The 72,089-nt window shown below is 46.5% G+C and overlaps 1 protein-coding gene across 1 annotated transcript; it reads left to right on the top strand.

Annotated features, from left to right (window-relative positions):
* The first annotated feature begins 1,110 nt into the window (after window positions 1-1,110).
* Window positions 1,111-51,083, top strand: LOC144600196 (UDP-glucose 6-dehydrogenase-like). Its single transcript, XM_078411686.1, has 12 exons — window positions 1,111-1,283; window positions 18,150-18,324; window positions 28,359-28,460; window positions 29,480-29,680; window positions 30,599-30,796; window positions 35,608-35,755; window positions 38,435-38,529; window positions 39,396-39,526; window positions 42,440-42,579; window positions 43,956-44,047; window positions 45,197-45,307; window positions 46,598-51,083. Exons 2-12 carry the CDS (start codon window positions 18,163-18,165, stop codon window positions 46,703-46,705), a joined length of 1,488 nt encoding a protein of 495 aa, XP_078267812.1. The 5' UTR covers window positions 1,111-1,283; window positions 18,150-18,162; the 3' UTR covers window positions 46,706-51,083.
* Window positions 51,084-72,089: the final 21,006 nt, after the last annotated feature.

Raw genomic sequence — 72,089 nt, forward strand, 5'->3', positions numbered from 1 at the left:
TGTCATATGTTGAAAGACTGGAGCGACTGGGCTTGTATACACTGGAATTTAGAAGGATGAGAGGAGATCTTATTGAAACATATGATTAATAAGGGATTGGACACGCTAGAGGCAGGAAACGTTCCCAATGTTGGGGGAGTCCAGAACCAGGGGCCACAGTTTAAGAATAAGGGGTAGGCCATTTAGAACAGAGATGAGGAAAAACCTTTTCATTCAGAGAGTTGTAAATCTGTGGAATTCTCTGCCTCAGAAGGCAGTGGAGGCCAATTCTCTGGATGCTTTCAAGAGAGAGTTAGATAGAGCTCTTAATGACAGTGGAGTCAGGGAGTATGGGGAAAGGGCAGGAACGGGGTACTGATTGTGGATGATCAGCCATGATCACATTGAATGGCGGTGCTGGCTCGAAGGGCTGAATGGCCTCCTCCTGCGTCTATTGTCTATAAACCTGCATTTCTTTGAAATGTGGGAGTAAATGGCAGTACCCGGAGAAAACCCACGCAGTCACAGAGAGGCCCCTTCTTCAATCGGACCCGAAACCCCACCTATCTATCCTTTATCTCCAGGATGCTGCCTGACCTGCTGGATTACTCCAGCACTTTGCCTCTATCATTGGTATATAAACCAGCACCTGCAGTTCTGTCGTACTAGTTTCAGTCGCCCTGTTGAGTTTCACTGTATGCACTCGTCATCCCTTCCCCACTGCCGACAATGAACCGTGGTGGGCTCTGCGTTTCCTGGACCTTGACCATCGACGCTGACTCTGATTTGTTATGTACCTTTTCAAACCTCTAGTTCTCCCCTGACTCTCAATCTGATGAAGGACGTGGACCGGACACGTCAGCGAATCCCTTTGCTCCAGTGCCCGCTGAGGCACATCAGATGGTTGTTTGTGTGTGTGTGTGTTTGTGTGTGTGTGTGTGTGTGTGTGTGTGTGTTTGTGTGTGTGTGTGTGTGTGTGTGTGTGTGTGAAGCGGTCTAGGTGTTGGATGGGTGGGGTGGGGGGGGTTCTCTGCAGAAGCTGGGAGGCGGGAGCTTGTCCTCTATCCCCTCCCATTCAATCCACATCAGCAGCGACCTGACGCCGGCAGTGGGAGGGTTGAGAATCGACGCTTGCGTTACATCGCATCGCATCACATCGCATCTGCGGGGGATGGTTGTCGGGGCCGGAGGCGCTGGGACAGACAGAGTCAACGAGTCCGCAATTAAACAAGCGGTTGCAAGTGAAACTCGCCTCCTGCTGCCTCTCGCTCTCCACCCACCCCGCGAACCAGCGCCAAGCCCAGGTAAGATTGCCCATCCCTGCACAGTTCTGTTTTTGTCTTGTGTTTAACCTTTTTATTTAAAAAAAATTATTTCTGGGAAAGGGGAGGTGGGGGACTTGTTTAGGAAGCGAGGGCCCGAGAGGTTGCGTTTTAATAACCTCTTGGATTGGGCATTGGAGTCACTGCTGGCGAGATATAGAGATAGATATATCCCATCCCATCCCATCCCATCCCATCCCATCCCATCCCATCCACGCGTGGACGCAGTGGCTAATCTCATTCATTCCATCCCCCACCCCTCTCATCAGGGGGTTTGTACCGGGGATCGAACCAGCCCTCCCTCCCTCCCCGACGAGGGAGAGAAGTAAACCACAGACACAAGAGCAAACAAAAAAGAGAGGCAAAAGAAAGTGCCGGAGTAACTCAGCGGGTCAGGCAGCGTCTCATTCATTCAAAGTTACACAATCTTTCGTACATACCAGAGAAAGGGGGAGAGGGGGGGAGAGAGGGGGGGGGGGGGGGGGGACGTAAAGACGAACCACCCCCCACCCCTTCCCAATGGAGAAACAAGGAACTGCATGTGCTGATTTACAAGGGAAAAAAGGCACAAAGTACTGGTGAAATCTCAGTCAGTCAGGCAACTTGTAGAAACAAGGTACTCAAGATGCTTTGGTTCACCCCAAAGAGAGACACCAAGTGCTGGAGTAACTCAGCGGGTCAGGCAGCATCTCTGGAGAAAAAGGATGCTTGACGTTTTGGATTGTGACCCTTCTTCAGACGCATCTCTTGAGATTGTGGATAGGTGACCCTTAGAGTCATAGAGTCTGGCTCATATCCCTCTAAACGTTCCCTATACATGTACCTGTCAAAATGTTTTTTAAACATTGTGATGGTGCCTGCCTCTACAACCTCCTCCGTTAGCTTATTTCATAAACCCACCATCCTTTGTAAAATGTTGCCCCTCGGGTCCCTGATAAATCTTTCCCCCCTTACCCCCCTGATAAATCTTTCCCCCCTTACCTTAAATCCACGCACTCTGGTTGAGTTAAGTTTAGAGATACAACGTGGAAACAGGCCCTTCGGCTCACTGAGTCCGCACCAACCAGCGATCCCCGTACACTAGCACTATCCTACACACTAGGGACAATTTACAATATTAACCCCAAATTAACCAACAAACCTGTATGTCTATGGAGTGTGGGAGGAAACAGATCCTGAAGAAAACCCAAGCGGTTACAGAGAGAACATAAACGTCCGTACAGACAGCACCCATAGTCAGCATCGAACCTGGGTCCCTGGCGTTGTGAGGCAGTAACTCTACCGTTGCGCCACTGTGCCGTCCTGCACCGTCTGTTTTTGCAACTCCGACCTTTATCCAACAATCTGCCGATCAACCCCCCCCCCACTTCCCAACCCGTATCCACCTATCACTTGTGTAGTAAAGAACTGCAGATGCTGGTTTAAATCGAAGGTAGACACAAAATGCTGGTGTAACTCAGCGGGTCAGGCAGCATCTCGGGAGAGAAGGAATGGGTGACTTTTCGGGTCTTCAGACTGAGGAAGGGTCTCGACCCGAAACGTCCCCCTTTCCTTTTCTCCCGAGATGCTTCCTGACCCGCTGACGTACTCCAGCATTTTGTGTCCACCTCCACCGATCACTTGCCAGGCTTTGTCCTGCCCCCACCTCTCTTACAGCTTTCTCCCCAACCCCCCCCCCCCCCATTCAGTCTGAAGAAGGGACCTGACCCAAAATGTCACCTATCCATGGTCTTCAGAGATGCCGCCTAAGCCGCTGAATTACTCCAGCACTTCTTGAATCTTTTTTATTTGTAAACCGGCATATCTGGTTCCTTATGTCTAGCTTCACCTTTTTTGCTCTGTCTATTGTAGTTGAGTTTGAACTGATTATGTCAATGTATGGCGTATCTAATCTGTTCAGATGGCATGCAAAACAAAGTTTTTCACTGTAACTTGGTACACATAATAATAATAATGCATTACATTTATATAGCGCTTTTCAAACACTCAAAGACGCTTTACAGGGATTTCTAGAACATAGAGAAGTGAATAAATAGATAAATAAGTAAATGAACAGAGAAAGGAGACAGAAGGTGAGGTGACCTTCAGTGGTTGAAGGCAGTGCTGAAGAGGTGAGACTTCAGTGATGTTTTGAATGTTGTGAGTGAGGAGGAGTCTCTGACGGTTTGGGGTAGTGAGTTCCATAGGGTGGGAGCAGCGATGGAGAAAGCCCTGTCCCCCCAGGATCTGAGTTTGGTCCGGATGGGGGGGGACAGGAGATTGGCAGCAGCAGCAAAGCGGAGGGTGCAGGTGGGAGTGTGCCTGTGGAGGAGGTCAGTCAGGTAGGATGGGGCCAGGTTATGGAGGGCTTTGTAGGTCATGAGGAGGATTTTGTATTGGATTCTCTGGGGGATGGGGAGCCAGTGGAGTTTGTAAAGGACGGGGGTGATATGGTCACGGATCGGGGAGTGGGTGAGTAGACGGGCAGCGGAGTTTTGAATGTATTGAAGTTTACTGATGATTTTTGAGGGTGAGCCAAAGAGGAGGCTGTTGCAGTAGTCCAGACGGGAGGTGATGAAGGCGTGGATGAGGGTTTCTGCAGCTGTGAAGGAGAGGGATGGACGGAGACGGGCAATGTTTTTGAGGTGGAAGAAGGCTGTCTTTGTGATGTGTTTGATGTGTTTGTCGAAGGAGAGGGTTTGATCAAAGATGATTCCAAGATTCCGGATGTGAGGGGAGGTGGATAATGGGAGACCATCAATATTGAGGATGAAGTTTTGGGTGGATTTGGTGAGCGTTTTTGGACCAATGATGATGATTTCAGATTTGTTGCAGTTGAGTTTGAGGAAATTTGATTGAAGCCAAGATTTTATTTCAGTGATGCAGTTTGTCAGTGTAGAGTGTGTGGTGGTGGAGATTGACTTGGTGGAGATAAGGAGCTGGATATCATCGGCGAAGCAGTGGAAGTTGAGACCATGATGGCGGATTAATTGACCAAGGATGAAGAGGAGGGGGCCAAGGACTGAGCCTTGGGGGACACCTTGGGGGAGGGGAGCGGTGGGGGATTTACAGTTGTTAATGGAGATGAACTGGTGCCTGTCAGAGAGGTAAGATTTGAACCAGGATAGGGCTGTGCCGGTGATGTTAAAGGAGGTTTCAAGTCAGGTGAGGAGAATGGAGTGATTTATGGTGTCAAGGGCGGCGCTGAGGTCAAGTAGGATGAGGATGTTGAGGTTGCCAGCGTCGGAGGAGAGGAAAAGGTCGTTTGTGATTTTGACGAGCGCAGTTTCAGTACAGTGGTTGGAGCGGAATCCGGATTGGAAAGTTTCATACAGGTTATTGGTAGAGAGGTGGTATTTGAGTTGGGAAGCTACAGCACGTTCCAAAACTTTGGATAGAAATGGTAGGTTGGAGATTGGTCTGAAGTTGTTTGGGGTGTCAGGGTTGAGACCAGGTTTTTTCAGAATGGGGGTGACAGCAGCGATTTTGAGGGGTGGCGGGACGATGCCAGTGGACAGGGAGGAGTTTATTGTTGCAGTGATAAGTGGAGAGAGAGCAGGAAGACAATATTAAACCTAAACATGAAGAAGGGATCCACCCGTAAATGTCACTTGTCCACATTCTTCAGTGATGCTGCCTGACCTGTTGAGTTACTCCATCACTCTCTGCCTTCTTTGTTAACGCTGTGTTGTACCTGCTGATACCACCTCCTCTGACAACTCGTTTCGGTTACTCACCACCCTGCGTGTGGAAAACCTGCCCCTCAGATGCCCCTTTAATATGTCTCCCCTCTGCTGAACCTGAGCCCTTTAGTTTTAGACTCTCGTACCCTGGGAACGAGACTGTATGCGTACATGTCCGCTTCTTGTTGTTTTGTTAAGTCACTTCTCAGCCCCCTGCATTCCAAGGGAAAACTCCCCAGGGCTGCAGGTGTAGGTTTATTATTGGCATGTATACCGAGTTACAACGAAAAGCTTTGTTTTGAAAGAGATTTTCATATCACTTTGTTTCCAAAGAGATAAGAAAATACTGTGCATAAATACAATCAGGTCCACCTTGAGTGAAGACATTCCCTGAGGTCCACAATAGGGGTCTGACGAAAACTTGCACATTTAAGGCAGTCTGTAATTTCGGCAACAATGTACGATCGCTCAAGTTTACATCGGAAACCAGCCGGCAATTGTGGAGCTGTGCTTACTGAGAAGGCCGCGCGCTGCAGAAAGTGCCCAGACACAGCCGGGCAGTCAATACTCTCAGTGATGAACACGGAGTGCTGGAGTAACTCGGCGGCTCAGGCAACATCTCTGGAGAACGTGGACAGGTGACATTTCCGGTGGGGACCCTTCTTCAGACTCGATGAGTTATTTCGGGATGGGGATAGTGATTCTGACTTGTGTAAAATCAAGAGTTAAGTTGCAGTGGCACGGAGATGCAGTGGGGGAGTTGCTGCCTCACAGCGCCAGAGGCCCGGGTTCGATCGTGACTATGGGTGTTGATGTACGGAGTTTGTACGTTCTCCCTGCGACAGCGTGAGTTTCTCCGGGTGCTCTGGTGTCCTCCCACATTCCAAAGACGTGCAGGTGTGTAAGTTCATTGGCTTCTGTAAATTGTGAATTGTCCCCCATGTGTAGGATGCTGTTGGTGTACCGGGATCGCTGGTCAGTGTGGTCTCGGCGGACAGAGGGCCTGTTTCCGCTCTGTATCCCTAACTTAAACTAAACTAAAGAGTGTTTTATTGTCATATGTCCCGAAAAGGAACAATGAAACTTACTTGCAACAGCACAACAGATATGTAGATATAATACTCAGTAAACACCATAATACACAACAATTTTTTTTTTGTGTATATATATGTGTGTGTTTACACAAACGCACATGCACAAAACAAATAGATACACAAACAATAACAGTGCAAAGTCAGAAATAAATGCCCTGCAAGGTCGTAGTAATTCAGAACCTATTTAATAGCCTGATGGCTGTTGAGAACTGCTCCTTAACTTGGATGTTACAGTTTTTCAAGCCCCTGTACCTTCTTCCTGATGGCAGGAGTGAAACAAGCTGTGGCCAGGGTGGTGTGGGTTCTCTGATGATGCTGACTGCCTTTTTGAAGCAGCCCCTCCTGGAGCTCCCTTCGATGGTGGGGAGGTCAGTATCCATGATGGACCGGGCTGTGTTCAATATAATCAAACTCTGATTCTCCTCATCCCTCCTGGGGCGAGAATTCCGAGGATTCTCCATCCTTGCTTATCAGGATAGTCTGATAAAAGTCTCCAAACCAAATAAATTATTTTAGGATTTGGGAGTCTAAAGGAGGGTCTCGTCCTGAAACGTCACCAATCCATGGTCTCCAGTGATGCTGTTTGACCTGCTGAGTTACTCCAGCACTTTGTGTCTTTTTTGTTTAACAAACCACCATTTGCAGTTCCTTGTTTTTACTTTATTATTGTCACGTGCACTGAGGTACAGTGGAAGGCTTTGTTTTGCATGCTGTACAAACACATCAGATAATATTACACATCAATACAAACAAGACAAATGGGGATATACAGTGCAGAATATATGTAGGAAGGAACTGTAGATGCTGGTTTAAACGGAAGATAGACACAAATTGCTGGAGTAACTCAGTGGGACAGGCAGCATCTCTGGAGAGAAGGAATGGGTGACATTTCAGGTCGAGACCCTTCTTCAGACTGGGGGAAGAAGGGTCTTGACCCGAAACATCACCCAATCCTTTTCTCCAGAACTGCTGCCTGTCCCGCTGAGTTACTCCAGCATTTTGTGTCTATCTTGAGTGCAGAATATATTGCGCAGCATTGTAGCGCATCAGTTCCAGAGACAAAGTCCAATGTCAGCAATGGGGTAGAGGTGAATCAGACAGCACCCTAGCTTATGGAAGGACCGTTCAGAAGCCTGATAACAGAGGGGAAGAAGCTGTTGCTGAGTCTGGTGGTGTGCACGTTCAAGCTTCTGTACCTTCTGCCTGGTGGGCGGCACAGTGGCGCTGCTCCTCACAGCTCCAGAGTCCCGGGTTCGATCCTGATCTCGGGTGCTGTCTGTGTGGATTTTGCACATCATCCCAGTGACTGCGTGGGTTTCCTCTGGGTGCTCCGGTTTCCTCCTGCATCCCAAAGGCATGCGGGCTTGTAGATTAAATGATGGAGCAATAGAGTGTATGAGGTCATGGCTGGTTGGAGCAGACTTGGTGGGCCGAAGGTCCTGTTTTTGCGCTGTATCTCTAATCTCTAAACTAAAGCTCTTTGGGCGAAGGGAATCAAGGGATATGGGGAAAAAAACAGAACGGGGTACTGATTTTGGATGATCAGCCATCTGCGGTGCTGGCTCGAAGGGTCGAATGGCTACTCCTATACCTAGTTTCTATGTTTCTAAGTCTCTAAAGCAAAGGGGAAGATACAGAGTGCAGATTACAGTTCTTGGCTTTGTAGCGCATCAGTTCCAGAGACAAAGTCCATTCTTTGAATGACTTTAGACTTTACTTTAGAAATACAGCGTGGAAACAGCCCCTTCGGCCCATTGAGTTTGCGCAAACAAGCTTTCACCCCGGACACTAGCACTACCCGACACACGAGGGACAATTTACAGAAGCCAATTAACCGACAAGCCGGTGCGTCTTTGGAGTGTGGAAGGAAACCGGAGGGCCTGGGGAAAATGCAGGGAGAACGTTACAAACTCTGTTCGGAGCGCAGTGTCTGTAGAGTGAATGGTTGGCCACTTACTGTGAGACTGGCCCACACACAGGAGACAGGGGAAATGGCAGCGGCACATCTTTCCTGTCACGTCTGCAACAATGTTGAATGTTTAAATTAAACCGCACCTCATCGCAAAAATAGACAATAGACAATAGGTGCAGGAGTAGGCCATTCAGCCCTTCGAGCCAGCACCGCCATTCAATGCGATCATGGCTGATCACTCTCAATCAGTACCCCGTTCCTGCCTTCTCCCCATACCCCCTCACTCCGCTATCCTTAAGAGCTCTATCCAGCTCTCTCTTGAAAGCATCCAACGAACTGGCCTCCACTGCCTTCTGAGGCAGAGAATTCCACACCTTCACCACTCTCTGACTGAAAAAGTTCTTCCTCATCTCCGTTCTAAATGGCCTACCCCTTATTCTTAAACTGTGGCCCCTTGTTCTGGACTCCCCCAACATTGGGAACATGTTTCCTGCCTCTAATGTGTCCAATCCCCTAATTATCTTATATGTTTCAATAAGATCCCCCCTCATCCTTCTAAATTCCAGTGTATACAAGCCTAATTGCTCCAGCCTTTCAACATTCGACAGTCCCGCCATTCCGGGAATCAACCTAGTGAACCTACGCTGCACGCCCTCAATAGCAAGAATATCCTTCCTCAAATTTGGAGACCAAAACTGCACACAGTACTCCAGGTGCGGTCTCACCAGGGCCCGGTACAACTGTAGAAGGACCTCTTTGCTCCTATACTCAACTCCTCTTGTTACGAAGGCCAACATTCCATTGGCTTTCTTCACTGCCTGCTGTACCTGCATGCTTCCTTTCATTGACTGATGCACTAGGACACCCAGATCTCGTTGAACATCCCCTCTTCCTAACTTGACACCATTCAGATAATAATCTGCCTTTCTATTCTTACTTCCAAAGTGAATAACCTCACACTTATCTACTGTAAATGTAGTGCAGACCAGCCTGTTTAATCTCCTGTGTCAAATCCCCCTCCCTGCAATCTCTCCATAAGTCTTTGCTACACTCCCTCTATCATTCCTGCATACCCTGTCTTGTAATAAGTAACTTCGCTGATCCTTCTACAGATTTTCATAGCAGACCTGTGCAAAATATTGCAGATACCTTTTTTTAAACACAATCCTACATATTCTAAGCAAGATAACTTTTTTACTTTCATCTTTTTTTGTAGTAAAGGCCAAGATACTATTTGTCTTCCTAACTGCTTGCTATACTTGTTTTGTTACGTTTACTGCTACAGCGTGGGCACAGGCCCTTCGGCCCTCTGAGTCCGGGCCGGCAAGCAATCGCCCCATACACTAATTCTATCCTACACACTTAGGACGGTTCACCGAAGACAATCAACCTACAAACCTGCACGTCTGTTGAGTGTGGGAGGAAACTGGAGCATCCGGAGAAACCGCACGCGGTCACGGAGAAAGTGCAAACTCCGCACAGACAGTACCCGAGGTCAGGATCGAACCCGGATCTCTGGCACTGTGAGGCAGCAACTCTACCGCTGTGCCACCTCAGCTGGATTAGGTTTAAGAGGAGAGGGGATAGATTTAATAGGAACCCGATGGGCAACATAGAAACATAGAAAATAGGTGCAGGTGTAGGCCATTCGGCCCTTCGAGCCTGCACAGCCATTCAATATGATCATGGCTGATCATCCAACTCAGTATCCCGTACCTGCCTTCTCTCCATACCCCCTGATCCCTTTAGCCACAAGGGCCACATCTAACTCCCTCTTAAATATAGCCAATGAACTGGCCTCAACTACCTTCTGTGGCAGAGAATTCCACAGACTCACCACTCTCTGTGTGAAGAAATGTTTTCTCATCTCGGTCCTAAAAGACTTCCCCCTTATCCTTAAACTGTGACCCCTTGTTCTGGACTTCCCCAACATCGGGAACAATCTTCCTGCATCTAGCTTGTCCAACCCCTTAAGAATTTTGTAAGTTTCTATAAGATCCCCCCTCAATCTTTTAAATTCCAGCGAGTACAAGCCGAATCTATCCAGTCTTTCTTCATATGAAAGTCCTGCCATCCCAGGAATCAATCTGGTGAACCTTCTCTGTACTCCCTCTATGGCAAGAATGTCTTTCGTCAGATTAGGAGACCAAAACTGTACGCAATACTCCGGGTGTGGTCTCACCAATGCCCTGTACAACTGCACCAGAACCTCCCTGCTCCTATACTCAAATCCCCTTGCTATGAATGCCAACATACCATTCGCTTTCTTCACTGCCTGCTGCACCTGCATGCCTACTTTCAATGACTGGTGTACCACGACACCCAGGTCTCGTTGCATCACCCCTTCTCCTAATCGGCCACCAAAGGGTGGTACTGTGTGTGGAATGAGGAAGTGATTGAGGCAGATACAATAACAACATTCAAATGATATTTGGACAGGTACATGGACAGGAAAGACGTCAACATAAATGTTTAGCTTCCACAGATGCTGCTGGACCTGCTGAATCTTACAGTGGACTATGCTTTCATCGCATGGAAACAGACCATTCGGCCCACGCTGTCCACGTTGACCAAGAGAGGCTTTTAATTTGGTACATGGATCCTGTACTGTTCTGTGTTCTGTGATAGCTAAAGGAAAGTAGCTGTCCCTGAACCTAATGGTGAAGAGACTTCTGTACCTCCTGCCCGACGGTAGCAGTGAGAAGAGGGTAGGGATTCTTGATGATAGATGCCGCCTTCTTGAAGCAGCGCCTGGTGTAGATGCTTTTGATGGTGGGGAGGGCTGTGCCCGTGATGGACGGGGCTGAATCCACCACTCTCTGCAGCCTCTTGTCATGGAGTCAACTAATCAATCCCCCCCCTCACCTCATTATCACCTGTATACACCTATCACTTTCCAGACTTTGTCCACCCCCTTCCCGCCTCTTTCTCTCCCCCGGTCTCCTACAATTGGCAGGAGAGAGAAAAGGGGTGGGGCTGGAACAAAGTTTAGTTTAGAGATACAGCGTGGAAACAGGCCCTTCAACCCACCAGGTCCGTGCCAACCAGCAATCCCCGTACACTAGCACTATCCTACGCACTATGGACAATTTACAATCTTTACTGAAGCCAATTAACCTACAAACCTGCCTGTCTTCAGAAAGTGGGAAGAAACCAGAGCACCCGGAGAAAACAGTCACAGGGAGAACGTATTAACTCCATTCAGCACCCATAGTCAGGATTGAACCCTGGTCTCTGGTTCTGTGAGGCAGCAACTCTTGTAGCTTTCCCCCTCAACCCCCCCTCCACCCCTACACTCAGTCTGAAGAAAGCTCCTGACCCGAAACGGCACCTATCCATCCTCTCCAGAGATGTTGCCTGACCTGTTGGGTTACTCCAGCATTTGGTGTCATCTTATGTAAAATAATGGATGAGTGCCACACATAGGTATCATGCGATCTTGAATATCACACACAAAAGATGGAGCCAGATCAAATGAGAGAGGAGAGAATTGTATGAAACCCTAACACTGGTACAAACTTGTCCAGACAAGTATTTAGTTTGCGATCTGTGATTCCGGAAACAATTGGCCGTCAAGTAATATAGAGAGCTTACAAACTAGAAACTCAGCAGTCAGGCAGCAACTAAACAAAGAGAAATAGTCAACATGTCATGAACAAGACCCAATATCTGGATGGCCTTATAAATGTCTACAACCTTGTAGCCTTCCACTTTTTAAAAATCTATATTTTCCCTTGAACTGTAACACTATAATGCTTACAACACTGGATAGAGCTGCAGCCTTATGGCACCAGAGCCACGGGTTCAGTCCCGACCTCTGGTCCTGTGTGTGTGTGTGTGTGTGTGTGTGTGTGTCGTTTGTACGTTCTCCCTCTGACTGCTTGGGTCTCCTCCAGGTACTCCACTTTCCTCCCACATCCCAAAGATATGCCCATGCAGGTTTGCAGGTTAATTGGACCTGTAAACTGTCCCTCGTGTGTCAGGAGTGGATGAGAAAGTGGGATAACATAGAACTAGTGTGAACAAATGTGGGAAAATAACTGCAGATGCTGGTACAAATCGAAGGTATCAAGAAATGCTGGAGTAACTCAGCAGGTCAGGCAGCATCTGGGAGAGAGGGAGTGGGGGACGTTTAGGGTCGAGACCCTTCTTCACACTGAAGAAGGGCCTCGACCCAAAACGTCACCCATTCTCTCTCTCCTAGATGCTGCCTGACCAGCTGGTCGGCGTGGACTCGGTGGGTCAAAGGGCCTGTTTCCACACTGTATCTTTCCATCAATCAATCAGAAAAGAGTAGTCTCAAACGCCGGAACACATTGCAACACATTATTTCCAAGACGCAATACAACTGAGTCAGAAACTGGTAAATCACAAACACTCATTAGTACAAATCCACTCTGTAATTTCTCACCCACACAGATGACAAGATTCATGAACTAGGCATGCAGGCAGCAGGAGTCATGAGGTAAGAACAGCGTTAGCCACGTCTCAGTGACTCACAGACTCGTACAGCACATAAACAGGCCCTTCGGCCCAACTTGTCCATGCCGACCGAGACATTGGACTTTATCTCTTGACCTGATACACTACATATGCTGAGAACTATATTCTGCACTCTGTATCTTCCCCTTTGCTCTACATATTTGAGTTTGAACTGATTGTATCTATATGTGGTATATCTGATCTGTTTGGATAACATGCAAAGCTAAGCTTTTCATGGTACGTCGGTACGCGTGACAATAATAAACCTAAACCTATACTATTCCCACGTGGATCAACGGTTCAAGAGATTCAGAGACTAGAGATTAAAAATTTGAGCACAATCTAGGTTTAGTTTAGTTTAGAGATACACAGTAGTAACAGGCCCTTCAGCCCACCGACCAGCGATCATCCCTTGCATTACACCAGGGACAATTTACAATATTTACCAAAGCCAATTATGCTACGGACCCTGCAGGTCTTAGGAATGTGGGAGGAAACCGAGAGTACCCGGAGAAAACCCACGCAGTCACAGGGAGAAAGTAGAAACCCCATACTGGCAGCACCCATAGTCAGGATCGAACCCAGGTCTCTGGCGCTGCAAGGCATGTCTGAACCTCTAATCTAAATTTATAACTGGAATTACTTGGTAACCCTATCTAGATTATTTTAACGGTACATTTTGGAAACAGGCCCTTCGGCCGACTAGCGATCACCCTGTACACTAGTACTATCCTACACTTCGGGACAATTTTATAATTTTACTGAAGCCAATTAATTTACAAACCCTTGCGTCTTTGGAGTCTGGGAGGAAACCAGAGCCATTACAGGGAGAACGTACAATCTCCGTGGGGGCAGCGCCTGTAGTCAGGATCGAACCCGAGTCTCTGGCGCTGTAAGGCAGCAGCTCTACCGCTGCCTCACTCTGCTGCCCAACTGGTATCTTGTTGTGATCATCAGGTTCAGTGACTTATGTCACAACGCCCAATGTGTCTGCTTTGCGTAATGCAAATCCAACCTTCTCTTTCTCATCCTATTATTTGTACATCAGCTTCCCCTTTAAACACTTCTGTTAATTGTCTCGACTACCCTCTGACGAGCAAGTTTCACATTCTTCATAGAGACACAAGGAACTGCAGTTGCTGGAATCCTGAGCAAAACACAAAGTGCGGGAGGAACTCAGTGAGTCAGGCAGTAATTTATTTATGTACTTACTCCTAAGAGATACCGTTAAAGTTTGCTTCTTCTTAAAACAGACAACACACAATGGGTTAGGTAGACCAACAAACGCTTTACATATTGTTGGACTGTGGGTGACGAAATCTCGTCCAAAAGACTTGTTTTTTGGATGACAAATAAAGGTCATTCTGATTCTGAATTCTGATTCTGATATCAACCGGCGGGAGTGTCGGGGGTACATTGGTCAAGTAAGCAACAAGCACTTGACTCTCCCGAGCTATCACTCCAAAGAACAAAGACTGGACCAGATGTTTTATACTGTATAGATCAAAAAGACACATTCCTAAAGGCCTTAGTCATGGTCCCAAAATGCTGTAGTCAGTTAGCACCTTCCCGACAAGTCTGAGATTGTCTCTCTTATCAGTTAGCACTACTGTATAGATCAAAGAGCAATGAGTTGATAGCCAGGTGCATCAAGTGCAGAACAGAGGAGACACATTCCTAAAGGCATTAGTCCTGGTCCCAATATGCTATAGTCAGTTAGCTAGCACCTTCCCACTAGAGAAAGCCTGCTAAAGGAGAAAAAAATCTGAAAGCATTTAACCCTTTAAAGACAGCACGGAAATAAGCCCTTCGGCCCACTGAGCACAGGTCAGCTATCGATCCCTGCACATTAACACTGTCCTACGCACACTTGGGTCAATTTACAATTTTACCAAGCCAATTAGCCTGCAAACATGTCCGTCTTTGTAGTGTGGGTCACGGGAAGAATGTACAACTCCGTACAGACAACACCCGCAGTCACGATCAAACCCGAGCCTCTGGCGCTGTGTGGCAACAACTATAACGCAGTGCCACTGTGCTGCGTTCTCCAGGTACTGCCTGACCCACTGAGTTACTCCAGCATTTAGTGTCTATCTTTAGCACATACACATGCCAGCACACAGACATCATTCTGTACACGTATGTTTCTGCATTGACTGTCCACAGGGACGTCTGCTCTTGGGATTCGTTGTTCAACTGGAGACGCTACTTTTTCTGGACGAACAAAGCAATTCCTGTGAAATGGTAAAAGCAAGAAGTTGGCCAGTTCAGGAGCTTTCCTTAATCATCCCTTTCATAAGTCTAAATGGCCCCAGACTCTGCATACAACCTGACTGAAATAAATCTATTTTACTTCATTTTTCAATATTTCATTAATATTCTATCATAACCCAGTTTTCATAGATTCATGTCACAGGAGCAGAATTAGGCCATTTGGCTCATCATATCTACTCCGCCATTCAATCATGGCTGATCTATCTTTCCCTCTCAACCCCATTCTCCTGCCTTCTCTCCATAACCTTTAACACCCTTACTAATTGAGAACCTATTCAAATCCCTGCTTTCAAAAAAACCCACTGACTTGGCCTGTCTGTGGCAATGAATTCCACAGATTCACCACACTCCTGGCTAAAGAAATTCCTCCTCATCACCCTTTCATTCTGAGGCTGTGCCCTCTGGTCCTAGACTCTCCCACTAGTGGAAACATCCTCTCTACGTCCACTCTATCCAGGCCTTTCACTGTTCGGTACGTTTCAATGAGGTCTCTCCTCATCCTTCGAAACAGCGAGTACAGGCCCAGAGCTTTTAGACACTCATCATATGTTAAGGACGGAACATATGTGCACATACTGCACATAGTAGTGTCTGTGTGTGACCAGAGTGTGTGGTTCTCATTGCCTTTAGACCTGTTTCTTGAGAGGTAATCTTTTTCTTCAAAAAACAGAAAAAAAGCAGGAAATTTGAGATAAAGAAATGGAATGCAAAATATTCCAGAAACACTCGTAATCAGGTAGCATCTGTGGAGAGAGCAGAGTTCATGTTTTCACATCAAAGAATGTCTCCTTCCACCCATATCCCTCCCTCTAGTTTCAACCTCCCTTCCTTCAACCCTATCAAACATTCTGGAGGGGGAGGGTGAACAGCCAGTTGTCGTGGTGCACATTGGCACCAACGATATAGGTAAAAAACGGGATGAGGTCCTACAAGGTGAATTTAGGGAGCTAGGAGATAAACTTAAAAGTAGGACCTCAAAGGTAATAATCTCTGGATTACTACCAGTGCCACGTGCTAGTCAGAGTAGGAATAGGAGGATATTTCAGATGAATACATGGCTTGAAAAATGGTGCAAGGGAGATGGATTCAAATTTCTAGGATATTGGAACCAGTTCTGGGAGAGGTGGGACCAGTACAAACAGGACGGTCTGCGCCTGAGCTGGAATGGAACCAATGTCCTTGGGGGAGTGTTTGCTAGTGCTGTCGGGGAGGATTTAAACTAATGTGGCAGGGGGATGGAAGCATGAGCAGAGAGACAGAGGGGTGTAAAATGAGGGTAGAAGCAATAGGTAGCAAGGTGAAAAGTGAAAGTGGTAGGCAGACAAATCCAGGGCAAAAATCAAAAAGGGCCACTTTTCAACATAATTGTATAAGGGGAAAGAGTGTTGTAAAAACAAGCCTGAAGGATTTGTGTCTCAATGCAAGGAGTATACGTAATAAGATGGATGAATTAAATGTGGAGATAGTTATTAATGATTATGATATAGTTGGGATTACGGAGACATGGCTCCAGGGTGACCAAGGCTGGGAGCTCAACATCCAGGGATATTCTATATTCAGGCGGGATAGACAGAAAGGAAATGGAGGTGGGGTAGCATTGCTGGTTAGAGAGGAGATTAAAGCAGTGGAAAGGAAGGACATTAGCTCGGAGGATGTGGAATCGATATGGGTAGAGCTGCGAAACACTAAGGGGCAGAAAACGCTAGTGGGAGTTGTGTACATGCCACCTAACAGCAGTAGTGAGGTTGGGGATGGCATCAAACAGGAAATTAGAAATGCGTCCACTAAAGGTGCAGCAGTTATAATGGGTGACTTCAATCTACATATAGATTGGGTGAACCAAATTGGCAGGGGTGCTGAGGAAGAGGATTTCTTGGAATGTTTGAGAGATGGTTTTCTAAACCAACATGTCGAGGAACCAACGAGAGAGCAGGCCATTCTAGACTGGGTATTGAGTAATGAGGAAGGGTTAGTTAGCAGTCTTGTTGTGCGAGGCCCCTTGGGCAAAAGTGACCATGCTGGGGGGGATCTTATTGAAACATAAAATTCTTAAAGGGTTGGAGAGGCTAGATGCAGGAAGATTGTTCCCGATGTTGGGGAAGTCCAGAACCAGGGGTCACAGCTTAAGGATAAGGGGGAAGTCTTTTAGGACCGAGATGAGAAAACATTTCTTCACACAGAGAGTGGAGAGTCTGTGGAATTCTCTGCCACAGAAGGTAGTTGAGGCCAGTTCATTGGCTATATTTAAGAGGGAGTTAGATGTGGCCCTTGTGGCTAAAGGGATCAGGGGGTATGGAGAGAAGGCAGGTACAGGTTACTGAGCTGGATGATCAGCCATGATCATATTGAATGGCGGTGCAGGCTCGAAGGGCCGAATGGCCTACTCCTGCACCTATTTTCTATGTTTCTACCGCTGAGCCAATGTGCTGCCCTTAGGACAAACCTGTATATCTTTGGACCCAAAGATTAGGTTTTGCATAGTACCTTTCTCTGCTCTGCATGGTAGAAAGTGCATGGTATTTTATATTTTTGTATATTGTCCAAGTCTATGTTTAGAGTTTAGAAATGCCGTATGGAAAAGAACCTTCGGCTTACCCCTTCACACTTCTATATTATTCTAGTATATTCTATCACTTCTAGTTAGTCTTATTATATCACTTCTAGTTCTATATTACCCAACTCACAACCACTAGGGACAGATTACAGACAATTAATCTTCAAACCCCGCAGGCCATTGGGACAAGGGAGGAAACCTACACGAGCGCACACGCACACGCACCCACACACGCACCCACCCACGCACACACACACACACACGCGCCGAGTCTCTGGTGCTGTGAGGCAGTGGCTCTACCACTGTGCCGCCTTGCGATCAGCTCCATTCAAGATTGCAAGAGATGCAGAGAATTGTGGATGCAGCCCAGACCATCACGGAAACCAACCTCCCATCGACTCCACCTACACATCACGCTGCCTCAGCAAGACCACCAGCAAAATCAGGGACCAATCGAACCCCAGTAACTCCCTCTTCTCCCCTCTCCCATCAGGCAAGAGGTACAGAAGTGTGAAAACGCACACCTTCAGAATCAGGAACAGTTTCTTCCCAGCTGACCTCCCTTCTACCTCATGAGAGACCCTTGGACTATCTTTAATCAGACTTTATTAGACAGTATCTTGCACCATATGTCTCTTTTTGTCCTGTATCTTTACACTGTGGACAGCTTGATTGTAATCTTGTTTTTTTTGTCATCAAAAAGTTATTCATTGTACCTCAGTAACTACTAAACGTAGGAGAAGCAATGCTGCGGAATGTCAGAATACCTGAATTGAGATATGTCACCAATGATTTGGGAGTAACAGGGCCAATCCAAGGCATTTCCTACTTGTTCCCTCCACTCTATGACAAATTTCTTTCCATTTGTAGGTAGGTGTTGAACATGGTGGTGATCAAGAAGATTTGCTGCATCGGTGCAGGATATGTTGGAGGTCCAACATGCAGCGTCATTGCGCAAATGTGCAAGGACATCACCGTAACAGTTGTGGACGTGAATGCCGAGCGAATCAATGCCTGGAACAGCAATCAGCTCCCTATCTTTGAGGTGAGTCCTTTAGTTTCCTATAGAGATGCAGCATGCTACCAGGCCCTTCGGCTCACCGAATCCGTGCCGACAATCAATTACCCCATACACTCGCACTATCCAACACACTAGGGGACAATTATACAGAAGCCAATTAACCTACAAACCGCATGTCTTTGGGATGTGGGAGGAAACCAGAGCAACCGGAGAAAACCCACGTGGTCATAATGAGACCGGGGTTTGATCCTGACCACGGGTGCTATCTGTCCAGAGTTTGTACGTTCTCCATGTGACTGCACACAGTACTCCAGGTGCGGTCTCACTAGGGCCCTGTACAACTGCAGAAGGACCTCTTTGCTCCTATACTCAATTCCCCTTGTTATGAAGGCCAACATTCCATTGGCTTTCTTCACTGCCTGCTGTACCTGCATGCTTCCTATCAGTGACTGATGCACTAGGACACCCAGATCTCGTTGTACGTCCCCTTTTCCTAACTTAACACCATTCAGATAATACTTTGCCTTCCTATTCTTATCACCAAAGTGGATAACCTCACACTTATCCACATTAAACAGCATCTACCATGCATCCGCCCACTCACACAACCTGTCCAAGTCACCCTGCAACCTCATAGCATCTTCCTCACAGTTCACACTACCACCCATCTTTGTATCATTTGCAAATTTGCTAATGGTACTTTTAATCCCTTCATCCAAGTCATTAATGTGTATTCTAAATAGCTGCTGTCCCAGCTCTGAGCCTTGCGGTACCCCACTAGTTACTGCCTGCCATTCTGAAAGGGACTAATGTGGATTTCCTTCAGTTCCTCCGTCACCCTAGGATCTCTGGCCACTAGAACATCTGGGAGATTGCTTGTATCTTCCTTAGTGAAGACAGATCCAAAGTACCGGTTCAACTCGTCTGCCATTTCCTTGTTCCCCATAATAAATTCCCCTGCTTCTGTCTTCAAGAGACCCACATTTGCCTTGCCTATTTTTTTCCTCTTTACATACCTAAAAAGGCTTTTACTATCCTCCTTTATATTATTGGCTAGTTTACCCTCGTACCTCATCTTTTCTCCCCGTATAGCCTTCTTAGTCATCTTCTGTTGCTCTTTAAAAGAGTCCCAATCCTCTGACTTCCCACTCTTCTTTGCTTTGTTGTACTTCTTCTCTTTTATTTTTATGCTGTCCTTGACTTCCCTTGTCAGCCACGGGTGCCTCTTACTCCCCTTGGAATCTTTCCTCCTCTTTGGGATAAATTGATCCTGCAACTTCTGCATTATTCCCAGGAATACCTGCCATTGCTGTTCCACCGTCTTCCCTGCTTGGCCTCCTTCCAGTCAATTTTGGCCAGCTCCTGCCTCATGCCTCTATAATCCCCTTTGCTATACTGTAATATATAAACAACAGAAGTGGACTTTCGAAGAGACCCCCCCTCCCCTCCCCCCACTCACCATCAACAACAACATAGTCACATCTGTGGAGTAATTTAAGTTCCTTGGAACCATCATCTCCAGGGACCTTAAATGGGGGGCCACCATCAACTCCACAGTCAAAAAGTCCCAACAGAGGATGTACTTCCTGCAACAACTGAAGAAACACAATCTGCCACAGGCAATGATGGTCCAATTCTATACTGCTATCATTGAGTCCATCCTCACCTTCTCCATCATGGTCTCGTTTGGCTCAGCCACCAAGCACGACATCCGGAGGCTGCAATGGATCGTTCGCACAGCTGAGAAGGTTGTTGGCTGCAACCTTCCCCCCCCATTGACGAACTGTACACTGCAAGGGCCAGGAAGCGAGCAGGCAAGATCATCTCTGACCCCTCTCACCCTGGCCACAAACTCTTCGAAGCACTTCCCTCTGGAAGGAGACTCCGGACTGTCAGAGCAGCCACAGCCAGACATAAAAACAGCTTTTTTCCACGAGTGATAGTTCTACTCAATAACCAAAGTCTGTAGTCTCTTTTTTGCTCTGGTTTATTTTCACCCACATGTTTAGACCGTAATGTTGTATCCTTATTGTTTTGATATGGTTATGCTTTATTTTTAATTGTTAACTATATGTTTGTGTTGTCATTTGTGAGCGGAGCACCAAGGCACATTCCTTGTCTATGCATACTTGGCCAATAAACGTATTCATTCATTCATTCATTCAAGTGTTTAAGAGGAAGCTAATGTACAAATAATAGTAGGATGTGCAGAAGGAAAAGTTTGGAGATGTGTTACGCAAAGCAGCCTCTTTGGGTTTGTGACATAGTTTAGTTCAGAGATACAGCGTGGAAACAGGCCTTCGGTACACCGTCCGCGCCGACCAGCGACCACCCCGTTCACGATCCTACATGCTAGGAGCAATTTTACAACTTACCAAAGCCAATTAAGCTACAAACCTGCAGGTTTTTGGAGTGTGGGAGGAAACCAGAGCACCCGGGGAAAACTCATGCGGTCGCAGGTAGAACATGCAAACTCCATACAGATAGCACCCGAGGTCAGGATTGATCCCGGCTCTCTCGCGCTGTAAGGCAGCAACTCTACCACTGCGCCGCCCCAAAACGTTAACCCAATCATCCACTCAACCATTCTCATAAAGAACAGACCGAGCAGCCCACAATGAAAGCCCTGCACATCTGTGTCCCTATCCAAATGTCTCTTAAATGCCACTTGAAATATTATCGAGATGAATAATGTGATCAGGATCGAACCTGGATCCCTGGCGCAGTAGGTCAGCAACTCTGTGCCACATTCCAAAGACTTACCTGAGCCCAGTCGAGAGTCTGACGGGTCATTGGTTTCCACGGTCTTTGAGTTTGTTGACGGAACTCAAGTTTAAATCGGAATAACAAGAGCCGGTGATGAGAAGGTCCTGTGTTTACATTTTCTACGCGGACATCGTCCACTATATTGGCAATGTTGGCACGCTCAACCTTACTGTTGATTACATTTATAAAATCATTTTTTTCTTGTTTCGCCAATAAATCCTTTGGCTGAGCTTATTTAAGATGAGAGATCTGATATGGGAGTTTCAACGAAACGACCTAAGGTTCAATTGGATTTAGTGGCGTCACTTTAAGGTATTGGTTTAATATTTTTACAATTTGGGAGCCTGAGCTAGAGGGAGAGGTTGAGCTGGCCAGGACTATTCCTTGGAGCGCTGGAGGATGAAGGGTGATCGAATAGAGGTGTATAAAATCATGAGAGGAACAGAACGGATAGACGCACCATCTCTTGTCCAGAGTAGGGGAATCAAGAACCAGGTGACATAGGTTTATGGTGAGGGTGGAAAGATTTAATAGGAATCCAAGGGTTAACTTTTATGCTCCAGTTTCCTCCCACATTCAAAAGACGTGCGGCTTTGTAGCTTAAATGACCCTCTAAATTGGTTCTAGTGTGTGGGGAGTGGATGAGAAAGTGGGATTATATAGAACTAGTGTGAATGGCTGATTGATGGTCGGCATACATGGACATGGTGGGCCGAAGGGCCAGTTTACATGCCGAATGTCTGAACCTCTAATCTAAATTTATAACTGGAATTACTTGGTAACCCTATCTAGATTATTTTAACGGTACATTTTGGAAACAGGCCCTTCGGCCGACTAGCGATCACCCTGTACACTAGTACTATCCTACACTTCGGGACAATTTTATAATTTTACTGAAGCCAATTAATTTACAAACCCTTGCGTCTTTGGAGTCTGGGAGGAAACCAGAGCCATTACAGGGAGAACGTACAATCTCCGTGGGGGCAGCGCCTGTAGTCAGGATCGAACCCGAGTCTCTGGCGCTGTAAGGCAGCAGCTCTACCGCTGCCTCACTCTGCTGCCCAACTGGTATCTTGTTGTGATCATCAGGTTCAGTGACTTGTGTCACAACGCCCAATGTGTCTGCTTTGCGTAATGCAAATCCAACCTTCTCTTTCTCATCCTATTATTTGTACATCAGCTTCCCCTTTAAACACTTCTGTTAATTGTCTCGACTACCCTCTGACGAGCAAGTTCCACATTCTTCATAGAGACACAAGGAACTGCAGTTGCTGGAATCTTGAGCAAAACACAAAGTGCGGGAGGAACTCAGTGAGTCAGGCAGTAATTTATTTATGTACTTACTCCTAAGAGATACCGTTAAAGTTTGCTTCTTCTTAAAACAGACAACACACAATGGGTTAGGTAGACCAACAAACGCTTTACATATTGTTGGACTGTGGGTGACGAAATCTCGTCCAAAAGACTTGTTTTTTGGATGACAAATAAAGGTCATTCTGATTCTGAATTCTGATTCTGATATCAACCGGCGGGAGTGTCGGGGGTACATTGGTCAAGTAAGCAACAAGCACTTGACTCTCCCGAGCTATCACTCCAAAGAACAAAGACTGGACCAGATGTTTTATACTGTATAGATCAAAAAGACACATTCCTAAAGGCCTTAGTCATGGTCCCAAAATGCTGTAGTCAGTTAGCACCTTCCCGACAAGTCTGAGATTGTCTCTCTTATCAGTTAGCACTACTGTATAGATCAAAGAGCAATGAGTTGATAGCCAGGTGCATCAAGTGCAGAACAGAGGAGACACATTCCTAAAGGCATTAGTCCTGGTCCCAATATGCTATAGTCAGTTAGCTAGCACCTTCCCACTAGAGAAAGCCTGCTAAAGGAGAAAAAAATCTGAAAGCATTTAACCCTTTAAAGACAGCACGGAAATAAGCCCTTCGGCCCACTGAGCACAGGTCGGCTATCGATCCCTGCACATTAACACTATCCTACGCACACTTGGGTCAATTTACAATTTTACCAAGCCAACTAGCCTGCAAACATGTCCGTCTTTGTAGTGTGGATCACGGGAAGAATGTACAACTCCGTACAGACAACACCCGCAGTCACGATCAAACCCGAGTCTCTGGCGCTGTGTGGCAACAACTATAACGCAGTGCCACTGTGCTGCGTTCTCCAGGTACTGCCTGACCCACTGAGTTACTCCAGCATTTAGTGTCTATCTTTAGCACATACACATGCCAGCACACAGACATCATTCTGTACACGTATGTTTCTGCATTGACTGTCCACAGGGACGTCTGCTCTTGGGATTCGTTGTTCAACTGGAGACGCTACTTTTTCTGGACGAACAAAGCAATTCCTGTGAAATGGTAAAAGCAAGAAGTTGGCCAGTTCAGGAGCTTTCCTTAATCATCCCTTTCATAAGTCTAAATGGCCCCAGACTCTGCATACAACCTGACTGAAATAAATCTATTTTACTTCATTTTTCAATATTTCATTAATATTCTATCATAACCCAGTTTTCATAGATTCATGTCACAGGAGCAGAATTAGGCCATTTGGCTCATCATATCTACTCCGCCATTCAATCATGGCTGATCTATCTTTCCCTCTCAACCCCATTCTCCTGCCTTCTCTCCATAACCTTTAACACCCTTACTAATTGAGAACCTATTCAAATCCCTGCTTTCAAAAAAACCCACTGACTTGGCCTGTCTGTGGCAATGAATTCCACAGATTCACCACACTCCTGGCTAAAGAAATTCCTCCTCATCACCCTTTCATTCTGAGGCTGTGCCCTCTGGTCCTAGACTCTCCCACTAGTGGAAACATCCTCTCTACGTCCACTCTATCCAGGCCTTTCACTGTTCGGTACGTTTCAATGAGGTCTCTCCTCATCCTTCGAAACAGCGAGTACAGGCCCAGAGCTTTTAGACACTCATCATATGTTAAGGACGGAACATATGTGCACATACTGCACATAGTAGTGTCTGTGTGTGACCAGAGTGTGTGGTTCTCATTGCCTTTAGACCTGTTTCTTGAGAGGTAATCTTTTTCTTCAAAAAACAGAAAAAAAGCTGGAAATTTGAGATAAAGAAATGGAATGCAAAATATTCCAGAAACACTCGTAATCAGGTAGCATCTGTGGAGAGAGCAGAGTTCATGTTTTCACATCAAAGAATGTCTCCTTCCACCCATATCCCTCCCTCTAGTTTCAACCTCCCTTCCTTCAACCCTATCAAACATTCTGGAGGGGGAGGGTGAACAGCCAGTTGTCGTGGTGCACATTGGCACCAACGATATAGGTAAAAAACGGGATGAGGTCCTACAAGGTGAATTTAGGGAGCTAGGAGATAAACTTAAAAGTAGGACCTCAAAGGTAATAATCTCTGGATTACTACCAGTGCCACGTGCTAGTCAGAAGGTAAATTTAGGGAGCTAGGAGATAAACTTAAAAGTAGGACCTCAAAGGTAATAATCTCTGGATTACTACCAGTGCCACGTGCTAGTCAGAGTAGGAATAGGAGGATATTTCAGATGAATACATGGCTTGAAAAATGGTGCAAGGGAGAGGGATTCAAATTTCTAGGATATTGGAACCAGTTCTGGGAGAGGTGGGACCAGTACAAACAGGACGGTCTGCGCCTGAGCTGGAATGGAACCAATGTCCTTGGGGGAGTGTTTGCTAGTGCTGTCGGGGACGATTTAAACTAATGTGGCAGGGGGATGGAAGCATGAGCAGAGAGACAGAGGGGTGTAAAATGAGGGTAGAAGCAATAGGTAGCAAGGTGAAAAGTGAAAGTGGTAGGCAGACAAATCCAGGGCAAAAATCAAAAAGGGCCACTTTTCAACATAATTGTATAAGGTGTAAGAGTGTTGTTAAAAACAAGCCTGAAGGATTTGTGTCTCAATGCAAGGAGTATACGTAATAAGGTGGATGAATTAAATGTGGAGATAGTTATTAATGATTATGATATAGTTGGGATTACGGAGACATGGCTCCAGGGTGACCAAGGCTGGGAGCTCAACATCCAGGGATATTCTATATTCAGGCGGGATAGACAGAAAGGAAAAGGAGGTGGGGTAGCGTTGCTGGTTAGAGAGGAGATTAAAGCAGTGGAAAGGAAGGACATTATCTCGGAGGATGTGGAATCGATATGGGTAGAGCTGCGAAACACTAAGGGGCAGAAAACGCTAGTGGGAGTTGTGTACAGGCCACCTAACAGCAGTAGTGAGGTTGGGGATTGCATCAAACAGGAAATTAGAAATGCGTGCACTAAAGGTGCAGCAGTTATAATGGGTGACTTCAATCTACATATAGATTGGGTGAACCAAATTGGCAGGGGTGCTGAGGAAGAGGATTTCTTGGAATGTTTGCGAGATGGTTTTCTAAACCAACATGTCGAGGAACCAACGAGAGAGCAGGCCATTCTAGACTGGGTATTGAGTAATGAGGAAGGGTTAGTTAGCAGTCTTGTTGTGCGAGTCCCCTTGGGCAAAAGTGACCATAATATGGTGGAGTTCTTCATTAGGATGGAGAGTGACAAAGCCAATTCAGAAACAAGTGTTCTGAACTTAAAGAAAGGTAACTTTGAGGGTATGAGACGTGAATTGTCCAAGATAGACTGGCAATTTATACTTAAAGGGTTGCCGGTGGACATGCAATGGAAGGCATTTAAAGATTGCATGGATGAACTGCAACAATTGTTCATCCCAGTTTGGCAAAAGAACAAACCAGAAAAGGTAGTGCATCCGTGGCTAACAAGGGAAATCAAGGATAGTATTAAAACAAAAGATGAAGCATATAAATTAGCCAGAAAAAGTATCATACCAGAGGACTGGGAGAAATTCAGAGTCCAGCAGAGGAGGACAAAGGGCTTAATTGGGAAAGGGAAAATAGATTATGAGAGAAAACTGGCAGGGAACATAAAAACTGACTGCAAAAGCTTTTATAGATATGTGAAGAGAAAAAGACTAGTTAAGACAAGTGTAGGTCCCTTGCAGTCGGAAACAGGTGAATTGATCAAAGGGAACAAGGAGATGGCAGACCAATTGAACAACTACTTTGTTTCTGTCTTCACTAGGGAAGACATAAACCGTCTGCCGGAAATAGCAGGGGACTGGGGGTCTAACGAGATGGAGGAACTGAGGGTAATCCAGGTTAGTCGGGAAGTGGTGTTAGGTAAATTAGATGGATTAAAGGCCGATAAATCCCCAGGGCCAGATAGGCTGCATCCCAGAGTGCTTAAGGAAGTAGCCTCAGAAATAGTGGATGCATTAGTGATAATTTTTCAAAACTCTTTAGATTCTGGATTAGTTCCTGAGGATTGGAGGGTAACTAATGTAACCCCACTTTTTAAAAAGGGAGGGAGAGAGAAAACGGGGAATTATAGACCAGTTAGCCTAACATCGGTAGTGGGGAAAATGCTAGAGTCAGTTATTAAAGATGTGATAGCATCACATTTGGAAAGTGGTGAAATCATCGGACAAAGTCAGCATGGATTTATGAAAGGCAAATCATGCCTGACGAATCTTATAGAATTTTTCGAGGATGTAACTAGTAGAGTGGATAAGGGAGAACCAGTCGATGTGTTATATCTGGACTTTCAGAAGGCCTTCGACAAGGTCCCACATAGGAGATTGGGGTACAAACTTAAAGCACACGGTATTGGGGGTTCAGTGTTGAGGTGGATAAAGAATTGGTTGGCGGACAGGAAGCAAAGAGTAGGAATAAACGGGTCCTTTTCGGAATGGCAGGCAGTGACTAGTGGGGTACCGCAAGGCTCAGTGCTGGGACCCCAGTTATTTACAATAAATATTAATGATTTGGACGAGGGAATTGAATGTAATATCTCTAAGTTTGCGGATGACACGAAGCTGGGTGGCTGTGTTAGCCGCGAGGAGGATGCTAGGAGGCTGCAGAGTGACTTGGATAGATTAGGAGAGTGGGCAAATGCATGGCAGATGCAATATAATGTGGATAAATGTGAGGTTATCCACTTTGGCGGCAAGAACAGGAAAGCAGAGTATTACCTGAATGGTGGCCAATTAGGAAAAGGGGAGATACAACGTGACTTGGGTGTCATGGTGCACCAGTCATTGAAAGCAAGCGTGCAGGTGCAGCAGGCAGTGAAGAAAGCGAATGGTATGTTAGCATTCATAGCAAGAGGATTTAAGTATAGGAGCAGGGAGGTTCTGCTGCAGTTGTACAGGGCTTTGGTGAGACCGCACCTGGAGTATTGTGTACAGTTTTGGTCTCCTAATCTGAGGAAAGACATTCTAGCCTTAGAGGGAGTACAGAGAAGGTTCACCAGATTGATCCCTGGGATGGCAGGACTTTCATATGAAGAAAGACTGGATAGACTAGGCTTATACTCGCTGGAATTTAGAAGACTGAGGGGGGATCTTATTGAAACATATAAAATTCTTAAGGGGTTGGAGAGGCTAGATGCGGGAAAATTGTTCCCGATGTTGGGGAAGTCCAGAACCAGGGGTCACAGCTTAAGGATAAGGGGGAAGTCTTTTAGGACCGAGATGAGAAAACATTTCTTCACACAGAGAGTGGAGAGTCTGTGGAATTCACTGCCACAGAAGGTAGTTGAGGCCAGTTCATTGGCTATATTTAAGAGGGAGTTAGATGTGGCCCTTGTGGTAAAGGGATCAGGGAGTATGGAGAGAAGGCAGGTACAGGTTACTGAGCTGGATGATCAGCCATGATCATATTGAATGGAGGTGCAGGCTCGAAGGGCCGAATGGCCTACTCCTGCACCTATTTTCTATGTTTCTATGTTTCTACACCATTCATTGTGGTCATGTAAATGTAATGTAAAATGTAAATGTTTCTATCTACACCTCGCGCTGCTTCGGCAAGTCCACCAGCATAATCAAGGACCAGTCTCACCCTGATCACTCCCTCTTCTCCCCTCTTCCATCAGGCAAGAGATACAGAAGTGTGAAAACGCACACCTCCAGATTCAGTGACAGTTTCTTCCCAGCAGTTATCAGGGAACTGAACCATACTATCACCAAATAGAGAGCGGTCCTGGCCTCCCATCTACCTCATTGGAGACCCTCGGATTATCTTTAATTGGACTTTATCCCTTTATCCTGTACCTGTGTACTCTACCTCGGGACACCTGACAATAAACTAAACCAAACACTGTATAACTGAGCCAAGGACCACTGTTGTCAAGTTTTGCTGTGAACTTTGTTTATTGACATTGAAAAATGTAGTGGATGTTTTATGCCTTGAATCAGTGGTTGTGCTTTCCAATGTTTCCCACAGCCAGGTCTTCAGGAAATGGTGGAAAGCTGTCGAGGACAAAACCTCTTCTTCTCCATTGACATAGACAAGGCCATCAAAGAAGCTGATCTCGTCTTTATCTCGGTGAGTATGTTCAGCAGCTGCAGATTCAGGCTGCGGATGCTAGACCAGTCCTGACCCGAAACGTCCACCATCCCTCTGTCTCCACACATCTTCCTGACCAGCTAAGTTCCATAAGACTATAAGGCATCATAGCAGAATTAGACCATCCAGCCCATCGAGTCAGCACAGTGGCAGTCAGCAAAGTTAGATTTATTGCCTCGCAGAGCCAGAGACCCAAGTTCAATCCGGACTGCGGTTGCTTTTTTTACAGAGTTTGTACCTTCTCCCTGTGATCTGCAGTGTTTTCCTTGGGTGCTTCGGTTTTCTCCCACACTCTAGAGACATGTAGGTTTGTAGGTTAATTGGCTTTGGTAAAAATTGTAAATTGCCTTGAGTGTGCCGGATGGAACTAGTGTCCAGGTTTGTCGGTGAATTGGCCCTCCGTAAGTTGTCCTGAGTGTGCCTGATGGAACTAGTGTACAGGTTTGTCGGTGAATTGGCCCTCCGTAAGTTGTCCTGAGTGTGCCAGATGGAACTAGTGTCCAGGTTTGTCGGTGAATTGACCCTCCCGTAAGTTGTCCTGATTGTGCCGGATGGAACTAGTGTACAGGTTTGTCGGTGAATTGGCCCACCGTAAGTTGTCCTGACTGTGCCGGATGGAACTAGTGTCCAGGTTTGTCGGTGAATTGACCCTCCTCCGTAAGTTGTCCTGATTGTGCCGGATGGAACTCGTGTACAGGTTTGTCGGTGAATTGGCCCTCCGTAAATTGTCCCTAGCATGTAGGGAATGGGGGAAAAAGTGGGATAACATGCAACTGGTGTACGGGGTGATTGCTGGTTGGCGCAGAATAGGTGGGCCGAAGGGCCTGTTTCCACGATGTATCTGAAAACTAAATTAAACTAAACTAAAGCTCTCTCGCCCGACAGGCGAATTTCACCTCTTGTGGTTGGATTTGGCCACGGTGTAAAGTAAACACGTCTTCACCCTATATCTCTCGTCCTTCCTAACTCCTTCCCTCCCCACCCACCTCACCCGACAGGTGAACACCCCCACAAAGACCTTTGGCATCGGCAAGGGGCGGGCGGCCGACCTGAAGTATATCGAGGCCTGTGCCCGGAGGATCGCGGAGGTGGGGATCGGCAACAAGATCGTGGTGGAGAAGAGCACTGTGCCAGTGAGGGCAGCCGAGAGCATCCGCCGGATATTCAACGCCAACACCAAGTGCAGCTTGAACCTCCAGGTAGGTAGTGACTTGGGTCGGGCAGCACCATGGATACAGCAACAGCAGCCGGCCACTCAATGCGAACCCGCCATTCAATATGATGACGGATGATCGTCACTGCACTTCACTCAAATCCTCTTCAATCTCAGTTCCTCATCGCCTTCAATTCCTTAGTTCATAGCGTCTGTGGGGGTCATCGGGGCCATGGGGTCACAGAGCCACGGGGTCGGAGTCATAGTTTAGTTTAGTTTATTGTCACGTGTACCGAGGTACAGTGAAAAGCTTTTGTTGCGTGCTAACCAGTCAGAGCAAAGACAATACATGATTACAATCGAGCCGTCCAGAATGAGTCACAGAGGCACAGGGTCACACATCCTGGAAACAGGTCCTTCGGCCCAACTTGCCCAGACCGAACAATATGTCCCATCTACACTAGTCCCACCTCCCTGCGTTTGGCCCATATCCCTCTCAACCTTTCTTATCCATGTACCTGTCTAAATGTTTCTTAAATGTTGTGATGGTATCTGCCTCAACTACCTCCTCTGGCAGCTTGTTCCGTACACACACCACCCTTTGTGGGAAAAAAAAGTGGCCTCTCAGGTTCCTATTAATCTTTCTCCCTTCACCCTAAACCAATGGGGAGGTGGGGGGGGGGGGGGGGGATCTACAGCAGTTCGAAAATGACAATAGACAATCGGTGCAGGAGTAGGCCATGCGGCCCTTCGAGCCAGCACCGCCATTCAATGTGATCATGGCTGATCATTCACAATCAGTACCCCGTTCCTGCCTTCTTCCCATAGCCCCCTGACTCCGCCATCTTTAGAGATATATATGTGTGTATATATGAGAGTTTCATTTTTCCGATTGTTCCGTTTCAGGACATAGGACAATAAAACACTCTTGGCTTGAATTGATTCTTGACCCTTGTTGTTCAAGGTGCTCTCCAACCCAGAGTTCTTGGCTGAAGGGACAGCGATCAATGATCTCAAAAACCCCGACAGAGTTCTCATCGGTGGAGATGAGACGCCAGAAGGTGAAAAAGCAATTCTGGCTCTGAAAAGCATCTACGAACACTGGGTGCCGGCAAACAAGATCATCACCACTAACACTTGGTCATCGGAGCTCTCCAAACTGGTACGGTCTCAGACTGAGGCATGGAGGGGTTGGAGGGGACACCACATGAGGGACATTAGTGGCGGCACAGTGACGCAGCAGGTAGAGCTGCTGCTTCACAGTGCCAGACACCCGGGTTCGAACCTGACCATTGGTTCTCTCTGTATGGAGTTTGTACGTTCTCCCTGTGACCATATGGGTTTTCTCTGGGCTAGGGGTGACTTGTACAAAAGGGACGGGTTGCATCTTAACAGCAGGGGGACAAACATTCTGGCAGGCAGGTTTGCTAGTGTGACACCTGTGGCTTTAAACTAAGTAGTGGGGGGGAGGGGTTAACAAATTGTGAATATGAAGATGAGGTAAAAGGGAATACAGGAGATATTGCAAAAGACTCTCGGAAGAATGGGAACAGAAGTTCTAGAGGGGAAAAGAAATTAAGGGCAGGGCCAATTGTGAACGATGTAAGAGGGGAGGTAAATACAGAAGTTAAAGTGTTGTACTTAAATGCGCGTAGTATAAAAAATAAAGTGGATGAGCTTGAGGCTCAGTTAGTCATGGGCGAGTATGATGTTGTAGGGATCACTGAGACATGGCTACAAGAGGACCAGGGCTGGGAACTGAATATTCAGGGGTACACAACGTATAGAAAAGACAGACAGGTGGGCAGAGGGGGTGGGGTTGCTCTGATGGTAAGGAATGATATTCATTCCCTTGCAAGGGGTGACATAGAATCAGGAGATGTTGAATCAGTATGGATAGAAATGAGAAATTGTAAGGGTAAAAAGACCCTAATGGGAGTTATCTATAGGCCCCCAAACAGTAGCCTCGACATAGGGTGCAAGTTGAATCAGGAGATAAAATTGGCGTGTCAAAAATGTAATGCTACGGTGGTTATGGGAGATTTCAACATGCAGGTAGACTGGGAAAATCAGGTTGGAAATGGACCCCAGGAAAGAGAGTTTGTAGAGTGCCTTCGAGATGGATTCTTAGAACAGCTTGTACTGGAGCCTACCAGGGAGAAGGCAATTCTGGATTTAGTGTTGTGTAATGATCCTGATCTGATAAGGGGAATAGAGGTAAAAGAGCCATTAGGAGGCAGTGATCACAACATGATAAGTTTTACTCTGCAAATGGAAAGGCAGAAGGGAAAATCGGAAGTGTCGGTATTACAGTATAGCAAAGGGGATTACAGAGGCATGAGGCAGGAGCTGGCCAAAATTGACTGGAAGGAGGCCCTAGCAGGGAAGACCGTAGAACAGCAATGGCAGGTATTCCTGGGAATAATGCAGAGGTTGCAGGATCAATTTATTCCAAAGAGGTGGAAAGACTCTAAGGGGAGTAAGAGACACCTGTGGCTGACAAGGGAAGTCAGGGACAGCATAAAAATTAAGGAGAGGAAGTATAACATAGCAAAGAAGAGTGGGAAGACAGAGGATTGGGACTCTTTTAAAGAGCAACAAAAGTTAACTAAAAAGGCAATACGGGGAGAAAAGATGAGGTACGAGGGTAAACTAGCCAATAATATAAAGGAGGATAGCAAAAGTTTTTTTAGGTACGTGAAGAGGAAAAAAATAGTCAAGGCAAATGTGGGTCCCTTGAAGACAGAAGCAGGGGAATTTATTATGGGGAACAAAGAAATGGCAGACGAGTTAAACCGTTACTTTGGATCTGTCTTCACTGAGGAAGATACACACAATCTCCCAAATGTTCTAGGGGCCGGAGAACCTAGGGTGATGGAGGAACTGAAGGAAATCCACATTAGGCAGGAAATGGTTTTGGGTAGACTGATGGGACTGAAGGCTGATAATCCCCAGGGCCTGATGGTCTGCATCCCAGGGTACTTAAGGAGGTGGCTCTAGAAATAGTGGAAGCATTGGAGATCATTTTTCAATGTTCTATAGATTCAGGATCAGTTCCTGTGGATTGGAGGATAGCAAATGTTATCCCACTTTTTAAGAAAGGAGGGAGAGAGAAAACGGGTAATTATAGACCAGTTAGTCTGACATCAGTGGAGGGGAAGATGCTGGAGTCAATTATAAAAGACGAAATTGCTGAGCATTTGGATAGCAGTAACAGGATCATTCCGAGTCAGCATGGATTTATGAAGGGGAAATCATGCTTGACAAATCTACTGGAATTTTTTGAGGATGTAACTAGAAAAATTGACAGGGGAGAGTCAGTGGATGTGGTGTACCTCGACTTTCAGAAAGCCTTCGACAAGGTCCCACATAGGAGATTAGTGGGCAAAATTAGGGCACATGGTATTGGGGGTAGGGTACTGACATGGATAGAAAATTGGTTGACAGACAGAAAGCAAAGAGTGGGGATAAATGGGTCCATTTCGGAATGGCAGGCAGTGACCAGTGGGGTACCGCAAGGTTCGGTGCTGGGACCCCAGCTATTTACGATATACATTAATGACTTAGACGAAGGGATTAAAAGTACCATTAGCAAATTTGCAGATGATACTAAGCTGGGGGGTAGTGTGAATTGTGAGGAAGATGCAATAAGGCTGCAGGGTGACTTGGACAGGTTGTGTGAGTGGGCGGATACATGGCAGATGCAGTTTAATGTAGATAAGTGTGAGGTTATTCAGTTTGGAAGTAAGAATAGAAAGGCAGATTATTATCTGAATGGTGTCAAGTTAGGAGGAGGGGGAGTTCAACGAGATCTGGGTGTCCTAGTGCATCAGTCAATGAAAGGAAGCATGCAGGTACAGCAGGCAGTGAAGAAAGCCAATGGAATGTTGGCCTTCGTAACAAGAGGAGTTGAGTATAGGAGCAAAGAGGTCCTTCTACAGTTGTACCGGGCCCTGGTGAGACCGCACCTGGAGTACTGTGTGCAGTTTTGGTCTCCAAATTTGAGGAAGGATATTCTTGCTATTGAGGGCGTGCAGCGTAGGTTCACTAGGTTGATTCCCGGAATGGCGGGACTGTCGAATGTTGAAAGGCTGGAGCAATTAGGCTTGTATACACTGGAATTTAGAAGGATGAGGGGGGATCTTATTGAAACATATAAGATAATTAGGGGATTGGACACATTAGAGGCAGATAACATGTTCCCAATGTTGGGGGAGTCCAGAACAAGGGGCCACAGTTTAAGAATAAGGGGTAGGCCATTTAGAACGGAGATGAGGAAGAACTTTTTCAGTCAGAGAGTGGTGAAGGTGTGGCATTCTCTGCCTCAGAAGGCAGTGGAGGCCAGTTCGTTGGATGCTTTCAAGAGAGAGCTGGATAGAGCTCTTAAGGATAGCGGAGTGAGGGGGTATGGGCAGAAGGCAGGAACGGGGTACTGATTGAGAGTGATCAGCCATGATCGCATTGAATGGCGGTGCTGGCTCGAAGGGCTGAATGGCCTACTCCTGCACCTATTGTCTATTGCTCCGGTTTCGTCCCACACTCCAAAGACGTACAGGTTTGTAGGTTAATTGGCTTTGGTAAAAATTGTAAAATTGTCCCTTGTATGTCGGAAAGTGCTAGTGTACGAGGTGATCGCTGGTTGGAGCGGAATCTGTGGGCCAGCCGAAGGACCTGTTTCCACGTTGTATTTCTAAGCTGTAAACTCTAATCAATGGATATTGTCCTTTCTCCCCTTCCATAAGTTAGAACATAAAACATAGGACAGTACAGCATGGGAACGGGCCCTTCGGCCCACAATGTCTGTGCCGAACATGATGCCAAGACTCTCTTACCCGCCTGCACATGACCCATATCCTTCCATTCCCTGTATATCCGTGTGCCTATCCAAAAGGCTCTTAAACGCCACTATCGTATCTTTCTCCACCAACACCCCTGGCAGTGCTTTCCAGGCACTTACCACCCTCTACGTAAAAACAACTTGCCCCACACATCTCTTCTGCCTGTACATAATCCATACAAGGGCAAATAGGTCTATCTCAGGTAAGATCATAAGAAATAGAATTAGGCCATTCGGCCCATCAAGTCCACTCCTCCATTCAATCCTGGCTGATCTATCTCTCCCTCCTAACCCCGTTATACTGTATTCTCCCCAAAACCTCTGACATCTGTACGAATCAAGAATCTATGTATCTCTGCCTTAAATATATAATTTATATATATATATGCACGGTGGCGCAGCGGTAGAGTTGCTGCCTTACAGCGAATGCAGCGCCGGAGACTCGGGTTCGATCCTGACTACGGGCGCCGTCTGTACGGGGTTTGTACGTTCTCCCCGTGACCTGCGTGGGTTTTCTCCGAGATCTTCGGTTTCCTCCCACACTCCAAAGACGTACAGGTATGTAGGTTAATTGGCTGGGCAAATGTAAAAATTGTCCCTAGGGTGTAGGATAGTGTTAATGTGCGGGGATCGCTGGGCGGCGCGGACCCGGTGGGCCGAAGGGCCTGTTTCCGCACTATATCTCTAAATCTAAAATCTAAAATTCCAGTAAGCAATTTGGTCGGCATGGACAAGCTGGGCCAAATGGTCATTTGGTATATTTAAGGCAGAGATAGACAGGTTCTAGATAAGTAAGGGTGTCAAGGGTAGAAGGCAGGAAAATGGGCTTGAGAGGGAAAGATAGATCAGCCATGATCAAATTGGTGGAGTGGATTTGACAGGCTGAATGGCCAAATTCTGCTCCTATGTAGTATTATCTTATGATCGTCTTGAACTGCAATGTTCTATGTTCCAACTCTCTGCTATTTTTGGTTTGGAGGAGTTTGGAGGGATATGGGCCAAACATGGGGTGGAGGGCAAAATGTTGATCAGCCATGATTGAATGGCGGAGTCGACTCGATGGGGCGAATGGCCTAATTCTGCTGCTCTGACTTATCCGTGTGTCTTTGCCTCTCCTGTGACCTGCCCCTCGCCAGGCTGCCAATGCCTTCCTGGCCCAGCGGATCAGCAGCATTAACTCCATCAGTGCCTTGTGCGAGGCGACGGGAGCGGATGTCGAGGAGGTGGCTCACGCGATCGGAACCGACCAAAGGATCGGAAGGAAATTCTTAAAAGCCAGCATTGGTACGTATCTCTGTACGCAAGGAACTGCAGGTGCTGGGTTACTGGGGGGAAATGACATAAAGTGCTGGAGTAACTCAGTATCTCTGGAGAACGTGGGATAGGTTGGGTGGACCGAAGGGCCTGTTCCTCTGCTGAACTGTTCTTTCTGTAGGAAGGAACTGCAGATGCTGATTTATACCAAAGATAGACATAAAGTGCTGGAGTAACTCAGTGGGTCGGGTAGCAGATCTGGTGAAAAAGGATGATTGACTGAAGAAAGGTCCCGACCGGTAACATCACTCATCCGTCCCCACCAGACATGCTGCCTGACCTGCTGTGTTACTCCAGCACTTTGTGTCTATCTTCTGTACTGTTCTTCGTTCTATATTCTACCACTCTGTATTATTAACCTGTGGGGCAGCGCGGTGGGTGTAGAGGTTAATTTGCTGCCTCACTGCGCCAGAGACCCAGGTTTGATCCTGACGACGGGTGCTGTCTGCATGGAGTTTGTACGTTTTCACTGTGGCTGCCTGGATTTTCCCCGGGTGCTCCGGTTTCCACCCACGCTCCAAAGATGTGCAGGTTTATACTTTAATTGGATTCGGTAAAAATTGTGAATTGTCCGAATGTGTAGGATAGTGGTCGTGTACGGGGTGATCGCTGGTCGGCAGGGACTCGGTGGGCCAAGGGGCCTGTTTCCGCGCTGTATCTCTAAAGTCCAAAGGTTGGTCCCTTCTTCATACTGTGAGGTAGGGTTGTGGTTCAAAGTCCTGATGGTTGCTGGGAAGAAGCTGTTCTTGAACCTGGAGGTCACGGTTTTCAGGCTCTTGCACCTTTCTCCCAATGAGCAGTGAGATGAGGGTGGTGCAGGTCATTGATGATGCTGGCTGCTTTTTTGAGGCAGCGACCTTTGTAGATCCCTTCAATGATGTAGATCCCTTCAGTACCCGTGATAGAAGGGGCAGTGTTCACCATGAAATAGTCATTGTTATTTATCAGTTTCATTTCATTGATGAAACTTTATCTCTCAAGGGAAATATCCAATTCCAAACTACCACATTGTGGGCATTGGAATATGTCGCTGGAACTGATGCGCTACAATGCTGAGAACAATATTCTGTACTCTGCACCTTCCCCTTTGATCTACCTATTGTACTTGAGTTGATTTGTTTGTATTGATGTTTAGTATTATCTGATCTGTTTGGAGGTACATAGTTGCAGGCACATTGTTCCTTGAAAAGGGTGTCACAGATAGATATAGTCAAGAGGCATCTCGGTACATTGGCTTTCATCAGTCAGAGTACTAAGTATAGACGTTGGGATGTTAAGTTACAGATGTACAAGACGCTGGCGAGGCCACATTTAGAGTATTACCTGACAAAGTGGACCCGTTGGGCCCAAACCTCTCTTGCATTAGTGCAGCACCTCCTCCCCTCTCCCTCCCTCCCTCCACCCCCTCCCCCTACCCTTCCCCTCCCCCCCACTCCATCCCACTCAACCCCCCTTATCTTCCCCCCTCCCCCTCCCTTCCCCTCCTCCCTCCCCCCTCCCTCCCTAGGAGATAGATTTAAACTTTAAAATGTGAATAACTTAAAAAATATAACAGCGATTTCAATGAAACTTCTTCCATTAGCACGACATGGACGACGGTGAGTAAGGTGGGCCTAAAAGTGTCACGCTGCCTTGTACCGTTTTGGCTGTAGTTCAGGAACAAACAAACAGACGAGAGTTTTAGTATATAGATGTTCAGTTTTGGTCATCCTGCTGCAGGTAAGATGTTGTTAAGCTGGAAAGAATGCAAAAAAGCTTCATGAGAGTGTTGCCAGGACTCGAGAGTCTGAACTATGGGGAGGGGTTGAGCAGGCTCGGACTTTATACCTTTATTCCTTAAAATCATGAGGGGAATAGATGGGTGAATGCAGTCTTTTACCCAGAGTTGGGGAATCATGAACCAGAGATTTAATGTGAGAGGGGAAAGATTTTAAAAGATATATGGAAACAGCTGCCAGAGGAAGTAGTTGAAATGTGTAGGAAGGAACTGCAGATGCTGATTTAAACTGAAGATAGACACAAAATGCTAGAGGAACTCAGTGGGTCAGGCAGCATCTCTGGAGAAAAGGAATGGGTGTCGTTTCGGGTCAGAAAGCTAGAGGTGAGGGGTGGGGGGACTGCAGGCAAGAAACGGCCAGAACAAAACAGGGCAGGACCTCGGGAAGTTCACCCACCCTTCCTGTACTTCCTGTACAAAGGCTGCACTCCACAAATCCTGACCTCATCTGCTGCCGGCCCTGTTTTGTTTTGGTCTTTTCTCGTCTCCAGTTTATTTCTCCCCACCCTCCCTGCCACCTCTATCCTTCAGTCTTAAGAAGGGTCCTGACCTGAAACGTCACATTCCCTTTTCTCCATAGATGCCACCTGACCCACAGAGTAGTTGAGGCAGGCACTATAACACATTTAAAGGACATTTGGACACATACATGGATAGGAAAGGTTTAGAGGGCTGTGGGCCAAACATGGGCAGGTGGGACTAGTGTAGAGGGGACATCTTGGTTGGCATTGGCAAGTTGGGCCAAGGGTCCGGTTTCTGTGTTGTATGACTCTGTGACTCCGTGACTCTAAACTTTCAACTACCTCGGTAGACGTGACAATAATAAACTTTAACCAAGCCTCTTCTCTCACACTTGTGCTTCTGGGCTACAGGCTTTGGGGGCAGCTGTTTTCAGAAGGATGTTTTGAACCTGGTTTATCTCTGCGAAACTCTCAATCTGCCAGAAGTGGCTCGATATTGGCAGCAGGTGAGAATGTACTGACTGGCTCCAATCATGGGGAATAAAAGCAGTGGGACTTCAGGGGGGGGGGCACGGTGGCGCAGCGGTAAAGTTGCTGCCTCACAGCTCCAGGGACCCGGGTTCGATCCTGACTACAAGTGCTGTCTATACGGAGTTTGTACGCACTCCCCGTGACCGCATGGGTTTTCTCCGGGTGCTCTGGTTTCCTCCCACACTCCAAAGAAGTGCAGGTTTGTAGCTTAATTGGCCTCTGTAAATGATACATTTCCCTAGTGTGTAGGATAATGCTGGTGTACGAGTGATTGTGGTCGGCGTGGACTCAATATGCTGGAGGGCCTGTTCCACGCTGTATCTCTAAAGTCTAAAATAAACATATGAGGAGTGTTTGACGGCACTGAGCCTGTACGTATTGGAATTCAGAAGGATGAGGGGGATGTCATTGAAACCTACCGAATGATGAAAGGACTGGATAGAGTGAACAGGGAGAGGGTGTTTCCACTAGTGGGAAAGTCGAGGACCAGAGGGCACAGCCTCAGAATAAAAGGACATACCTTTAGAATGGAGATGAAGAGGAAATTCTTTTGGCAGAGGTTGGTTAATCTGTTGAATCTGTTGCCACAGACGGTTGCGGAGTCAATGGCTAATTTTAAAGCGGAGATGGATAGGTTCTTGACTAGTAAAGGTGTCAAAGGTTATGAGGAGAAGGCAGGGGAATGGGGTTGAGAGAGAAAGATAGATAGATCGGCCATGATTGAATGGTGGAGTAGACGCAATGGTTCAAATGGCCAAATTCTGCTCCTCTATCTTGTTATCTATGGTCTTCTTGTGCTGAGCTGGTCTGTGTTCTAACTCAATGCTATTTTTGCTCTCAGGTGATCGAGATTAATGATTATCAGCGGAGGAGATTTGCAGCTCGTGTGATTGGCTGTCTTTTCAACACTGTTACTGATAAGAAGATTGGATTGTTGGGATTTGCCTTTAAGAAGAACACTGGGGATACAAGGTAGAGCTCGGTCGATCTCTGAAACCTGGGGCCATTGACTGCTTGTTCATCTCAGCTTTAGCGGAATGCTATCTGGGTGAGAGGGTAATAGTTATGAGGAGGTTTTGGACAAACTTGGATTGTTTTCTCTGGAACGCTGAATATTGGGGGGAGGTTGGTGGGGGGGGGGGGGCGGGGGAGAACTGATAGTAGTTTATAAAACTATGAGAGGCGCAATTAGGGTAGACTGTCAGAACCTTTTTCCTCCTCAGTGTGGAACTATCAAAATATTAGACGGCCTGGCTCTGAGCTTTGAGGGGCAAAGTTTAAAGGAGATGTGCAGGGCAAGTTTAGTTTGTACAGAGAATGGTCAAACAGCACAGTGACAGCCCAACTTATCCATGCCAACCAAGATGCCCCATCTACGCTCGCCCCACCTGCCTGCATTCCCTTTATTCTGTATATACGCTGTGAATGGCTCGATTGTAATCATGCGTAGTTTTTCCGTTGACTGGATAGTACATAACAAAAGCTTTTCACTGTACCTCAGTGCACGGGACAATAAACTGAACTAAAACTAATCTAAACTATCTACCTTCTTATTACACACTTACCAAGAACAGTCATTCAGGATGCTGGCTGCTTTTAACAACAAAGTACCATTCATTCGAAAGTGAAGATGCCCTTTGTTAAGTGTGTTGACTAACAACTCCCACTCTTACCTTGTCTCAGTTGGTCATCTGAAACTGCCCTTCTGACTTTATAACCATCTAACATTCTACTCCTTTTAGCCACAAAACTGAATCTGGTGGGTGCCTGGAGAGTGCTGCCAGGGGTATTAGCAGGTACGTTAGTGGTGTTTACGAGGCTTGTGGATAGGCAGATGGACAGGCCGGGATACGGATTACGTGCAGACAGAGGAGATTAGCTCATCTTCATCTTGAGTTCGGCTTGGACATTGTGGGCTGAAGGACCTGATCCTGTGCCCTACTGCTCGACGTTCTCTGTTAATGCACACAAATGGTGTTGTACTTCACACGGACAAAGTGGGCCAAAGGACCTGTTTCGGTGCTGCGCTGCTCTGCTCTTCTACATTCTTTGTCAACACGGGAAAATGGGACTGGTGTTCTTGGGCAAATGGGATTGCATGGATGTGGTGGGCTGAATGGTCTGTTTCTGTACTGTACTCTTCTATGTCAATGTGGAAAAATGAGATTGTTTTGGAGGAATATAGACCAAACACAGGCAGGTGGGACTAGTGTAGCTGGGACATGTTGGCCGGTGTGAGCAAGTTGGGCCGAAGGGCATGTTTCCACGCTGTATCATTCAATGACTCTACTTGAGCAAGTGAGATTACATGCAGGTGGAGGGCCGAAGAGCCTGTTTCTGTGCTTGGCTATTCTACATCCTATGTCAATGCCGAAAATGAGATTGGTGTACTGGCGGCAAGTGGGATTGCATGGACGTGTTGGTCCGAAGGGCCTGATTCTGTTCTGTACTGTTCTACATTCCAAATCAATGTGGGAAACGGGACGTGTTCGGCCGAAGGGTCTGTTTCTGTACTGTACCACTCTATGATTCCATCTGTAACTTTGGCGTGATGTTTTTCTTAAAGCCAATACTTTGATGCATTGAGTATTCTTTACCTGCATTTCAGTGCTTGAGGTGTTGGTCAGTTTGGGTTTTCTCTTTTGAAATGCCCTTATTATCCTGTCAACTGGATGATTTCTTTAACGCCCTTATCACACTGGTCACACCAATATCAGTGATATCACCTTGATCTTGTCTATCTCTCCCAACTCTCTGCGAAATGCTACCCTTTCTACTCCCTGGTCCTATCTTGCCGTCTCTAAAATACACACTCGGTTTCTACCTCCACAGATGCTGCCTGACCTGCTGGGTGTTTCCAATATTCTTTTCATTCCTAATATAAAAGATGACTGGTTAAGAAAACAACGAGAAGAATGAGAAATGTTTAGTTCATTTGTTTGTTAAACACGCCTGGCCTTTAATTTATGGTGACAGATTTACCAGATGGTTTACAAAGGCCATGGAAGATTTGGCAAGAGAATGGGGAGAGAGCAGGGAAGGGCGTATATTGGAGAGCTCTATTAAAGTGCTGATGCAATAACTGAGTCAAACAGATTCCTGTCTTTCTATAGATAATGCAATACTGAACTATCAAGCTTTGTGCTTTGGGTGGTGGGTGCCTGGAACTGGTTGCCAGAGGTGGTGGTGGAAGCAGCTATGATAGTGGTGTTTAAGAGGCTTTTACAGTATGTAAGCACGCGGATATGCAGGGAATGGAGTGATCTGGATCACGTGCAGACAATTTAACTTGGCATCATGTTCGGTACAGACATGCTGGGCTGAAGGGCCTGTTCCAGTGCTGTACTGTACTGTTCTATGTAGGCACAAGGAACTGCCAACGCTGCCTTACCGAAAAAACTCCCCACAAAGTGCTGGAGTAACTGAGTGGGTCGAAGAACATGGAGAGGCAACATTTAGGGCGGGGACCCTTTATAGATCCTGCGCTGAAATGTAAATTTTGTTTAGTTTAGAGATACATCCCGGAAACAGGCCTTTTAGCCCACAGAGTCTACACTGACCAGCGATTCCTGCACACTAACACTATTCTTACACACACTCGGGACAATTTCCAATTTTTACTGAAGCCAATTAACCTACAAACCTGTATGTGGGAGAAAACTGGAACATCCAGAGAAAACCCACGCAGGTCACAGGGAGAACGTAGCAACTCCATATGGATTGTACCCGACAGGATCAAACCGGGTTTGCTGCCGCTGTAAGGCAGCAACTCTACCACGCCTCCTAATGTAGATGCTGCCTTCCACACTGAGTTACTCCAGCACTCTGTGTCTTGTACTGTTCCTTTGATCTGTGTTATTAGAGTTTGCTCTGTGTGTGTATTAGGGAATCTTCCAGTATTTACGTCAGCAAGTACCTCTTGGATGAAGGCGCTAAACTGCACATCTTCGATCCGAAGGTTAAAAAGGAACAAATTATTCAAGACTTGAACCACATCAGCATTTGCGATGATGACCCCGACAGAGGTATGTATTCTTGGCAAAGTTACTCAGCGGGTCAGGCAGCACCTCTGGAGAAAAGAGTTGGCTGTGGGAGAGGTGATAACGAAGGGATACGAACAGTGAAACTAGCAGGATGACTAGGGTGGGGAGGGAGTGAGGGAGGTAAAGGGATTGCCAGGGTTACTTGAAATTGGAGAAAGCAACATTTACACCGCTGGGTTGTAAGCTGTGTCTATGTTTCTATGCCAACCTATTTTGGTATTGGAGTTATTGTTAGATTAGAGGTACAGAGTGGAAACGGGCCCTCTGGATGAGAAAGTGTAATAACATAGAACTAGTGTGAACGGGTGATCACTAGTCAGCGTGGACTTGAAGGGCTGAAGGGCCTGAATCTGCACTGTATCTCTAAAACTAAGCAAAAGGTTACAGTCTGATTTGAAACAGAGAACCTGAGTTTGTAACAATTCTGCCAAAGTAAGCAAATACAATACTCGCATTTATTTCAAGAGGGCTTGAAGTATGATGAGCGTTTGTCGGCACTGGGCCTGTACTCGCTGGAGTTCAGAAGAATGAGGAGGGACCTCATTGAAACATTATGAATAGTGAAAGGCTTGGATAGAGTAGATGTGGAGAGGATGTTTCCACCAGTGGGAGAGTCTAGGACTACGGGTCATAGCCTCAGAATTAAAGGACATTATTTTAGGAAGGAGATGAGGAGACATTTCTTTAGTCAGAGTGTGGTGAATTTGTGGAATTCTTTGCCACAGAAGGCCGTGGAGGCCAAGTCAGTGGATATTTTTAAGGCAGAGATAGGTAGATTACTGATTAGTACAGGTGTCAGAGGTTATGAGGAGAAGGCAGGAGAATGCGGTAGGGAGGGAGAGATAGATCAGCCATGAATGAATGGCGGAGTAGACTTGATGGGCCGAATGGCGCAATTCTACTCCTATCACTTATGACCTAAAGTTACTTACGATGATGTACAATGGAGTGAGGAGAGAGATAAAGTGAAATGGGCAAAAAGATTAGCAGGCAAAACAATGGGCACAAAAATCTGTCTGTGGAGTTTGCACGTTGTTACTGTGGCCGTGTGGGTTTCCTCTGTGTGCTCCAGTTACCTCCCACATCCTAAGGACATGTCTGTGTGGGTTTGTAGGTTAATTGGCCCTCTGTAATTTGCCCCCTAGTGTGTAGGGAGTGGATGAAAAAGTGGTATAATAGAGAACTAGTGTGAATGTCTGCTTGGACGCAGACAGCACCCGAGGTAAGGATCAAGCCCGCGTTGTTGTGCCGAATGGCGCAATTCTACCTGTGACTGCATGGGTTTGCCACCCTCTGTTGTGCAAAGCACTTTCCGGAGATCGTGACGTGCTCGTTGTTCTTTGTTTGTTCTCTCATAGTGTCTCGGTTAGTCACCATCGTGTTGGACCCTTATGAGGCGTGCAAGAATGCCCATGCAATTGTGATCTGCACGGAATGGGACATGTTCAAGGTAACGAAAGCCAGCAATAAGCAAAAATGAATCGGCTGATGCAGGAAATATTCCACAGGGCGCAGTGGCGCAGCGGTAGAGTCGGGGACCCGGGATGGGCGGTTAGAGGGGAGGGGGTGAGGGGAATGGGAGGAGAGGGCAATGGTGGGGGAGAGGAGAATGGGGAGAGAAGGGAAGGGGTGTTCAATCCTGACTACGGGTGCTGTCAGTACAGAGTTTGAACATTCTCCCTGTGACCGTGTGGGATTTCTCCGGGTTCTCCAGTTTTTTCCCACATCCCAAAAACGTGCAGGTTTGTATGTTAATCGGCTTCTGTGAGTTGTCCCTAGTGAGTTGGACAGCGCTGGTGTACGGGGATCACTGGTTGTTGTGAACTCGATGGGCCGAAGGGCCTAGATGTGTAGGAAGGGCCTGTTTCCATGCTGCATCTCTAAACTAAACTAAACCAGCCAGTGGCCCGATCAGGTGTTAGATTTTGGCTCTAGTTTTAGATATCCAGCATGGAAACAGGCCCTTCAGCCCACAGAGTCCATACCCATCATCGATCACCCATTCTATGTTATCCCATGTTCTTATCCACTCCCTACACCCTAGGGGCAATTTACAGAGGGCTAATTAACCTACAAACCCCCAAGTCTTTGTGATGTGAGAGCACACCAGAGCAAACCCATGCAGTCACAGGTAGAACCTGCAAGCTCCACGCACACGCACACGCACACACACACAGCCAACACCCAAGGTAGGGTCAAACCCAGGTCTCTGTGTCTGCCATGGGAGGTGATGATGGGGAAGGTGGCGAGGCAGGTGGGTGCTAGATCAGAGGGCATTTGCTACATCAGTGCATCAATAGCAGAGGTATTGAAATGTTTAGTTTATTAGTTTAGAGATACAGCTTGGAAACAGGCCTTGCAGCCCACTGAGTCCGTGCCGACCAGCGATCCCCATACAGGAGCACTATCCTACACGCTAGGGACAATTTGCAATCTTTACCGAAGCCAATTAACCTACAATCCTGTACGTCTTTGGAGCATAGGAGGAAACTGGAGCACCCGGAGAAAACCCATGCGGTCACGGATGTTTAGAAAAACCTGTGATTTGTGGCACGTGCAAATTGTGCGCGATTTCAAGTTAGGCTCCTTATCGTTTCAGGAGCTCGACTATGAAAAGATCTACAAGGCGATGCTGAAGCCAGCGTTTATCTTCGACGGAAGACGCATTTTGGATAGTCTTCATGGAAAACTCCAGCACATTGGTTTCCAGGTAAGGGAATTGCCAGCACAGTCTTGCTCTTCATTGACACCAATGACTGTGTAGACGCGGAGTGCTGTAGTAACTCGGAGAGTCAGGCAGCATCTCTGGAGAAAAGGAATAGGTAACGTTTCCGGTCAAGACCCATCCTCAGACTGAGAGTCAGGAGGGAGGGAAACTAGAGGTATGAAAAGGTTCAGAACAAATCAGAGCCGGCACCAATGACAAGGCAAAAGTGGAGCCCACAATGGTCCATTTTTGGCTATAGAAGAGTTTATAATGATGGGACAAATGAATGAGAGCAGTGAAACTAGCAGGGCGACTAGAGTAGGGGAGGGACTGGGGGAGAGGGAATGCAGGAGTTAATTAAAATGAGAGAAATTAACATTCATACCGCTGGGTTTGCGTCTCTGGAGAACATGGATCGGTGGAATTGATAGGGTAGATGTGGCTGGAAAGAGAAGATTTATGAGGATGTTACCAGGACTCGAGGGCCCGAGCTACAGGGGAGAGGTTGAACAGCCTAGGACTCTATTCCTTGGAGCTTTGAAGGATGAGGGGTGATCTTGTAGAGTATAAAATCACTAGACCAAGTGGACCCGTTGGGCCCAAAACTTTCCTGCATTGGTGCAGCACCCTCTCCTACCCCCCTCCCTCCACTCCCCACTTCTCCCTCCCCCTCAAACCCCCTTATCCCCCCTCCCTCCCTCCTCCCTCTCCCTCCCTCCCTCCTCCCTCCATAGGAGATAGATTTAAACTTTAAAATGTGAATAACTTTAAAAATATAACACCGATTTCAATAAAACTACTTGCTTTACCATTAAAGCGACAACGGTGAGTAAGGTGGGCCTAAAATTGTCACGCTGTCGTGTACCGTTTTGGCTGTAGTTCGATCACAAATAAACAAACAAACGAGAGTTTTAGTATATAGATGAAGGGCATGGATAGGGTAAATGCACAGTCTTGTACCCAGAGTGGGGGAAGCAAGAACCAGAGGACATGGGTTTAAGGTGCGAGGAGAAATATTTTAATAGGAACCTGAGCAACCTTTTTCACAAGGAGCATGGTGGGTGTATGGAATGAGCTGCCAGAGGAGGGAGTTGAGGCAGGTATAAAAACAATATTTAAAAGTCATTTGGACAGGTACACGGATAGGACAGGTTTGAAGGGATATGGGCCAAGCACAGGCAGGTGGGACTAGCGTTCATGGAACATGTTGGCAGTCTGGGCAAATTGGGCCAAAGGGCCTGTTTCCGTGCTGTAAGACGACTATCTGAAATCTTTGGTGTTTTCTGTTAACAGGTGGAAACCATTGGGAAGAAGGTGACTGAGCTCATTCCCTTCACTGCGGATAAGGAGATTTCAAGGATTGATTTGCAAGCCCCAGCAGCCAAGAAATTAAAGATTTAATGTCCTCTGTGGCATTCTATTCAGGCAATATGTTTTTCTATAAATATTTCCCATGCAGCCATTGTGCTTCAAACACTAATTATGATGAAATGAAATACACTAGAGGTTACAGGTAGATTTCTTTTTTAAATTCACCAAGGGCTTTGTCAACTGGGCTATTTTTAAAGTATTTTGATTTGGGAGAGGTTTACTCTGAAGAAAGCGGTATGTACTGTATAAACATGGTCTGATTCATTAGATCAATTATTATATTAACTGTCCGGACTTTTAAATGAACTGGGGAAGGAGGAATAGAAGTTAGAGTCGGTGTCATACAGCGTGGAAACGGGCCCTTCGTCCCAACTTGCCCACGCTGTCCACACTAGTCGCACCTGCCCACATTTAGCCCATATCCCTCTAAATCTTTCCTATCCATTTACCCGTCCAAATGTCTTTTAAATGTTGCTTTAGTATCCCTGCCACAACTACCTTCTCTGGCAGCTCGTTATGTATAACTACCACCATCTGTGTGGAAAAGTTACCCCTCAGGTTCCTCTGAAATCTGTTCCCTCTCCCCTTAAAATCCCTGAGTCCCAAGGAATGATGCAAGATCATCTTTCATTCTTTTAAGACTTTAGAGAGCATAATCCCTGTCTCTTTCATAGTGCTTGAGGATCTCACCAGGTCATGCAGCATCTAGGGAGGGAAATGGACGGTCGACGTTTCGGGTCAATCTAGAAGATTGACTGTTCTCAATCTTTCTTCGCAAGATGCAAGCTGGTAGAGCTGCAGCCTGGCAGCACCAGACAATGGAATTCAAACCTGACCTCGGTTGCTGTGTGTGTGGAGTTTGCACATTCACACTTTGACAGTTAGGGTTTCCTCCGGGTGCTCCGGTTTCCTCCCGCATCCCAAGACGTGCGGGTATGTAGGTTAATTGGCCCTTTGTAAAACTGTAGGGAGTGGATGCGACAGTGGGATAACAAAGAACTAGTGCGTGATCAGATGGTCGCCGTGGACTCGATGGGCCGAAGGGCCTGTTTCCATGCTGTATCAATCAATCAGATTGCATTTTTTTAAGTGCTGTCCTGAGAATTAGGGTTTCCTGCCCTCATTAACAATTCAAAAGACAAATTAATTCACTTTGTGATTCTTTGTTACCGATTCATGGTAAATGCCTATACAAATATGTTGTGTATGAAATGGAAGTGAAAATGGCTATGAAATACAACGACATTATTTGTAATTTTCTCTCTTATTCTGGGCATCAGTTATTACTGTGAAAATGTTTTATGCATATTCCTGAAATATAACCACATTTTTAAACATTTTCGGGGCCAATGTTTCATTTTTTGCACAATTGTTATTGCAGTCGATGCAGTTCTTTGATAATTGAAGCATAATTTGTATTTATCACCTCTGCCCCCCAATTTGGATTCATATTGTTCTTTTAATGCCACGTGTACCGAGATACAATGAAGATCTTTGTTTCTCACCCTGCATACTATCTGTGCAAAATCGTACCACACAGGAGAACAATAGATAAGCAGCAAAATAAATAGAATGCAGAACACGGTTTCAGTTTTAGTTTAGTTTAGTTTATTGTCACGGGTGCCGAGGAACAGTGAAAAGCTTTTGTGGCATGCTAACCGGTCAGCGGAAAGACAATACATGACTACAATCGAGCCATTCACATTGTACAGATACATGATAAGGGAATAAAGTTTAGTGCAAGATAAAGCCAATTACAGCTACAGAGAAAGCGCAGATTTTTAAAAAGTGTTTGGTCCTCAATGAGGTAGGTTGGAAGATTGGGAATGTATCCCAAGTATGTATGCTACAGGGCAACACAGGGGTACAACTATAGAGTTGCTGCCTTTCAGCGCCAAAGAACCGAGTTCAATCCTGACCTCGGATGCTGTGTCTGTGGAGTTTGCACGTTCTCCATGTGTGCGTGAGTTTCTTCTGGATGCTCCGGCTTCCTCCCACATCCCAAGGTTTGCAGGTTAATTGGCCCTCTGTAATTTGCCCCTAGTGTGTAGATGCGAAAGTGGGATAACGTAGCACTAGTGTGAATAGGTGATCGCTGGTCGGCGCAGACTCGATGGGCCGAATGGCCTGTTTCCAAGCTGTATCTCTAAACTAAAGACATGGTTTAGTTTTCGTTTCATGATTGTTACCTGTTTAGCTACAGTGAAAAGCTTTTATTTGCATGTTATCCAATCCGATTTGAAAATTTACATAAATGCAATCAAGCCAAATTCAAGTTCAATAGGTAGAGCAAAAGGAAATACAGTAGAAACAGGCCCTTCAGCCCATCTTGCCCACACCAACCAACATGTCCCGTCTACACGAGTCTCACCCTGCCTGCGTTGGGCCCATATCCCTCGAAACCTATTCTATCCATGTACCTGTCTCAATGTTTCTTAAACATTGCGATAATACCAGCCTCAACTACCTTTTCTGGCAGCTCGTTCCATACACCTGCCACCCTTTGTATGAAAGTTACACCTCGGGTTCATATTAAATTTTTCCCCCTCACCTGAAACCTCTTTCCTTTGGTTCCTGATTCCCCAACTCTGAACAAGAGACTGTGCGTTTACCCGATCTATTCCTCTCATGATTTTGTACACTAAAGTTCAGAATGTAGTTCTTGGTGCCTAGCTGGGATCTGGTAGCAACAGAAGATAAGCTGTTCTTGAATCTAGTGGTGTGTGCCTACAAGTTTTTGCAACTTCTGGGATAGGGAAGAGGGAATGACTGGGGTGTGACTGGTCTTTGATTGCGTTGACTGTTTTCCCAAGGCAGAGTGAAGCGTAGATGGACTATACCCTAGCTTATGGACGGAGCGTTCAAAGCCTGATAACAGAGGGGAAGAAGCTGTTCTTGAGTGTGGTGGTGCGCGTTTTCAAACTTCTGCCGTCGGGAGAGGGGAGAAATGGAATGAATGGGGTGGACAAGACTTTGATTACATATGCTGCTTTCCTGAGGCAGCGTGAAATATAGAAGGAGTCCATTTCTTGCGGCCATGGACAGATCTGTTGCCATGATAAATCTCCGATGCATCCTGAAAGCGCCAGAAACCAGGGTTTGATCCTGACTGCGGGTGTTGTCTGTAGGGTGTTCGTACATTCTCCCTGTGACTGCGTGGGCTTTCTCTGGGTGCTCCAGTTTCCTCCCACATTGCACACTCCAAAGACATTCAGGTTTGTAGGTGAATTGGCTTTGGTAAAATTGTAAATTGTCCCTAGTGTGTAGGATGGTGTCAGTGTTTAGAGTGACCGCTGGTTGGCGTGGACTTGGTGGGCCAAAGGGCCTGTTTCCACTCAGTATCTCTAAAGTCTAACATTTGTAAGATTAATTGGAGACTCAGAGGTGCTGGGTATATGGAATGAGCTGTCAGAGTAGGTAGTTGAGGCAGGTACAACAACAACATTTAAAGGTACATGGACAGGAAATGTTTAGTGGGATAGGGTCCAAATGCTGGCAAATGGGACCACCTTAAGGTCTTTATACTTTAGACTTTAGAGATAACAGCGTGGAAACAGCCCATCGAGTCAGCGCCAACCAGTGATCACCCCCGTACACTCGCACTATCCTACACATTAGGGACAATTACAATTTTACCAAAGCTAATTAACCTACAAACCTGTATGTTTTTGGAGTGAGAAAGGGCTTGCATATGCTTGCATAGGTGAATGGCCTCCAGTGAGGTGAAAGATTTTGAGATTCTATTCCATTTTGGTGTTACAGTGACCTGATTTAATTGCATTATGCTCCATGAGTCGTTGGCACAGTGGCGCAGCAGTACAGTTGCTGCCTCACAGCGCCTGAGACCCATATTCGATCCTGATTGTGGGTGCTATCTGTCCAGAGTTTGTACTTTCTCCCTGTGACCGCGTGGGTTTTCCCCGTGTGCTCTGGTTTCCTCCCGCACTCCAAAGACATGGAGGGTTTGTATGTTAATTGGCTTCAGCAAATTGTAAAGTGCATAGGATTGTGCTAATGTTCGGGGTGATCGTTTGTCAGTGCGGACTCGGTGGGTCGAAGAGCCTGTTTCCGCGCTTTCACCATCCGACGCGGCCTGGAATAGGCCGCGGAATTTTCTCCGCCCGGCGGGGGCTTCAATGTCGGGAGCCCGGACCGCCCCGACGTGGCAACTCCAACAGCCTGACCGCGGGAGAAGACGGCAGGGAAGAGAAAAATACAATCTGGCCTTCCAACACAGTGAGGAGGTGACTGGAGGAGACTCACTGTGATGGATGTTTCTTTTGTTTGGTGTTAGTTTATGATTGTATGTGTTATTGCATTTTTATTGATTATTTTTATTGGTCTTATTGTTGAACTGCGGGTAATTTTTCATTTCACTGCACATTTATGTGTTTGTGACAAATAAATTACTATTGACTATTGATATCTCTAAAGTCTAAAGAGTCATCTCTGTGATGTGGTGGGATTAATGGCAGCAACTAGCATTTAAAACATAACAAAAGGCAAGGAAATGTCAAACTTTATTTTTAAAATGTACAGTAATCTTTTTTTTAAATCGTGTCGGCACAGTTGCAAATCTCCAGGTGAATGAGCTGTTTTGAGCATCGCAAAATAGATAGTTTTCCATGGGGTCCAGCTCATTGGAACAGGTTTCTGGGTAAGATCTCGAGTCGAATATACTCAGCCAGCTGCTCCGGCCTCGAGACGAAGACCACCTTCTTAGCCGTCTTTTCATCCAGCCTGCAAAAGATAGGAGTTCAGAGCACGGCACAAAATCTGTCACTGTGGCTTCGTTTTTGAAGCATTCTTTGCTTCTGTGTTTAGAGCCAGGGGATCAGGTGTTTAACTCTCACATAGAAACTTGAGCAAGAATCTCGGCTAATACTCGAATCCAACACTGAGGTAGTGCCGTGTTTAGTTTAGAGATATAGCATAGAAATGGTGTACATTGGTGCAGTGGTAGAGTTGTTGCCTCTCAACGCCAGAGTCCCGGGTTCAATTATGACTATGGGTGCTGTCTGTAGAGTTTGTATGTTCTCCCCGTGATCTTGTATGTTTCCTCCCGATGCTCCAGTTTCCTCCCACACTCCAAAGACATGCAGGTGTGCAGGTTAATTGCCTTTGGTAAAATTGTGTACAGGGTGATCACGCAGTAAAGGTGGGCCGAAGGGCCTGTTTCAGTGCTGTATCTCTAAAGTCTAAATGAGCCCTTTGGCCCATCTCGTCTACATCGACTATCGATCACACGTTGACACCAGATCTATGTAATCCCACTTTATCATCCACTCCCTACACAATAGGAGTCATTTACCAAGGGCCAATTAACCTACAAACCTGTACGTCTTTTGGATGTGCAAGGAAACCGAAGCACCCAGGGAGATCATACAAACTCCACACAAACAGCACCTGAGGTCAGATTTAAACCCAGGTCTCTGGTCTCTACCTGCTGTATCACTGTGCTGTCTGTCTATATGTAGTAATTTTCTTCAATGCAATGTTAAACCATCATTTGTATGTTAAATAATTTGTTGTTACATAACTTTTCTTGTGAGCGCTTACGATTTGCAAATAATTGGCTTTGTTTTTTTATCAAAAACAAACTTCGAAGATACTTCGTAAAATTAGGGGACTCCAAATGCTGGTTTACAACAACAAAAAAAACACAAAGTGCTGGAGTAACTCAGCGGATCAGGCAGCAACTGTGATGATCACGGGTAGGTGTTGGTTTGGGTTAGGACCTTTCTTCAGACAAAAAAAGGGCACAAAGTGCTGGAGTAACTCAGCAGGTCAGGCAGCATCTCTGGAGAACACAGATTGATAATGTTTCGGGTCAGCGTCTGAAGAAGAGTCCTGACCCAAAATGTCACCTAACCATGTTAGGGAGAGAGGGAGGGGAGGGGATGCAGGTGTTACTTGAAATTAAAGAAATCGATATTGGTTGTAAACTGCCCAAGTGAAATATGAGGTGCTGTTCCTCCAATTTCTTCAGGGATGTTGCTTGACCTACTGAGTTAGTCCAGCACTGTGTGTTTGTCTTTGCTATCGAGTATAGGTTTAAGTTCATAAGTTACAGAAGCAGAATTAGGCCATTCGGCCCATCAAGTTTACTCCGTCATTCAATCTTTCCCTTTCAACCCCTTTCTCCACCTTTTCCCCATAACCTCTGACATATTTACTAATCAAGAATCTGTCAAATAGTATAAGAAAATAGCTGCAGATGCTGGTACAAATCGAAGGTATTTATTCACAAAATGCTGGAGTAACTCAGAATCTGTCAAAGGTCATTTTGGCCTCCACAGCCTGTCTGTGGCAATGAATTCCACAGATTCACCACCCACTGCCTAAAGAAATTCCTCCTCATTCGCTTTCTAAAGGTACATCCTTTTATTCTGAGGCGCTGCCCTCTGGTCCGAGGCTCTCACACAAGTGGAAACATCCTCTCCACAAACACTCCACCCAGTGAAACTAAGCTGTGAGCAAGAAAGTTTAAAGGAGATGTGTGAGGCAACTCTTTTAATTATTTGGTTTGTCCTGGCAATATTGTTGTGATGTGCACTGGGGATAGTGAAAAATGTGTGCCATCCAGTTAAACTATATCACGCCTTTATAAATCATTTATAATAACATCCTACACTAGTATAACTGGTTGTACAGAGGCAAAAATAACATGTAGAATGTAGTGTAGAGTGTGTGGAAGGTGTCCATGGCAGGTCCATCTGGTACTTTGGAAGGTGTGGGAGAGTACACGCCCCAATCATTAATCATCACGCCCCAATTATCCTGATCTGATAAGGGGACTAGAGGTAAAAGAGGTAAAAGAGCCATTAGGAGGCAGTGATCACAACATGACCACAACAATGGAAAGGCAGGATCAATTTATTCCAAAGAGGTGGAAAGACTCTAAGGGGAGTAAGAGACACCTGTGGCTGACAAGGGAAGTCAGGGACAGCATAAAAATTAAGGAGAGGAAGTATAACATAGCAAAGAAGAGTGGGAAGACAGAGGATTGGGACTCTTTTAAAGAGCAACAAAAGTTAACTAAAAAGGCAATACGGGGAGAAAAGATGAGGTACGAGGGTAAACTAGCCAATAATATAAAGGAGGATAGCAAAAGTTTTTTTAGGTACGTGAAGAGGAAAAAAATAGTCAAGGCAAATGTGGGTCCCTTGAAGACAGAAGCAGGGGAATTTATTATGGGGAACAAAGAAATGGCAGACGAGTTAAACCGTTACTTTGGATCTGTCTTCACTGAGGAAGATACACACAATCTCCCAAATGTTCTAGGGGCCGGAGAACCTAGGGTGATGGAGGAACTGAAGGAAATCCACATTAGGCAGGAAATGGTTTTGGGTAGACTGATGGGACTGAAGGCTGATAAATCCCCAGGGCCTGATGGTCTGCATCCCAGAGTACTTAAGGAGGTGGCTCTAGAAATAGTGGAAGCATTGGACATCATTTTTCAATGTTCTATAGATTCAGGATCAGTTCCTGTGGATTGGAGGATAGCAAATGTTATCCCACTTTTTAAGAAAGGAGGGAGAGAGAAAACGGGTAATTATAGACCAGTTAGTCTGACATCAGTGGTGGGGAAGATGCTGGAGTCAATTATAAAAGACGAAATTGCTGAGCATTTGGATAGCAGTAACAGGATCATTCCGAGTCAGCATGGATTTATGAAGGGGAAATCATGCTTGACAAATCTACTGGAATTTTTTGAGGATGTAACTTGAAAAATTGACAGGGGAGAGTCAGTGGATGTGGTGTACCTCGACTTTCAGAAAGCCTTCGACAAGGTCCCACATAGGAGATTAGTGGGCAAAATTAGGGCACATGGTATTGGGGGTAGGGTACTGACATGGATAGAAAATTGGTTGACAGAGAAAGCAAAGAGTGGGGATAAATGGGTCCATTTCGGAATGGCAGGCAGTGACCAGTGGGGTACCGCAAGGTTCGGTGCTGGGACCCCAGCTATTTACGATATACATTAATGACTTAGACGAAGGGATTAAAAGTACCATTAGCAAATTTGCAGATGATACTAAGCTGGGGGGTAGTGTGAATTGTGAGGAAGATGCAATAAGGCTGCAGGGTGACTTGGACAGGTTGTGTGAGTGGGCGGATACATGGCAGATGCAGTTTAATGTAGATAAGTGTGAGGTTATTCAGTTTGGAAGTAAGAATAGAAAGGCAGATTATTATCTGAATGGTGTCAAGTTAGGAGGAGGGGGAGTTCAACGAGATCTGGGTGTCCTAGTGCATCAGTCAATGAAAGGAAGCATGCAGGTACAGCAGGCAGTGAAGAAAGCCAATGGAATGTTGGCCTTCATAACAAGAGGAGTTGAGTATAGGAGCAAAGAGGTCCTTCTACAGTTGTACCGGGCCCTGGTGAGACCGCACCTGGAGTACTGTGTGCAGTTTTGGTCTCCAAATTTGAGGAAGGATATTCTTGCTATGGAGGGCGTGCAGCGTAGGTTCACTAGGTTAATTCCCGGAATGGCGGGACTGTCGTATGTTGAAAGGCTGGAGCGATTGGGCTTGTATACACTGGAATTTAGAAGGATGAGGGGGGATCTTATTGAAACATATAAGATAATTAGGGGATTGGACACATTAGAGGCAGGAAACATGTTCCCAATGTTGGGGGAGTCCAGAACAAGGGGCCACAGTTTAAGAATAAGGGGTAGGCCATTTAGAACGGAGATGAGGAAGAACTTTTTCAGTCAGAGAGTGGTGAAGGTGTGGCATTCTCTGCCTCAGAAGGCAGTGGAGGCCAGTTCGTTGGATGCTTTCAAGAGAGAGCTGGATAGAGCTCTTAAGGATAGCGGAGTGAGGGGGTATGGGGAGAAGGCAGGAACGGAGTACTGATTGAGAGTGATCAGCCATGATCGCATTGAATGGCGGTGCTGGCTCGAAGGGCTGAATGGCCTACTCCTGCACCTATTGTCTATTGTCTATTGTCTATTGATGCTGAAGTGGAAATGGTTGACAATAACAAGTTCTTTTGACGTTAAGGCACACCAAATGCTTTGATTTAGATATCATCAGAGGAATTTGCATTCTTCAATGACTTGCAAATTTTTTAACTTAGTTTATTGTCACGTATACCAAGGTACAGTGAAAAGGGCTTTTCGTTGCGTGTTACCCAGTCAGTGGAAAAAATATACATGGTTACGTGCGGGTTTGTAGGTTAATTGGCCCTTTGTACAATTGCCCCTCAGTGTGTGGGGGATGGATGCGAAAGTGGGTAACAGAACTACTGTGAACAGATGATGTTGTTGGTGTGGACTCGGTGGGCCGAAGGGCCGGTTTCCACACCATATCTCTAAACTAAGCTAAAACTAAACTAAAGACATGCTAAAGTCAGGACAGATGCTGTAGAATCGTATCTTTCGAGTGTGTAGATTAGTGTTAGTGTAATCAATGGTTGGCGCGGGCTCAGTGAGCCGAAGGGCCAGTTTCTGCGCTGTGTCTCTAAAGTAAAGTCTGAGGTAAAGGCACAGGCATTTGTCATGACGATGACAATGATATACAAATATCGTGCCCTTTGTTTCAGGTGACTTAAGAGTTGGAAGGGGTGCGTGCTGTGTACAGCAAGGCTGGAGGCTGCAGTCGGGAGAGACAATAAACATAGAAACTAGTAGTGTAAGAAAATAACTGCAGATGCTGGTACAAATCGAAGGTATTTATTCACAAAATGCTGGAGGACCTCGGCAGGTCAGTGTGGTGTATTATGATAAGAATCGACGAGTGAGACGGGTTAGCATACAACATATGGCCGCTTTACTTCAACACCACCAGAGAGTTAATACAGGTATCCCACAATGCTTTATACCCGGAACAACGGCAAGGCTCAGCTGCCAAAACACAAAAACTCAAATGGTAAATACACCACATTACCCCCTTTTTAAAATGAAGGTAATCATAAATAACTGAAATTAGCAAGTGCCTTATTACTGACAATAACCATTCTCAAAGTTACTACTATGCAAAGTTACTTGTTAACACTAGAGACCCTCTTGTAGTTTTAACATGTCTCAGTCCATCTGTGTGTTCATATTAATGAAAACAACTTAAACAACTAAACAGTCCTTCATGCCGAACATTTCCTTTTTTTTTAATGCTTAAGGGACATAGCGGTCTGGAGGCTTCCTGACCCTTGATGATCGGCGTGGACTCAGCGGCGCAGCAGCTGCAGCTGTACTGTCCACAGTCCCTGGCTCGCTGCATGATGACATGTCCTCCGGCTGTGCGGGTTGGCTCGGTGCAGAAGTGTCAGTGGTTGAGTTTTCAGTGTCCTGATCCAGTCCATCTACCATGACTCTGAATCTCAGCTGATCTCCATGTCTCCTGTAGGTGATGTCGGTGTCTCCTCCTTGTACTTTGTAAGACACCGGTCCTGTTTGATCCACTATGACTCCAGGAATCCATTTGCATCCTCCCCCAGCCGTATTGCATAAATACACTGGGTCAGCCACTGAGAAACACCTGTCTGCTGCACGGAGGTCACGGTGAAACTTCTGCTTGTACTGTTTTTTACGAACAGCGGCTGCTGTGTCCGGACAGATGAAATCCAGACGGGTGTGCACGTGTCTGTTCAGAAACAGGTCAGCGGGTGACTGACCAGTAGTGCAGTTTGGTGTGGTGCGATACTGCATCAAAAAGAGGGAGACCCTGTCCTCCACATCCATTGCGGTGTGTGTCAGCTTTTTCATTCCACCCTTGAATGACTGAACGTACCGTTCTGCCAGGCCATTCCAGGCAGGGTGACCAGGAGCACTTGTAGAATGAAGGATTCCATTCTGCTGCATGAAGTTTTTAAACTCCTCTGACGTGAACTGCGTTCCATTATCCGTGACAATGTGCTCCGGCAATCCATAAGCTGCGAACAGTCTTCTCAGTTGTGTGATAGTGGCTTGTGATGTGATGCTAGACATTTTAAACACCTCCAACCACTTGGAGTAAGCATCCACCACCAACATGAAAGTGTGTCCCAAAAATGGACCAGCAAGGTCTATGTGTAGTCTTTTCCAGCTCTGGCCAGGAAATTCCCATGGATGCAAAGGCACCTGACGAGGCATCCTCTGCTCCAATTGACATGACTCACATGCTCTGCAAACTTGCTCCACCTCTGCATCAACTTTAGGCCACTATACGTACTTGCGTGTTAGTGCTTTCATTTTCACAATTCCTGGATGGCCAGAATGCAGCACCTTTGACAACACGTTGTCTGTGCATGTTGCACGTGCCACTTGGTCTGCGTTCAGTGGAGGCTGCTCAAGATGTTCAGTTAACAGTGTGTATACGCTGTCACTGACGGCTGTGGTCCCCGCGTCGTTTGTGTCAGGCAGCGGAACTCTTGAGAGGCCATCTGCATTACCATGTTTCTCTGAAGCACAGTACTCAATGTGATAATCATAGGCAGAGAGAATCATTGCCCATCTTTGGATTCGAGCTGCAGCCATGGTGGGCAGGCTTTTGTGTTCTCCAAACAGTGTTAGCAGGAGTTTGTGATCAGTCACAAGTTTGAATTTCCTCCCCCACAGGTACTGGTGAAACTTCTTTACACCAAAAATGAGCGCCAGTCCCTCTTTCTCAATCTGAGAATATTTCTTCTCAGCAGGGGATAATGTGCGTGATGAGAAGGCGATGGGGCGCTCTTCCCCTGTAGGCATTTTGTGTTGTATGACAGCTCCAATGCCATACGCTGAGGAGTCACAAGCCAGAGTGAGAGGAAGCTTTTGGTCATAGTGCACCAGGATCTTGTCACTTGTGAGCAGCGATTTGCACTTGTCAAAAGCTTTCTGCTCTCGACTTTTCCACTCCCACGACACGTGGTCTTTCAGCAACCTGTACAGGGAAGCAAACACGGTGCTTTGGTTGGGCATGAACCGTCCATAATAATTCACTAGTCCCAAGAAAGCTCTCAGCTCTTTCACACAGGTGGGGGCTGGTGCATCCTTTATTGCTCTGACTTTCTCCGGTGACGGCTGGATGCCCTGGCTGTTTAACACATGACCCAAGTATTCGATTTATTTCTTTCCAAATTCACACTTTGACTCCCTGACTCTCAGTCCGCTCTCCTGCAGTCTCTGTAGCACTTTATGCAGGTTTTGCAGATGCTCTTGTTCAGTTTTTCCTGTGATGAGGAGATCATCCAGATACACCACTACATCCAGATCTTTCATGAGGTTCTCCATGATTCTTTGGAAAATGGAAGGTGCTGCGCTCACACCAAAAGCCAGTCTGTTATAGACAAATAAGCCTCGGTATGTGTTAATGGTCAACAGTTTTTTTGATTCATCCTCCAGAAGTACCTGCTGGTACGCTGAGGCGAGGTCGATCTTTGAAAACACTGTTCCTCCACTGAGGGTTGCCATCAGCTCCTCTATCCGTGGCAAGGGATAAGTCTCTGTGGTGGCAGCTTGGTTTACAGTGAGTTTGTAATCTCCACACAGACGAATGGTATGGTCCTTTTTTTCAACAGGAACAACGGGTGCTGCCCATTCACTATGTTTGACTGGAGTAATTATGTTGGCCTTTTCCAGTCGGTCCAATTCAGCCTCCACCCGTGCTTTCATGACAAATGGCAGTGGGCGGCTTTTGCAAAACTTTGGGCGGGCCCCTGGTTCCACCAGAATTGTTGCTTTGACATCACGCAGAGTGCCAAGTTCATCTTTAAACACTTCAGCGTGTAATTCCAGTACATCCTGTATTGATGTCAGGTGAGGCATTTCCTTAATATGTTTTATGTCTTCCTGATGAGACTTGTCATTGGCATGTTTAATTTCTTTCCAGTTTAAGGTGAGCTTTTTTAACCAGTTCCTTCCACACAAAGCTGGTCCTGCTCCCTTTACCACAATCATTGGTAGCTGCTCACTCTGACTCTCATAGCTGACAGTGGCTTCAAACTGTCCCAACACAGGAATAACCTCCCCTGTGTATGTCTTCAGTGTGACTTCAGCAAGCCCTAGTGGTTGCTTTAAAAAGGTGGTCTGAAACAGCTCCTCTGAGATGATGCTCACGGCAGCTCCGGTGTCAATTTCTAGTTTGACTTCTTTGCCATTAACCACAAAACATGCCCTGTATGCTTGTTTAAAGTTTTTGCCATTTACTAATGAAAACATGGGCAACACTATTTCTTCTGCCTCCACATACTTTGTGTTTTTATCAGTCTGTCGTTTATATCTGCTCTGTGTCGGTGCCACCGCCACTATTCCTCTGCATGCTCTTTTAATATGCCCGGTTTTACCACAGTTGTAACACTTTGCATCTTTAAAACGACACACCTGTGGGCTGTGATTTCTGCCGTTACATCTATGGCAGTTCCTCCCCGTTTGCTTAGCCGTGTGCGCATCCACTTTATGCACTTGGTTCGGACGTACCTCGTGTCCCCGCAGCTGCTGCGTGTCTCTCTCCGCAGTCTCCATGCTGAGGGCGACTTCAAATGCCCGTGCAAAAGTCAGGTTGGACTCCGACAACAGCCGGTGCTGGCTTGCCTCGTTACAAATCCCACTGACAAAACGGTCACGAAGCGTCTCGTTCAACATCGCTCCAAACTCACAGTTAACTGCACACTGTTTCAGCTCCGCAGCGTAACTGGTCACAGACTCGTCCGCCCGCTGGTTGCATTGGTTAAAGCGGAATCTCTCCGCAATAAGCAATGGCTTGGGTTCAAAATGAGTCTTTAAAATGTTCACAATGTCGCCGTAGGACTTATCTTTTGGCTTCAGCTGCTGCACCAGGTTCCTTAACAGACCATATGTAGATGCTCCCATCACACTTAACAGAGTAGCCACTTGCTTCTCCTCTGCAATGTCGTTAGCGTAAAAAACTGCTCTAAACGTTCCACATACGCTGACCAAGACTCCGTCTTCGGGGCGAACTCCCCTATGGAACCTATGATAGGCATTTTCTGCTTGTTTTATCCTCGTCGCCAACTTTAACTGTGGTGTATTATGATAAGAATCGACGAGTGAGACGGGTTAGCATACAACATATGGCCACTTTACTTCAACATCACCAGAGAGTTAATACAGGTATCCCACAATGCTTTATACCCGGAACTACGGCACGGCTCAGCTGCCAAAACACAAAAACTCAAATGGTAAATACACCACAGTCAGGCAGCGACGTTTCGGGTCGAGACCCTTCTTCAGACTGATGTCAGGGGGGCGGGACAAAGGAAGGATATAGGTGGAGACAGGAAGACAGTGGGAGATCTGGGAAGGGGAAGGGGAAGAGAGTGGCAGAGGAACTATCTAAAGTTGGAGAAGTCAATGTTCACACCACTGGGCTGCAAACTGCCCAGGCGAAATATGAGGTGCTGTTCCTCCAATTTCCGGTGGGACTCACTATGGCACTGGAGGAGGCCCATGACAGAAAGGTCAGACTGGGAATGGGAGGGGGAGTTGAAGTGCTCATCCACCGGGAGATCAGATTGGTTAATGTGGACTGAGCGCAAGTATTGAGTGAAACGATCGCCAAGTCTGCGTTTGGTTTCGCCGATGTAAATAAGTTGACATCTAGAGCAGCGGATGCAATAGATGAGGTTGGAGGAGGTGCAGGTGAACCTCCTGGAAAGACTGTTTGGGTCCTTGGATGGAGTTGAGGGGGGAAGTAAAGGGACAGGTGTTGCATCTCCTGCGGTTGCCGGGGAAAGTGCCCGGGGATGGGATGGTTTGGGTAGGAAGGGACGAGTGGACCAGGGAGTTACGAAGGGAACAGTCTTTGCGGAACCCAGAGAGGGGAGGGGATGGGAAGATATGGTCAGTGGTGGGGTCCCGTTGTAGGTGACGGAAATGTTGGCGGATGATTTGTTGGATCCGCTGGCTGGTGGGGTGGAAGGTGAAAACGAGGGGGATTCTGTCCTTGTTACGAATGGGGGAGGGGGAGCATGAGCGGAGCTGCGGGATGTAGAAGAGACCCTAGTGAGAGCCTCATCTATAATGGAAGAGGGGAAGCCCTTTTCCTGAAGAATGAAGATATCTCTGATGCCCAAGTGTGAAACACCTCATCCCGGGCGCAGATACGGCATAGATGGAGGAATTGGGAGTAGGGGGTAGACGTTTTGCAGGAGACCAGGTGGGAAGAAGTGTAGTCCAGATAGCTGTGTGAGTCAGTGGGTTTATAGTAGATGTCAGTCACTAATCTGTCTCCTGTGATGGAGATGGTGAGGTCCAGAAACGGGAGGGAGATGTCGGAGATAGTCCAGGTATATTTAAGGGCAGGATGGAAATTGGAAGTGAAGTGTATGAATTCAGTGAGTTCTGCATGGGTACAAGAGGTAGCACCAATGCAGTCGTTGATGTAGCGGAGGTAGAGTTCGGGGATGAGGCCGGTGTACGCCCGGAACAGGGATTGTTCGACGTACCCGACAAAGAGGCAGGCATAGCTGGGGCCCAGCGAGTGCCCATAGCTACACTTCTAGTAATGTAATGTATAAAGATTGTGTTTGCATCATTATTCCACATCTGAGGCAGAGATGTGACAGTATTGATGGTCATAGACATGCTCGGCACCGACGTGATGGGCCGAGGTTCACGAGCAGAACTGTTCCAAGTTGTATTGACATTGACACCTCTCCCTGTGAAGGTTGTGCGTTAGTTTATAAGCTACAGCTGCAGAATTGAGCCATTCGGCCCATCAAGTCTACTCCGCCATCCAATCATGTCTGATCTATCTTTCCCTTCCCTTCCTTCTCCCCATAACCCCTGACACCCATACTAATCAAGAATCTGTCAATCTCCATCTTTGGTCTCCAAAGCCATCTGTGGCAATGAATTCCCCAGATTCACCACCAGATTGACTAAAGAAATTCCTCCTGGTCTCTTTTCTAAAGGTACCTCCTTTTATTCTGAGGCCGTGCCTGTTGGTCCTAGACTCTCCCACTAGTGGAAACATCATCTCCACATCCACTCTATCCAGGTCTTTCACTAGTCAGTAAGTTTCAATGAGGTTCCCCCCCCTCATCCTTCTAAACTCCAGTGAGAACAGGCCCAGTGCCGTCAAATGCTCATCATACCTTAACCCAATCCTTCCTGGGATTCTCGGAAACCTCCTCTGGACCCTCTCCAACGCCCTCAAATAAAGGGCCCAAAACTGCTCATAATACTCCAAACCACTCTGACCAGGCCTTAATAAGCCTCAACATTACATCCCTGTTTTTGTATTGTAATCTTCTTGAAATAAATGTTCCTTCTCTCCCACCCTGGAGCATCTGGAAATTAGTTTAGTTTTGAGATACAGCGCGGAAACAGGCCCTTCAGCCCACTGGGTCCGTGCCGACCAGCGATCCCCACACACTAACATTATCCTTCACACCAAAGGGATAATTTACAATTTTACCAAGCCAATTAACTTACAAACCTGCATGTCTTTGGAGGTTTGCGGAGGACACCGAGAAAACCCACGCAGGTCACGGGGACAACATGCAAACTCTGTCTAGACAGTACCCGTGGTCAGGATCGAACCGGGGCCTCTGGTGACGGAAGGCAGCGACTCCACCGCTGCGCCACCGTGCCATTCGAGGTTGTGCATTAGGACAGGGAGACAGGCCACCATCTCCGCCCACCCCTCTCTTCCCATCCAAAGATCGGCCACCAAATGAATGGCCTCATTCAGAGAAATGAGACGTACCAACCACGGATGATTACCCAGCATCCAGTGAAGAGCACCGGGGGATTCACGATGAGCCAGATCCCTAGTCTCTCCGGATAGTAATTGGAGAGCAACCAGACTAAGCTCTTAACGAACTGGTAGTCCATGGTGCTTATCGAAAAGTCCTTCATGTCGAAAACAATGCAGAAGTTGTCACAGGTATCATCATCACACAGGTGGGCCGCTGATTCCTGTCGAACGCAGAACAGAAATGGGCACAGATAACACCAGAAACACTCAGCAGGTCAGTCGGCATCCGTTGTAGAAACATAGAAACTAGGTGCAGGAGGAGGCCATTTGGCCCTTTGAGCCAGCACCGCCATTCATTGTGATCATGGATGATCATCTACAATCAGTAACACATGCCTGCCTTTTCCCCATATCCCCTGATTCCGCTAGCCCCTAGAGCTCTATCTAACTCTCTTAAATTCATCCAGTGAATTGGCCCCTACTGCCCTCTGTGGCAGAGAATTCCACAAATTCACAACTCTCTGGGTGAAAAAGTTTTTTTCTCATCTCAGTTTTAAATGGACTCCACTTTATTCTTAGACTGTGGCCCCTGGTTCTGGACTCCCCCAACATTGGGAACATTTTTCCTGCATCTAGCTTGTCCAGCCAGTCCTTTTTATCATTTTATACGTTTCTATAAGATCCCCTCTCATCCTTCTAAATTCCACTGAATACAAGCTCAGTCTTTCCAATCTTTCCTCATATGACAGTCCCACCATCCCGGGGATTAACCTTGTGAACCTACGCTGCACTGCCTCAATAGCAAGGATGTCTTCCTTCCTCAAATTAGGAGACCAAAACTGCACACAATACTCCAGATGTGCTCGCAGCCCGGCCCTGTACAACTGCAGAACACCTCTCTACTCCTATACTCAAATCCTCTCGTTATGAAGGCCATTATGGTGGCATGATGCATCCCATTCAAAACAATTGGGTCTAAACGTTTTGCAGAAACTATGACACAGAGACACAAGGAACTGCAGATGCTGGAATCTTTGGCATAAAAAAACACAGTTCTGCTGTACCATTCCATATGGAGTCATAGAGAGTCGTGCAGCGTAACAGGCCCTTCAGCCCAACTTGCCCACCACAATTATGTGAGGCATAGATAGGGTAAACAGTCAGATACTTTACCCCAGGATGGAAATATTAAGCACTGGAGGGCATAGCTTTAAGATGAGAGGAGCAAACGTTAAAGAAAATGTCCGAGACAAGTTTTTTTCACTGAGAGGGTGGAGGGTGCTTGAAATGTGCTGCCAGGGTGGTGGAGGAGGCAGACGCAATAGTGGGGTTTAAATGCCCGTTTTAGATAGGCATGTGGATAGGCAGGTAGATCAAAGGGGAAGATACAGAGCGCAGAATATAGTTCTCAGCATTGTAGCACATCAGCTCCAGAGACAAAGTCCAATGTCCGTAGCACCGTAGCTTATGGAAGGACCGTTCAGAAGCCTGATAACAGAGGGGAAGAGGCTGTTCATGAGTCTAGTGGTGCGCACTTTCAAGTTCCTGTATTTTCTGCCGGATGGGAGCAGGGAGTAGAAGGAATGACAAGGGTGGGAAAAGTCTTTGATTATGTTGGCTGCTTTCCGAAGGCAACGTGGAGTATAGATGGAGTCGATGGTGGGGAGTCTGGACTCGGTGGTGGACTGGGCTGCATCTACAAATCTCTGCGATCTTTGAATGAGGGGGTTTAAAACTAATTGATATTAATTTTTCTAATCTTCGAATGTGTCTAACGTTGAAGACTAACTGTTGACATTAGTCTTTAAAGGAGAATTGCTGGCCTTACCCAAACTCCAGATGGTCAGCTCATAACTGCTCTCTAGTGGTGGAAGATAAGTATTGGGGGAACTCAGCAGGTCAGCCAGCATCTTTGGAGGACATGGATAGGTGGTGTTTCAGGTCAGAATCCTTCTTCAGACTGATATAGTATGGGGAGGAAAGCTGGAAAATAGAGATGGAGGGTTGGGTGGGGGTGGGGGGGGGGGGGGGGGGGGGGTGGGGAACAAAGCAAGCTGGAGGTGGGACAAGGAGATGCTGGAATTTTGAGCAGAAAAACTAAGTAATGGAAGAACTTAGCGGGTCAGGCAGCTTTTCTGGGGAACATGGGTAGGTGACGTTTCGGGTCAGGACCTTTCTTCAGACCGATTGAGTAGGGGGGAGGAATCTGGAAGAGAGTCGGGGCAGGACAGGACAAAGCCTGGAGACCGATAGGTGGATACAGGTGAGGGGAAGGTTTGATTGGCAGATGAGTGGACAACGGCCAGAGATGAAAAGGAGACAAAAGGGTGTGAGATAAGGAGAGGCATAGAGGCGCAGTGATAGTGTTGCTGCCTTATAGCGCCAGAGACCTGGATTTGATCCTGGCTACGGGTGCCGTCTATAAGGAGTTTGCACGTTCTCTCTGTGACTGCGTAGGTCTTTTCCAGTTTCCTCCCACACTCCAAATACGTACAGGTTGATTTTAGGTTAATTGTCTTCTGTAAATTGCCCCTAGTGTGTAGGATAGTGCAAGTGTACGGGGTGATCGCTGGTCGACGCAGACCTGGTGGGCCGAAGGGCCTGTTTCCATTCTGTACCTCTAAAGTCTAAAGAGAGAAGAGGAGAAGTGAAATGTGAAGCCAGAAGGAGGTATGTAGGTGAAAGGGGACAAGGAGATGAAGAGGGGGTGGGATTGTGGGAGAATGGGGCGCGCACCAGTGTGGGGGAGCACAGGAAAGAGAGGGGGGAGGGAGTAAAATGAAGGGGGGCGTTTAATATAAACTAGGAGAATTCAATGTTCGCACTGTTGGGCTGTAAGCTACCCAAGTGGAATATGAGGTGTTGTTCCTCCAGTGTGTGTGGCCTCACTCTGGCAATGGAGCAGGCCCAGGACAGAGAGGTCAGTGTGGTAATGGGAGGGGGGGTTCAAGTGGTTAGCATCCGGGAGATCCAGAATCCTTTTTAGTTTTGCTTAGAGATACAGACCACCAAGTCCATGCTGACCCATGCATTAGTTCTAACCTACACACATAGGGACAATTTTGCCAAAGCCAATTAACCTACAAACCAGCACGTCTTTGGGATGTGGGAGGAAACCTGAGTCACTGGCTGACTGGTCAGGAGAGGCCAATCCCCAGCATCATTGGTAACAGCTGGGTCCATTGTGCTGATGTTGGTTTGGCCACCTGAACCTTGTCAGGCTACTCCTCATAAAAGAGGGGAGGGGAGGGGAGGGGAACTGCACTGCACACCTGCCTCACCTCCTGCCCTCGCAACTGAACTCACCAGCAGATAAACGATGAACTTCATGAGGCCCTGGCGGTTTCGATCCCTGGAGTGGTGAAGTTTGGCTGTTACCAGAAGGATGGGTCTGAGAGAAGAAAAGGATGCATTTAGGTGCAGGAAGGAACTGCAGATGTTGGTTTATACCGAAGATGCACAAAAAATGCTGGAGTAACTCAGAGGGTCAGGCAGCATCACTGGAGAAAAGGAATGGGTGACGTTTCAGGTCGGGACCCTTCTTCTGACTGAAGGGAAGGTGGGGGGGGGTTGGAGGGGAGATAAATCCTCTATCTTAGGAAGCATTTGGGACTCTTCAGTGCCCCCTTTTGATGGGAGAAATCACAGGTATAGGGTATAGTGTGTGTGGTGTGCGGTACCGCAGTGGATAGAGCCGCTGCCTCGCAGCACCAGAGACCCGGGATCAATCCTGACTATGGGTGCTGTCTGTACGGAGTTGGCATGTTCTCCCCGTCACCACGTGGATTTTCTCCAAGTGCTCCGGTTTCCTCCCATACTCCAACGATCGACATTTTTGTAGGTTAATTGGCTTTGGTAAAATTGTAAATTGTCCCTAGTGTGCAGGATAGTGTTAGTGTGTGGGGATCGATGGTCGGTGCAGACTTGGTGGCCGAAGGGCTTGTTTCCACGCTGTAACTCTAAACTAAACTCTCCTGGGATCCCGAGCGATCTAATTGATGCGATTTCTCAATTTACTGAAGTGCATGGGTACCTGCCTGCCACTGTTGTCTCGTTCATCTAGTAATACTGCCTTGCCACTTTTCAGCTCGTTCTTGACATCCGGGTCTTCAATTGTAATCGAGTCAACACCAAACTCCTGCCTCCATTTCAGGTACTGGATGATGGCGTTAAAGGCGTGGTCGACCGTTCGGAAAGCTCGCAGGAACCTTGCAAGTACTTTGTCATTTAGATCCTGCAAAAGATTGGAGTCCAGGTCCATAACTCGCTGAAAGTGGCAACACGAGGAGAGGGAGTGGTAAAGAAGGCGTATGGTACGCTTGCCTTCATTGGTCTGGGCGTTGAGTATAACGATAGACACAAAGTGCTGGAATAACTCAACGGGTCAGGCAGCATATCTGCAGAACATGGGAAGGTGACATTTCGGGTCGGAACCCTTCCACAGACTGAGTCTGTAGAAGGGAGGCAAATACAGATATGAAAAGGTACAGGTACGATCAGCGCCAGCACCAATTGCCAAGGAACCCACAAAAAACCCCACTAAGTGCTGGAATAACTCAACAGGACAAAGACCAGAGATGAAAAGAAGACAGAAGGCTATCGGATAAGGAGAGAAGAGAGGTGAAATCTGAAGCCAGAGGAAGGGATATGGGTGGAAGGGGAAAGGGGGGCAGAGAAATAGTTATTACAAAGGACAGATTTGTAAAGAAGGTTTGTGGATCCCTTCATCAACTCGCCTCCATCAACAAAACACAGCGTTTAGTTGGTTTAGTTTTAGTTTATTGTCACGTGTACTGAGGTACAGTGAAAAGCTTTTGTTGCGTGCTATTCAGTCAGCGAAAAGACTGTACAAGATTATAATCAAGTCATCCACAGTGTACAGATACAGGATAAAGGAGATAATGTTTAACTTGTCCTGGACCACCCATATTGAACCAATGGCCAAGAAAGCTCACCAAGCATCTAATTCCTCAGAAGGCTTAGGAAGTTCAGCAAATCCCCAACAACTCTCACCAACTTCCACTGCTGCGCCATATAAAGTATTGTATTGGGATGTATCACAGCAAGGGTTGGGAACAGCTCCATCCAAGACCACAAGAAACTGCAGAGAGTTGTGGAAGCAGCACAGACAGTCAAGCAAACCAAGCTCCCTTCCATTGACTCCTTCTACACTTCAAGCTGCCTTGGCAAGGCCACCAGCATAATCAAGGACCAGTCTCACCCCGGTCACTCCCTCTTCTCCCCTCTCCCATCAGGCAAGAGCAAGAGTGTGAAAACGCACACCTCCAGATTTAGTGCAAGATAAAGCTCGATTAAAGATACTCTGAGGGTCTCCAATGAGGTAGATGGGAGGTCAGCAACACTCTCTAGTTGGTGAGAGGACGGTTCAGTTGCCTGGTAACAGTTGGGAAGAAACTGTCCCTGAATCTGGAGGTGTGCGTTTTCACATTACAGAGGGAGTGACCAGGTTGAGACTGGTCCTTGATTATGCAGGTGTCCTTGCCGAGGCCGCATGATGTGTAGATGGAGTTAATGGAATGGAAGTGTGGTTGTGTGATGGTCTGGGTGACATCCACAAGTCTCTGCAATTTCTTGCGGTCTTGGATGGAGCTGTTTCCAAACCAGGTTGTGATGCATCCCGACAAAATGCTTTCTTGGGATATCTCCATTTGGAGCTCCACGTTTGCCATACAGCAGCTACTATCAATAATACTTCATTGGCTGCTGATTGTTTGGGATAATCATGGGACTATGAAAGGTGCTATATAAATCCTTGACCTCTCTTTTAAACCCTCTGGTCTCTAACCATAACTCACCTCCCAGCATAGACACAAAAAGTTGGAATAACTCAGCGGGACAGGCAGCATGGACCCATTCCTTCTCTCCAGAGATGCAGCCTGTCCCACTGAGTTACTCCAGTTTTTTGTGCCTATCTTTTTAAACCAACATCTGCAGTTCCTTCTTGCACAAGTCACCTCCCAGCATACAGTCTAACTCCATTCACATGACACAACATTTAGTTCTGATATACCACCACACAAATTATAGTGAACAGATGTTTTAAATTTACAAACCTTGTCCATACCTGTGGAATATCATGGAACAGGTCCTGGAAAGGAAAATAAACAATATATAAACTTGATGATTCTCATCAGCTTCTTAACATCATTACTCAAAGGCAGGTGGGGCAAGTATACCTTTGTTTTCTTTTCGAGAAGGACCCTGTTCTCCTCCGAGTCACATTTGTTTGTACAACTCGCCTGCTCTGCTGTAGAACTCCCAGTTTCCCTAACAAAGAAATATTTACAAAGTATAATATCTGCACTTCCTTGTGTCCATAATATATTGTAATTGTAGTTAATTTATTAGCTAAGTATGTAAAAACATACAAGGAATTTGATTTGCCATAGTCATACCAAAAAAGCAACCAAGACACACAACTATATAAAGGTTAACATAAACATCCAGCACAGCGGATCCTCCACATTCCTCACCGTGATGGAAGGCAATAAAGTCTTATCATCTTTCCTCCTTGTTCTCCCGCGGATGGGGCAGTCGAACTATCTGCACTCGGGGAGATCGAAGCTCCCACAGCCGGCGATCGAAGCTCCCACATCGGGCCGGTTGAAGCTCCCACGGTTGGAGCTCCCGAAGTTGATCCCCAGCAAATGCCGCCAGCTCCTCGACATTAGGCCGCAGCGTGAATGGAGATACGATAAGGAAAAGTCGTATCTCCGTCGAGGAAAGCGATTAAGAAAAGTTTCCCCCTGGCCCCTCCCACCCCAATACCAAACTAAAGATACACTAAAACATACATTTAACAACAGACTAAACCAAGTCAAGTCAAGTCAATTTTATTTGTACAGCACATTTAAACACAACCTACGTTGACCAAAGTGCTGTACATCAGTGCAGGTACTAAAAAAGAACATACAATAGCACACAGACCTAACAACACAGACATAAACAGTTTACTGCGCCCCCTCAGAGGGCCTCAAACGCTAGGGAATATAAGTAGGTTTTGAGCCTGGACTTAAAGGAGTCGATGGAGGGGCAGTTCTGATGGGGAGTGGGATGCTGTTCCACAGTCTAGGAGCTGCATCCGCAAAAGCGCGGTCACCCCTGAGCTTAAGCCTAGACCGCGGGACAGTACACAAGAAGAAAAAGGATGAAACAGACTGTTTGCGAGGCTGCCATCGTACGGCACCACCCGGTATAAATATAAGTTTTCTGTTTCCTTAAAACTCCTGCAGTCACACTTGCAGAGAGTTGTGGACCAGCCCAGATGGTTGAAAGCTTCAAGTTCCCAGGGGTAAATATCACCAGCAACTTGTCCTGGACCACCCATATTGAACCAATGGCCAAGAAAGCTCACCAAGCATCTAATTCCTCAGAAGGCTTAGGAAGTTCAGCAGATCCCCAACAACTCTCACCAACTTCCACAGCTGCGCCATATAAAGTATTGTATTGGGATGTATCACAGCAAGGGTTGGGAACAGCTCCATCCAAGACCACAAGAAACTGCAGAGAGTTGTGGACACAGCCCAGACCATCAAGCAAACCAACCTCCCTTCCTTTGGCTCCTTCTACACTTCAAGCTGCCTTGGCAAGGCCACCAGCATAATCAAGGACCAGTCTCACCCCGGTCACTCCCTCTTCTCCCCTCTCCCATGAGGCAAGAGCAAGAGTGTGAAAACGCACACCTCCAGATTCAGGGAGAGTTTCTTCCCATCTGTTATCAGGCAATTGAACCATCCTCTCACCAACTAGAGAGCGGTCTTGACCTCCCATCTACCTCATTGTAGACCTTTGAACTACCTTAATCGGACTTCAATGTTATATCTTGCACTAAACGTTGCATGCTTTATCCTTTATCTGTGCATTGTGTACAGCTTGATTGTACTCATGTCTCGTCTTTGACTGGACGCAAACAAAAGCTTTTCACTGTACCTACCGAGGTACAAATGGTACCTACCACATGACAATACTAAACTAATCAGAAACAACTTCTATATATATAAAATTCACAAGTTATAGGAGTAAAATTAGGCCATTCGGCTCATCAAGTCTACTCCGCCAGTCAATCATGGCTGATATGTGCCTCCTAATCCCATTTTCCTGCCTTCACCCCATAACCCTTGACACTTGTCCTAATCAAGAATTTGTCTATCTCTGCCTGAAAAATATCCACTGTGGCAATGAGTTCCACAGATTAACTTACCGTCTGACTAAACAAGGTCCTCCCTCAACCTTCTATACTCCAGCAAGTAGAAGCCCAGTATTGTCAAGCACTCTTCATATGCTAACCGTCTCATTCCTGGAACCATTCTTGTAAACCTCCTCTGGGCCCTCTCATTTCGTGACGATTTAATGAGTGCAATCATTAGGCGATGGTAATGCTCTTACTTAGTTAGTTAAATATACGTTGTTCATTTTTATAAGGACTTTAATAGACACAAGGAACTGCAGATGCAGAATAACTCAGCAGGTCTGACAGCATCTGTGGAGAACATGGATATGCAACGTTTAAGGTTGGGACCCTTCTTCAGACTGATTGTAGTAGGGAGGAAAAAGTTGGAAGAGAGTTGGAGAATACAGATAGGTGATATTTCGGATGGCGATCCTTCATAATAGTTTCGACCAGTGGTTCCAAGTAGTACTGCTCCCTGTGGGATTACCCGGGGTGGGGGGGGGTAATGCCAAGCGGCAGGGGGGTGCAAGGAGGTGCTGGAGGTGTACTGGATTTGGGCAAGGGTGGTATCAATAGACATTGGACATGCTGACTGCT

The sequence above is a fragment of the Rhinoraja longicauda genome, chromosome 14 (genome assembly GCF_053455715.1).
Source record: "Rhinoraja longicauda isolate Sanriku21f chromosome 14, sRhiLon1.1, whole genome shotgun sequence".
In the NCBI taxonomy this organism is placed as follows: domain Eukaryota; kingdom Metazoa; phylum Chordata; class Chondrichthyes; order Rajiformes; family Arhynchobatidae; genus Rhinoraja; species Rhinoraja longicauda.

What these genes read in the sequence shown, in the direction of transcription:
- LOC144600196 (XM_078411686.1), top strand. Translation starts at nt 18,163, where the DNA reads ATGGTGGTGATCAAGAAGATTTGCTGCATCGGTGCAGGATATGTTGGA. An exon ending in ATCAGCTCCCTATCTTTGAG is followed by an intron (nt 18,325 to 28,358) that starts GTGAGTCCTTTA and finishes TGTTTCCCACAG; the next exon opens with CCAGGTCTTCAGGAAATGGT. An exon ending in CTGATCTCGTCTTTATCTCG is followed by an intron (nt 28,461 to 29,479) that starts GTGAGTATGTTC and finishes CTCACCCGACAG; the next exon opens with GTGAACACCCCCACAAAGAC.